General features: G+C 43.3%; 2 protein-coding genes across 2 annotated transcripts in view; one reads left to right on the top strand and one right to left on the bottom strand.

Moving 5' to 3' along the window:
* Window positions 1–5,728: 5,728 nt before the first annotated feature.
* Window positions 5,729–36,200, top strand: LOC143300009 (orphan steroid hormone receptor 2-like). The gene is made up of 11 exons (XM_076613564.1): window positions 5,729–5,972; window positions 15,494–15,643; window positions 18,617–18,746; window positions 21,475–21,654; window positions 23,076–23,209; window positions 24,978–25,409; window positions 26,894–26,993; window positions 29,056–29,212; window positions 29,947–30,092; window positions 34,187–34,324; window positions 35,719–36,200. The coding sequence occupies exons 1-11, from the start codon at window positions 5,805–5,807 to the stop codon at window positions 36,198–36,200; spliced, it is 2,217 nt and encodes a 738-aa protein (XP_076469679.1). The 5' UTR covers window positions 5,729–5,804.
* Window positions 36,201–48,480: 12,280 nt separating this feature from the next.
* The window catches only part of LOC143299611 (prostaglandin reductase 1-like), a 20,671-nt gene continuing 14,052 nt past the window's right edge, over window positions 48,481–55,099 (bottom strand). The window contains exon 10 of the mRNA XM_076612903.1: window positions 48,481–55,099. This exon is cut by the window's right edge and continues 63 nt beyond it. Coding sequence (XP_076469018.1) covers window positions 55,052–55,099 — 48 coding nt within the window. The 3' untranslated portion in view covers window positions 48,481–55,051.

The following is a 55,099-nucleotide window of genomic DNA, read 5'->3' as shown; positions in this document are numbered from 1 at the left end:
TGTATATCATTGACACGGTCATAGACCAAACAGTGTTTTAATATTTGGGTGTACGGTTTAATATTGTTGATGTATGTGTGCTTGCTTTGTGTGTGAGCTGGAGAATGTTAATTTCTGCGCCATTCTACCGTCTGAAATCTGGGTCATCGGTGTCTGTTAGAGACTAATATTTTTCTTCAATGTATCGATTTTGCACGACCTTTGTCCTTTCGCTCATGGTCAGGCCGAAGTAGGTTATGCGCATATTTTATGTAAATTACCGGTCACTGAACTGTGAGGACTTGGCTCTTTGACCGTTGGCAGATCAGATCAATATTGTTTTTGTCTCCCTCTTGCAAAAGAAAAAAAAAAAGGCTTTGACAGGGAATGAGACAACTGGCAGCTTAGCGCAGCCACAGAAAAAGTACCTAAAAATAAACTAGCAGGTTTACGATCATTTACCCAAGCAAAAACTAGGTGAACAGCTCAGAGCTCTGTCCGCCAGTGAACCCGGGGAAGAGGAAGAAGATGAAAAAAAGACATAAAAATAAATAAAATAAGGGAGAACTTGTTGACCTGCCATGATGGTGTCTGGCTTTATTAGGAAAAACTAATGAGATTTAACCGGTTCCATTTTTGTTTTGGTTTTTGAATATAAATTGGCACTTGATGTTTTTTTGTTTTTTGTTTTTTAATGAATATTTTTTAATCAACTTTTTTATATTAGTACTGATTCATCAGGTGTTGCACACACACACACACACACACACACACACACACACACACCATTACTGAATGTGTTTGATTACAGTAATTGCACACCTCAGTATGCTGTGATTTGTCAGTTTTAGTTACCCTTGGCCCCCGAAAAAAAAAAGTATAGTGAATTCATTTATTTAAGATAATTTAATTCTTGCTTGGTTGAGGTGTGAAAGCATTGGCATCTAGTTTGTATTGTGATGGATTATATTTTTCCCATGAAAAATTTAATTGTATTTTTTTTTTTATTCCATCTTAAAATTAAGATACGTGGTAATTAAATCAAGTTAATTATTTACTACATTGAATTAAACCAATTTGACACAGCTAATGACATTTAAAGAAGATAGATATGTACAAAGTTATGAATATGAGCCTCGGTGCATCTTGTTATGTTGAATGTATTATGTGGGCCTCTTGGCCCTTATGTGCCCAATCTTGAGTTTACATAGACTTTTTTGTGTGTGGATATCTGTGAGATGCACAAAGCTGAAACAGGGTTACACAAGGTTATTGTTAGTCAAAATTCATAAGCATAATTTTCTTAAAACTAAAGACATTTCTTTGATTATGACTTAAAATCTTACTTCTTACTATTAATACTAAGCTGATTTTTGTTCAAAATGTGCTAGGTATACATATAGATATAGCTTAAAAGATTTGTTTTATGGCATATATTGTTTTTAACTTCTGCTGCCTCCTCTGTCCCATCAAGTGTCATCTTGTCTTTGCTCTTTCCTATGAACTGATGTGTCCTTGAATTGTACAGGAACTGAGTGATATATTGGTGAATCAGTTGTGTGTGTGTATATATATATATATATATATATATAAGTATATATATGTGTGTGTGTGTGTGTGTGTGTGTGTGTGGTAGAGTTAGTGGTAAGGGGCTTTGATTTTCATAAGAGATTTAAAGAATTAAAACATCCTTGCTCACAACACCAAGCTGTAACAAAGTCCATTTGGTGATAAGGGACTTTAATTCATTGTTTGGATTTAATGTGGATAAAAGAATTGAAACATTAAAAGGGAATGATTTTTGGATCTATTTTGATGTGGATCTTTATCCTGCCGGCAAGGCCAGAAAGGGGACGGTACAAAAGAATTACTGATTTACTGCATCAAAACTGAAAGGATAGAAAAGATGCACGTCTGGCCCAGGGACATATGGCAGGCCAGTCACAAAAGCGTTTTTCTATTGTTTTATTTACAATAGTTAAGTAAGTAAAGAAGAAGAGATTAAACAATGCCTGAATAAGACACAACAAACAAATGTCATAAAGTGCATGTCAGGAATGCAAGTGGATTGTAAGCACATAAAGACTACCACTCAGTTTGGGATAAAGAACAACATAAGATAGATAATGCATATGTATGAAGACCAAACACTGACATCAAATGACATTTCTAATATATTTAGATACTAAAATAGTGTAGATGAAGTGGTTAAAACTGAGCTGATTTAGTGAAAGTACACTGACAGTATAGATTTAAGTAAAGCTCATACTGTGTCAAAGTGACCCATATGAATCACTTGTAATGTAGCACTGTGATACATACCATGGTCTTAACCAATAGCTGATATTAATCCAACAGTATCTTGTAATTACCACAACAAAATACTACACACATCTTAGAGTACTGACTGTAGCAGTACAACTGATATCAGCATGTGAAATAATACATGAATAATAAACAAGATAATAGAATCAGTGGCTTTGATAAAATACTGGCAAACTGAGAGACCAGATAGTAATCAGTGCACAACACAAAGATTGGAAGAACTGTCATGGCTTAACGATTAAGTGGTGAATAACTTACGCAAGTAATCCATTGCATCAGAGCCAAAATATCAACATAGCTAAGCTTGTGCTCAACATTTAAATCTCCTCCGCCGAAGCGGGATAAGTAACCTAACCTTCATCAGTGACTGCAAATGAGAAAGAACACGTCATCATAAAACATTCTCGAACAAACTATCAGTATCCAGAGATGTCACTGACTGTGACATGGAAAAGAATGAAATGGAATACTGCTACAAGCATATGACGACATGACGATTATTTAGATCATTCATACTAACATAGCCAAGCTGTGACTACATGTCAAAGCAATAACTGAACAAAGTAAACCAAACTAAGGCAACATCAACAGACTCATATGAAGGCAAGTACTGTGTCGAAGAATACAATTTACAAATCATCAGCACATTTTACACACAGTACTTACAGCGATGTGGCAATGATGCCGTCCGTTGCAGCAACACACACACAACACACACTCTGTGTGCAACGCAGCAAGAAAGAGAGAGAGCAGGCTCTGGCCAGTGACTGGCCAGGTGGAAAGTGACCAGTCATCACCTGCTGTGGCTATTTATGCAAGTTAAGCGAACTGCAATGATGCCCGCATGTGCTGTGAACCAAATCGGCTCAAATCCGGCTAAATTTGATTAGCATTGTGTTTGTTACGAGGTGTTTAATGATGGATTTCTAAATGATTCCTGAAGTGACCTACGTCAGATTGGTCGCAAAAGAAACAGCTCAACACTTACTTCTAATGAGTATAAAATGAAGTGTTGATTATTTAACTTTAAGATAAATTTATAATCTTAATTTAAGTCACCTGAAAAGGGTCACTTTTAGTGAGCTTGTCGCTGAAAATTACAAATTGCGTTAAATCAGTTTAACGTAGGCAAACACAAATGGTATAAATCTAAAGACGGAATTGCAACAATTCTGCCAGTATAACATACTTGTAGTTTACCGATCTGACACAAAAGATATTTAATTAATGACAATCACTCCACACCTAGCGTTGCTTGATGGCTTTGGTTGAAGTGAAAACTGTGTTTCTGGCACACCGTATTTAAATAGAGGACACTTCTTCTTCTTCTTCTGCGTTCACTCGTATGCACACAAGTGGGCTTTTACGTGTATGACCGTTTTTACCCCGCCATGTAGGCAGCCATACTCTGTTTTCGGGGGGGTGCATGCTGGGTATGTTCTTGTTTCCATAACCCACCGAACGCTGACATGTATTACAGGATCTTTAACGTGCGTATTTGATCTTCTGCTTGCATATACACACGAAGGGGGTTCAGGCACTAGCAGGTCTGCACATATGCTGACCTGGGAGATCGTAAAAATCTCCACCCTTTACCCACCAGGCGCCGTCACCGTGATTCGAACCCGGGACCCTCAGATTGACAGTCCAACGCTTTAACCACTCGGCTATTGGGCCCGTCAGTAGAGGACACAACTCAGGTCGGGTACATTTGATTGACACAGCTCAGTGGTGTGTGTTCGACACAACTGAGTGATGTGTATTTGATTGCACTGTTAAGTGGATGCATGTAATGTATACACAACCAAGTGATGTATATTTGATAGCTCTTTGCACTTTGCAGTGCATGTATGCACAACTGAGTAGTAGAATGTACATTGCTGTTGATGTAAACACACTCAAGAGGTACACACAACTGACTGGTGATGATGATATGATTACTTATAATGTTATATAGCACCTATCCTTGGTCAGAGACCAAGCTCCAAGCGCTTTGAAAACACAAGAGTCATTTGCACAACAGGTTTGCCTACCTGGGTAGAGCCGACTGACAGATGCCATTTGGGTGCTCATCATTCGTTTCCTGTGTCATTCAATCAGGTTTCAGTTACACATTCACACATACAGACATGTAACATTTTATGTGCATGACTGTTGATTCATATGCCTGCCATGCAGGCAGCCATACTCCATTTTCAGGGGTGTGCATGCTGGGTATGTTCTTGTTTCCATAACCCACTGAATGGTGTGTATGTGATGGCACTTGCAGTGGATGTATACACATGTGAGTGGTGTGTATATGATTTCACTTTGCAGTGGATGTATACATTACTGATTGAATCTGATGTCTATCTGATAGTGATAGCACTTTGGAGTGGGTGCATACACAAGTGGGTGGGGTGCATATGACAGCACTTTGCAGTGGATCTAAACACAATTGATTGCACCTCACAGTGGATGTACGTGACACAACCAAGTGGTGTGTATGTGATTGTACTTGGCAGTGGATGTATGTATACACAACTGTATAGTGTACACGTGATTGTGCTTTTCTGTGCATGTGTACACAATTGAGTGTTGTGTATGCGGTTGCACTTTTGCCATGGCAGTAAACACTACTGAGTGGTGTGTATGTGACTGCGCTTTGCAGTGGCTGTATGTACACAACTGAGTGGTGTGTATGTGACTGCGCTTTGCAGTGGCTGTATGTACACAACTGAGTGGTGTGTTTGTGACTGCGCTTTGCAGTGGCTGGTGTACAACTGCGCTTTGCAGTGGCTGTATGTACACAACTGAGTGGTGTGTATGTGACTGTGCTTTGCAGTGGCTGTATGTACACAACTGAGTGGTGTGTATGTGACTGCGCTTTGCAGTGGCTGTATGTACACAACTGAGTGGTGTGTATGTGACTGTGCTTTGCAGTGGCTGTATGTACACAACTGAGTGGTGTGTATGTGACTGCGCTTTGCAGTGGCTGTATGTACACAACTGAGTGGTGTGTATGTGACTGCGCTTTGCAGTGGCTGTATGTACACAACTGAGTGGTGTGTATGTGACTGCGCTTTGCAGTGGCTGTATGTACACAACTGAGTGGTGTGTTTGTGACTGCGCTTTGCAGTGGCTGTATGTACACAACTGAGTGGTGTGTATGTGACTGCGCTTTGCAGTGGCTGTATGTACACTACTGAGTGGTGTGTTTCATGTGATTGCACTTTGCTGAGCATGTATTCACAGCCGAGCGGTTTGTATTTGATAGCGCTTTGGAGTGCATGTATATGTACACAACTGAGTGGTGTGTATAAAGTGATAGCATTTAGCAGTGCATTGTGTGCTCGGCTGAGTGGTATGTATTTATGACTACACTTTGCAGTGGACGTACCAGCCCTGACTGCACAGTGTGAGGGACGTGCTTGCCTGGCTGCATGGCGTCAGAAAAGAGCAGCAAGAAAACCACCTCCCCACGCAGTGGCCAGCCACCACAGCAGCAGCAGGTGGTGGTGATGGAGACCACCACCTCCGGCGTTGGCGGGGAGCAGATGATTCACGTCATCAACCCCACCCTTGCCGGGCCCAGCGGCTCCACCCCTCAAGGGGCCGTCACACTGCCCATTGCCCTGGCCCCGGGAGGTCTGACCATACCCGTGTCCTTCACCGCCTCACAAAGCTCTGTAAGTTAGCACTGTTTCAGTTTTCAGTTTCTCAAGGAGGCGGCATTGTTTGGACGAATCCATATATGCTACACCACATCTGCAAGGCAGATGCCTGACCAGCGGCATAACACAACGCACAAGTCCAGCCTTGAGTGCATGCATAATTTGTGTACATAACAGATTGGATTTCATCTACATGATTTTGCCAGAGGACAACACTTCTGTTGTCGTGGGCTCTTTTTCAGTGTGCCAAGTGGATGCTGCACACGGGACCTCAGTTTATCGTCTCATCCGTTTAGTTTGATTTTGCAGGCAAACCTGGGAGAAAGGGTTAGAATGGGAATCAAACCCAGACCCTCACAAACACTGTATTGGCAGACAAGCATCTTAACCATCCTCCCACCTTCCTGCACTGTGTTTTACTTAGTTTGTGTTGATGCAAAGTGTTTGAATCACTGTGTGGTACATGTGACTCTCTCCAAAACTGGACAAACAAGTTGTCAGATAAAACCCACAATTTGGTACTTGGAACAGTTACAGTTCCTCATTTTCTGCACAAGCATACTGCCAGTTACGCAGTTTTCAACAGGTATCATTTCTAGTGTTCTGTGTGTTTGTCCATCTCACAGAGTTCATGTTCCTTATCACTAAACTCTTTTTCAACGTAATTAGGTTTTATTGCCTGTTTAGCAAGTACTAGTTAGTATTAAAACAACAACAAAAAACATCCCGTAAGCTTCGCATGCAACCCCATTTGTCTTACTCTTATCACAGAAAATGAACTGAGGGTCCTGGCATTTGCGTGTGAACTTGCAACTGCCTGATGAATTTATGTCTGGTGACCCCCACAGTACTTAGCTGGGATTTGCTAACTAGTAACTGTATTCTGACACTCACTGTTGAAACTATCTTTTTTGTGTGTGTGCGTATGCTTTATAAACATTGTTCTTGTTCTTTATTTTTATCCAGACAATTTAGCTCCGTGTGGTTTCTGAGTTATGTGTAAACAGAGAATCAAAGCTTTGTGTGTGTGTGCGCGTGCGTGCATGTGTGTGTGTGTGTGTGTGAAATACAATTCAGGGACTTGTTAAAATTGGCAATTGTACCTGAAAATGTGACTGATTCATTTTTGCATCACTTGTCCTGGACACAGTGCCATCCAACATGAGCTATTGCCTGATGTTTAGTTATTCAAGACCCAAACCGGAATCTGACAGTACCAGTGCTGTCTGCCCACTTCATTATATTTACACCACAGTGGTATCAGTCAAATTAAGGTATCTTCCATATCCGTGTTTTTCTCAGGTTGACAGGACACAGAATGAGCTACTTCCTCTGGTGAGTACTTGTGCAGTGGTCTTTCTTCTCACCCAGAGAAAATAAAGGAAAAGTTTAGTGCTGTTTCTGGCAGAAGATGTTCTGAATTCCCTGCGGACAGGCAGAGTTAAGATACCTCTCTGAACACAGCATGGCTGGAACGTTGCAGTCTGATTTCTTCCGCAGCAGAAAATGCTGAATTTGCATCACATGTTTTCCCCTTTGATCCTGACTAATGAAACATTTTTTCTCCACTTTGATTAAAGAGTGATTAAAGATTATCCCACTTTGATCCCGACTAACCAAACATCTTCCTCACTCTGATCACAAGGGATTGAATATGATCTCACTTTGATCCCGACTAACCAAACATCTTCCTCACTCTGATCACAAGGGATTGAATATGATCCCACTTTGATCCCGACTAACCAAACATCTTCCTCACTCTGATCACAAGGGATTGAATATGATCCCACTTTGATCCCGACTAACCAAACATCTTCCTCACTCTGATCACAAGGGATTGAATATGATCCCACTTTGATCCCGACTAACCAAACATCTTCCTCACTCTGATCACGAGGGATTGAATATGATCCCACTTTGATCCCGACTAACCAAACATCCTCCTCACTCTGATCACGAGGGATTGAATATGATCCCACTTTGATCCCGACTAACCAAACATCTTCCTCACTCTGATCACGAGGGATTGAATATGATCCCACTTTGATCCCGACTAACCAAACATCTTCCTCACTCTGATCACGAGGGATTGAATATGATCCCACTTTGATCCCGACTAACCAAACATCTTCCTCACTCTGATCATGAGGGATTGAATATGATCCCACTTTGATCCCGACTAAACATTTTCTCATTTTGATCCTGAGGGATTGAACGTTGTCTCACTTTGATCCTGACTAGCTAAACAGTTTCCGGCTCTGAATCGTGAAGGAGTGAACACTATCCCAGTTTGATCCTGAGGGTTTAACCCTTTTGCTGCCAGGAAAATAAGATTTAAGTGAAATCTATTTGCCAGGGGTTTTTTTTTTAACAAAAAACGGGTATAAATTTTCAAAAAATTCTGTGCTCTTTCTTATTGGAGAAAGACCCATAAAAGTATATATCTTCTGAAAGGTAAATGAATTAAGAATACAAAACACATGCTGTTTTCCCATTTTGTATGTTTTTAGTGACATGCTGTTGTTTTGAAATCAGTGTTTTGTTTTTTGTCACATTTTCAACTTGTTCATTACAAACATTAGTCAGTAATTGCACTAACAATCTGAGAATGGATATTTGCAAAATCATACTAAACATCCACAGTAAATTTAAAATTTTTTTTTTTTTAAAGAGATAGATACACAATGCATTGTGACTTCTCCAAGTGATAATATGGATGTGAGGCCCGCCCCCTCAGTCTCCACCCCCTCCTCTTCAGCCCTCTCACACGGTCACTTTATCCAGTTCTCATTAGACCACGTTGGCTGAGTGCCAAGAACATTGCTCACTCTGTGTCCTGCTAATAATTTGGTCACTTTCTGTCATCTGCTACATCTGTACAGCCAGCATCACTCATGATAGTCGTATCTTGGCCACTCTCTTGATTGCTCCCTTTATTTTCTATCAAATCGTCCTGTAAATGTTTATCACTGTCTTCTCCTTTCAATTTATGCTTCAATTCTTTCTGAGCATCAGCTAAGGAAAGCAATCTTGGTTGATTTAGTTTGCCACATTGCATGTCTTGAGCATGGCGTCAGTCCGACATTTTGTTGAGCGAGCGAGGAGAGGAGCCAGGCAAACACTGGGACAGTAACCCAACCAAAATGTTCAAATATATGACTGCCTCATGACGTAGATGGTGTTTCTAGCTATGAATAGAATCTAAAAAGATTCCCCAGGTTAAAGCTACTAGTCTAGTACCACTATTTTTGTCAACGAACTGAATGCAAACCAGGGAAAAGTGAGAATATTTTGATGATGAGTTATCTTGTCATTGTGGCAGCGAAGGATACATGCTTGCGATGACAAGTTATCTAGTCATATAGGCAGCCTAGGGGTTAAGATCATCTCACTATGATCCTAACCAGTTAAACATAATCCCATTTTCATCCTGACCAATTAACTCTTTTGCTGCCATAGGCGAGTAGGTCTGAAGGGGCCACAGGCAACTTAAGTTGACATCATGTGTCATGGGTCATGTCAAAAAGACCGTTGATCACACTGTGACAAAGCTTGACAGCAGCAGCCAGTTTCCTGGGAGATAGAACAATAACTAACCTTTGCCCCTTGACCTAGTTTGAAGTGAACAAGTCCATTGTGTTGTTTTGACATGAAACTGATTGTGTGACTGAGCAGGGAGTCAGAAATATTTGGTGCTGGAGAGTGTCTTTCGCACAGACACTTGGTATAATCCTGATTAATTTAAGCATTTCCCAGCTTTGATCCTCAGGGATAAAACATTATCCCATGTTGATTCTGACTAACCACATATTTTACCACTTTAAATGTTAATCATCCCACTTTGATTCTTACTCGCTAAACATTTTCCGGCTTTATCACACTTTGATTGTGAGGGATTAACATTATCACACTTTGATCCTCACCATTTCAGTGTTGATCCTGACAAAAGCCCTCTCTGTGTAAACAGTGCAGCTGGCCTTGGCCTGGACAATTGGCATAGAAGAAGTAGGATTTGTCTTGAGTGGCAAGAGTGGGGGGAATGGAGTTCAGATGTGACATTGTGGACTTTCTTAGACATTTATATGGATAGTCTTGGTGTTTAATGGTCTGTTTAAAAAAAAAAAATAAATAAAATTTTTAAAAAAGACACAAAGTAAGAGTGATTACCAGTTCTCATTTTCCTTAACTGTCCCATTTTCCTTGTTTTTCTTACTTCCTCTTCACCTCATACTTTTTTCTCTTTTTTTTCTCATGAAGTGCTGTCCGATTTGGATACAAATTAATTGTCAGCAATTTGTTTTCCTGGTCACTTTTACACACCTGTATTTCGATAACTTTATTAATTGCAATAATCTGATCAACACATGTGTGCAATCAAAATGCGACCCATACGCTCATGTGTTGGGTAACTCAGATAACCATGTCTGATACCTGAGGTGAGAATGTGAACACACACACACACACACAAAGAGAGAGAGAGAGCAAATTTCATCCTGTACTTTCTATATTGTTACCATAGTGATGTATCAATACACTGGTGTTAATGATCGTGCTCTCAATGCACCCACACCCACCCACGCACATTCCTCTTTCATTCACCCCAGTCAGTGCACACCTACATAATCCTTTTTTTTTTTTTTTTTTTTTTTAATCCTTATGATATCTTCTGTGTTCTATTTCTTTCTCCACCCCGTGCCATCCCCACCACACCCCGTCTGCCCACCCCCCAACCTGACCTCACAGGTATTAAACTCATTCCAGTGTTCTGATGAGATGAGGAAAGATGGCATGGAATGGACATGGGCAGGAATTGGAGGAGCGTGTGCGACCTTTAGGGAAGAGGTCATGACATCTGGAGTTGATTATTGCCCGGCTTTGTGGTGGCACACCACAGACAAATCAATATCTGTGGGTGGCGGCGGCGAGAAGAAAGATGTGAAGCTCCCCGGTGTCACTCTCTCTTTACATAGCCTGGTGCTTGTTGCCTTTCAAGGTTCTGCATTGTTCCAATTTTGTTGTGGTGATTTCATTAGACATTTTTTTTTTTTTTTTTTATAGCTTCCCCCCCCCCCCCCCCCCCCCCCCCAAATAAAAGTAACAAGTTTGGATGCACAATTTTCACAATATACTTACTGTTGTAATTCTTTCAGAAGGTAAAACAGATCTATTAGTTTATTCATTTACTTCTTTCTTTTTTCTTTAAATGTATTTACTGATTGGTTTATTTTTGCTAATTTTGTTTACTTGTTATTGATTCATTTTAGATGTTTGCCTGCATGTGGGTGTGCGCAGACGCAAAACATGCATTACAGACTTTGTCAGTAAGCGCACTGAAGTTTAAGATGGCGATAAAGAACAAGGCATAAAAATAGAAACGGCACATACAAAAGCATCCTGTCACAGTGTCAGCGATGGCTGTGGAACTGAAAGAAGTTTTAAAGGTTAAAGTACTGAATTAAATGCCAAAGAAAATAAAGATAAAACACTTGAGATGATCATGCCTCTCTCTCTCTCTCTCACTCTCTCTCTCTAGATATATATATATGTGTATGCAAATATAAACAGGTAATGTTTAGTAGAATCATAAATCTTGCGACTTGTGTTTCTGGAATAATAAAAATGTGGTAGAAGTTGGAAGGTAAATTCACGGCAGCCCCCCCAAAAATGAAAGGATGATGTACTTTTCAGATCTTGTAAAACTGCAAAATAAGAAAATGCTATCTTTGCTCAATTTCAGCATAGTTCAGTTGTAAAACATGCATTGCACAAGAGTTCATGCACATACGCCCAACTGTTAGGTACATGTCGACACACTAGTAACACAAATCTCACACACATAGACACAAACACACACACACACACACACACACACACACACACACACACACAAATGCATGTGTGTGTGGTGCACACATATTCAGTAGACAGAAAAGGTAGCATTGGCTTTGCTGACCTTTTTCTTTAGGATAAAACATCAACAAGAACAGGAGACAAAATTACCTGTCAAATGTCAGCTGCATTCTTTGCTTCCCTTTAGTCTTTTAAGATGCTGTTCTCTTTCCGTATCCCATGCCCCACCCCTAGCTCTTTTCCTGTATTGCTAAACTGATTTCTTGAAACTCGATATTGGTAGCTCTGTCTTAGATATCAGACTAACACTGGTAACAAGCTGCACAGAATAAAAAAAAAAAAAAAAAAATAACTTTAAAAAACAGACTGTTTGTCAGTTTCTAAAAAATAGGATTTTTTAAGAGCAAATTAAAAAAAAAGGAAATAAAATCATGTTCATTTTTTGTAACCGTTAGTATTAGATCTCAAGACACTCCACTGTAGCCCTGGTAGTGGGGATAGCACTTGCCTCCTCTGCTGTTCTGATGGTTTCAGTCAGACACGACTGACTATCATACATACCTCAGATCACAAGCACTTTATAAATCATTTTGCTGGAGTGATGCGTAATCCATCAGCCAATATTTGTGACAAGTCAAGAAAAAATGTTCAGGTAAATAGTTAGGTAATTGTGAATATCTGTTTCAGTATTTGAAATGTATGGCAAAGTTCACCAAGACTAAAGTTAAGATTGTTTGTGTGTTTTTTTTGTAAAGCAGGTCATTCCACCTACATACCTGCATGTCTAAATGAAAAACAGAATGTCAGTCCAAAACTGCTTTGGGTGGGGTGGGGGGAGGTGGGAGTGGGTAGGAAGGTAAAAACTTACAAAGGTCTTTCTTAAACAGTTGAGATTTCGACAGTGCTTGTGAAATACGTATCCAGATCATTGCAAACAATCTTTGTCATTGATTAGGTTAACGGCTGAGGAGAAAAGAAGAAAAATACTGATGAAGAAATGAAGTGCTTCTGAAAGACGAAAGGCACATAATTTGCTGCTTGCCGCTACCTGTTGTCTAGTGTGCAGGGAAATAAGAGGTGGAGAGAAATGAACCCAGAGACTTTCTCTGAAGACTTGTCCAACAGACAAGTCTTGTCATGATTGTCTCTAACCTTTAAAGGGTACAAAAATAACTGAAGCTGATTATAAAAAAAAGAAAAGAAAAAAAAATCAAAAAAAAATCAGTGGGTTCAGTGTTGAGAGATCTGAACTGATCGTTTCATAATGAGTATGGGGAAAGGTGGTGTAAGCACACACACACAGTGTAATCTTACCTTTCTTCCGCCAGTCTTGCTCTGTTCGTCTCGGGCTTTGTATCGAGTGTAGGAACTGAGGCAATAGACAGTGGAAAAAAGGAAACGTGATGTATCTGGAGCGATGTCCAGTTAAGGTTTTATGAGGTTGTTTCAAAAAGATTTGTTATTATTGAAAATGAAAATGTGTTTTGTAGAATTTTTGTGAAGGAAAGATCAGAACGTGATTATATATTTTGAAGGAGAAAAAAAAATCCCAGCTGCTCCAGTTGCTCCAGTATCATTCTTATTGTGATAGCAGACAATGACGTTGAATTTTGTACTTCAGTGTTTGTATGATACTTGCTTGATTTGTGGAAATGTGTGTTTGTGTTGTTTTGTTGGGACTTTGTGTTCAATGAAAGCAGCTGGAGAATGGGGTTGTTGTTTTGAATGGGGTTGTTGTTTTGTTCAATTTGTTGTTCAGGTTGTTATTTTTATTTGTGATTTTTTTAATTTTTATGGGATTTGATTTTCAAAAAGAATTTATCTTCATGGTTGTTTTCTTCATTGTTATCATCATCTTCTCATAGACTTCATTTTCATTGGATTTGATTTTTTTTTCATCTACGTTTTACATTATCATTGTGATCATCTTTATTGTCGTCATCATTATCATCTTTTCAACGTGGTGATGATATGTCAGTGGTAGGGAGGGCAGTGATGTCTAGCGGCACACAGGCAGTGTTGTCTTAGTGTTGTTATTTTTATCTTCATCGTTTTCATCTTTATTTATTATATATTATTGTCATCACCATCTTCTTAACGTCCTGAAGCTGTGCCTCTGTCTTAGAGAGGGCAGTCAGTGATGTGTAACAGCACACAGGGTGGTGGTGTTTTACTTTTTAATCTTTCATCATTGTTTTATCTTTTATTGGCATCATCCTCCTCATCATTATCATCTCAACTCGGTGATAACTAACTGTGAGTGTGACAGGCATGGAGGGCAGGCAGTGACGTGTAACAACACACGGTTGGTCGTGTTTTACTTTTTGATCTTCATCATTATTTTTGTCTGTATTATCATCCCCCTTCTCCTCCTCATCGTCTCAGTCAGGTGAGGACTGGCAGGCAGGGAGTGACTTGCAGTGATGTCAAACAGCACACAGGTGGTGGCGTTGTACTGTTCTTCTACTTCTTCTTCTTCTGCGTTCGTGGGTTCAACTCCCACGTTCACTCGTATGCACACGAGTGGGCTTTTACGTGTATGCCATGTAGGCAGCCATACTCCGTTTTCTGGGGTGTGCATGCTGGGTATGTTCTTGTTTCCATAACCCACCGATCACTGACATGGATTACAGGATCTTAACGTGCGTGTTTGATCTTCTGCTTGCGTATACACATGAAGGGGGTTCAGGCACTAGCAGGTCTGCACATATGTGGACCTGGGAGATCGTAAAAATCTCCACCCTTCACCCACCAGGCGCCATCACCGTGATTCGAACCCGGGACCCTCAGATTGACAGTCCAACGCTTTAACCACTCGGCTATTGCGCCCGTTTTACTTTTTGATCTTCATCATTATTTTTGTCTGTATTATCATCCCCCTTCTCCTCCTCATCGTCTCAGTCAGGTGAGGACTGGCAGGCAGGGAGTGACTTGCGGCGGTGATGTCAGACGGCACACAGGTGGTGGCATTGTACTGTTTGATCTTCATCATTCTTTTGATCTTTATTGGCATCATCCCCATCATCATCGTCTCAGTGCGGTGATGACCGTGACTGTGACAGACAGGGAGTGACTGGCGGTGATGTCAAACGGCACACAGGTGATGGCATTTTACTGTTTGATCTTCATCATTGTTTTTTTTTGTTTACAATACAGACAAGCCGCATGCAGCAAAATAAGGCCAAATGAATACGCTTAATAGCCAAAAAAAGCTTAAGACGAGACAGAGCATAAACCTGACAAGATGGCGTGGAGAGCCTTGGCCAAAGGAATGATTCAGCGCTTATAGCTTTTAGAGGCGTTTGATTGGCTGAGAGCGGACCGGGGCAAGACTGCTCGTCTTTTCACTGTTAGCCGCGCGAAATTTGGCCAAGCAGAGCAAACCGATAGGCCTAGTTTGCATCAGTTTGACATGGTAAGTATATGTAACACCAAACATGGAGTATAATACAAACTCCTCCTTTTTGTTTTTTTTCTTTATGGTCATCCTGATTTCTCGTCATCTTGTTAAAAGTGGTGATACGATGATGACAGTTGCAGGGAGGGTAAGGGATGATGTCAAACAGCACACAGGTGATGGGGTTGTCTTGCTGTTTGATCTCCATCGTGTTTTTTTTATGTATCTTTATCGTCATCATGATTTCTCATCATCTTTCTTTAAAGTGTTGATGTGGTGACTGTTGCAGGGAGGGCAGGCGATGATGTCAAACGGCACGCAGGTGGTGGTGTCGGCGGTCAGCCCCGCTGACCTGGCCTCCAAGCTGAAGGACGCCACACAGGTGGTGCAGGTGCCCACGGGGGCTCTCTCCTCCATCGACTGGGCCTCCAAGCTCAAGGTTAGCTGTGAACAGATTTCAGTGTTCAAAGTTTCACGGAGGCGTCAGAGCATGAGGACAGATGTGGATACTTATATAGCACCTGTCCTTGGTCGGAGAACAAGCTCTAAGCGCTTTACAAACATAGGGTCATTTGCACAAAAGACTGCCTACCTGGATAGAGCCGACTGGTGGCTGCCATTGGGCGTTCATTATTCGTTTCCTGTGTCATTCAGTCAGATTTCAGGCACACGCACACATACACACTCAGACAGATGCAACATTCTACGTATATGATCATTTTGTTTTACTTACCCCGCCGTATAAAAGGCCATACTCCGTTTTCAGGGGTTTGCAATGCTGGATATGTTCTTGTTTCCAAAACCCACTGAACGCTGACATGGATTACAGGATCTGTAACATGCGTCTTTGATGGTCTGTGTGCGTGGCTTTCACATAAACCCATCATTCTGATCAGGCCTTGGGAGCCTGTCCTAGGTTTGTGTAGAATATTAACATGAAAATGAAATGAAATAAGCAGACAAAATAAACAAGTCAGTAAATACTTTGAAATATAGTGAAGAGAAAGTTATGTTGAAGGCAAATGATTGAAATGGGAGTGGGGGGGGGGGGGGGGGGGTGGGGGGGATGAAAATGGATCACGTTCAGTGAACCCATGACCCATGTGCACTAGGAAGAGAATGTCCATGGGCCTGCATCCCATTTTTACTAATTGGTTGCCTGTTGGTCTTGACCACTTTTGTTGTCGTTATTTATTTATTTTTTTTTATTATCTCTTTTTAATTTGAGCTGTTTCTGTTGTAATGGGTGTGTGTGTGTGTGTATGTTTGAGTGGTTAGTCTTGCGTATGACTGCGTGTGGATGAGCAATGGTCTGCACTCCGAGTCCAAATTGACCCAGAGAAATGTGCTGCACAAACCCTATTCATTGTCATCTGTCACAGCACAGTCTGTGTGTATGACCAGTGTGTGTTCTGTGTGATGGTGCAGGAACTGCAGTCTGTGTGTGTGTATGACCAGTGTGTGTGCTGTGTAATGGTGCAGGAACTGCAGTCTGTGTGTGTGTATGACCAGTGTGTGTGCTGTGTGATGGTGCAGGAACTGCAGTGTGTGTGTGTATGACCAGTGTGTGTGTGCTGTGTGACGGTGCAGGAACTGCAGTCTGTGTGTATGACCAGTGTGTGTGCTGTGTAATGGTGCAGGAACTGCAGTGTGTGTGTATGACCAGTGTGTGTGCTGTGTGATGGTGCAGGAACTGCAGTCTGTGTGTGACCAGTGTGTGTCACAGTGTGCTGTGTGATGGTGCAGGAATTGCAGTGTGTGTATATATAACCAGTGTGTGTGCTGTGTGATGGTGCAGGAACTGCAGTGTGTGCTGTGTGTATGACCAGTGTGTGTGCTGTGTGATGGTGCAGGAACTGCAGTGTGTGTGTGTATGACCAGTGTGTGTGCTGTGTGATGGTGCAGGAACTGCAGTCTGTGTGTGTGTATGACCAGTGTGTGTGCTGTGTGATGGTGCAGGAACTGCAGTGTGTGTATGACCAGTGTGTGTGCTGTGTGATGGTGCAGGAGCTGCAGTGTGTGTGTGTGTATGACCAGTGTGTGTGCTGTGTGATGGTGCAGGAACTGCAGTGTGTGTGTATGACCAGTGTGTGTGCTGTGTGATGGTGCAGGAGCTGCAGTGTGTGTATGACCAGTGTGTGTTCTGTGTGATGGTGCAGGAGTCTGTGTGTATGACCAGTGTGTGTGCTGTGTGATGGTGCAGGAGTCTGTGTGTATGACCAGTGTGTGTGCTGTGTGATGGTGCAGGAACTGCAGTGTGTGTATGACCAGTGTGTGTGCTGTGTAATGGTGCAGGAGCTGCAGTGTGTGCTGTGTGTATGAACAGTGTGTGTGCTGTGTGATGGTGCAGGAACTGCAGTGTGTGTGTGTATGACCAGTGTGTGTGCTGTGTGATGGTGCAGGAACTGCAGTGTGTGTATGACCAGTGTGTGTGCTGTGTGATGGTGCAGGAACTGCAGTGTGTGTATGACCAGTGTGTGTGCTGTGTGATGGTGCAGGAACTGCAGTGTGTGTATGACCAGTGTGTGTGCTGTGTGATGGTGCAGGAACTGCAGTGTGTGTGTATGACCAGTGTGTGTGCTGTGTGATGGTGCAGGAACTGCAGTGTGTGTGTATGACCAGTGTGTGTGCTGTGTGATGGTGCAGGAACTGCAGTGTGTGTGTGTATGACCAGTGTGTGTTCTGTGTGATGGTGCAGGAACTGCAGTGTGTGTGTATGACCAGTGTGTGTGCTGTGTGATGGTGCAGGAACTGCAGTGTGTGTGTATGACCAGTGTGTGTGCTGTGTGATGGTGCAGGAACTGCAGTGTGTGTGTATGACCAGTGTGTGTTCTGTGTGATGGTGCAGGAACTGCAGTGTGTGTGTATGACCAGTGTGTGTGCTGTGTGATGGTGCAGGAACTGCAGTGTGTGTGTATGACCAGTGTGTGTGCTGTGTGATGGTGCAGGAACTGCAGTGTGTGTATGACCAGTGTGTGTGCTGTGTGATGGTGCAGGAACTGCAGTGTGTGTGTGTATGACCAGTGTGTGTGCTGTGTGATGGTGCAGGAACTGCAGTGTGTGTGTGTATGACCAGTGTGTGTTCTGTGTGATGGTGCAGGAACTGCAGTGTGTGTGTGTATGACCAGTGTGTGTGCTGTGTGATGGTGCAGGAGTCTGTGTGTATGACCAGTGTGTGTTCTGTGTGATGGTGCAGGAACTGCAGTCTGTGTGTGTGTATGACCAGTGTGTGTGCTGTGTGATGGTGCAGGAACTGCAGTCTGTGTGTGTGTATGACCAGTGTGTGTGCTGTGTGATGGTGCAGGAACTGCAGTGTATGTGTGTATGACCAGTGTGTCTGTGCTGTGTGATGGTGCAGGAACTGCAGTCTGTGTGTGTGTATGACCAGTGTGTGTGCTGTGTGATGGTGCAGGAACTGCAGCATGCCCAGCGGCTGGAGCGACTGCGAGAGGAGCAGCGGGCGGTGCAGGACAAGGTGACGCAGAAACAGCAGTTTGACAACAAGTACGAGCCCTGCGTCGTCTGTGGGGATCGGGCCTCAGGTGAGCAACGAATGATAAGAGTGATAATGATAACCGTACATTTACAGTATATAGTGCTGTTAAACCTCTCAAAGCACTTTACAGTAACACGCCAGTCAGATGCAAAGCACACAAGAACACACACACACACTTATGCATGCCCACACAGACATACACACACAGGCACACACGTGCGCGCTTGCATGCACACACTCACAGACACTGACGCATGCGTGCACGCACACACACACACATACAATAACATCTCATGTTATAATCTGAATATTTATTTACATGTTAGAGCTGTCTACAATTTGTTTCAAAGGAAAATGTTTCAGTTAATTTGCTCAGTTTATAACCTTTTAGACAGGTTTGACAGGCATTTCTTTGGAAGACAGCTTCCTGGATTGCAAAGACTAGATATAAAACTACATTGTATTACTTTTTGTCAACAGATTTGTCACTTAGAAATTTGGATTGCTCTCTGTCAGCACAGTGTTCAGTGTTACCTTAGTGCATCACCACTCTCTGTCAGCACAGTGTTCAGTGTTACCTTAGTGCATCACCACTCTGTCAGCACAGTGTGTTACCTTAGTGCATCACCACTCTGTCAGCACAGTGTTACCCTAGTGCATCACCACTCTGTCAGCACAGTGTTACCCTAGTGCATCACCACTCTCTGTCAGCACAGTGTTACCCTAGTGCATCACCACTCTGTCGGCACAGTGTGTTACCTTAGTGCATCACCACTCTGTCAGCACAGTGTGTTACCTTAGTGCATTACCACTCTCTGTCAGCACAGTGTGTTACCTTAGTGCATCACCACTCTCTGTCAGCACAGTGTGTTACCTTAGTGCATCACCACTCTCTGTCAGCACAGTGTGTTACCTTAGTGCATCACCACTCTCTGTCAGCAGTGTGTTACCTTAGTGCATCACCACTCTCTGTCGGCACAGTGTGTTACCTTAGTGCATCACCACTCTCTGTCAGCACAGTGTGTTACCCTAGTGCATCACCACTCTCTGTCGCCACATGTGTTACCCTAGTGCATCACCACTCTCTGTCAGCAGTGTGTTACCTTAGTGCATCACCACTCTCTGTCAGCACAGTGTGTTACCTTAGTGCATCACCACTCTCTGTCAGCACAGTGTGTTACCTTAGTGCATCACCACTCTGTCAGCACAGTGTGTTACCTTAGTGCATCACCACTCTCTGTCAGCACAGTGTGTTACCTTAGTGCATCACCTCTCTCTGTCGGCACAGTGTGTTACCTTAGTGCATCACCTCTCTCTGTCAGCACAGTGTGTTACCTTTGTGCATCACCACTCTCTGTCAGCACAGTGTGTTACCTTAGTGCATCACCTCTCTCTGTCAGCACAGTGTGTTACCTTTGTGCATCACCACTCTCTGTCAGCACAGTGTGTTACCTTTGTGCATCACCACTCTCTGTCAGCACAGTGTGTTACTTTAGTGCATCACCTCTCTCTGTCGGCACAGTGTGTTACCCTAGTGCATCACCTCTCTCTGTCGGCACAGTGTGTTACCTTAGTGCATCACCACTCTCTGTCAGCACAGTGTGTTACCCTAGTGCATCACCTCTCTCTGTCAGCACAGTGTGTTACCTTAGTGCATCACCACTCTCTGTCGGCACAGTGTGTTACCTTAGTGCATCACCTCTCTCTGTCAGCACAGTGTGTTACCTTAGTGCATCACCACTCTCTGTCAGCACAGTGTGTTACCTTAGTACATCACCACTCTGTCAGCACAGTGTGTTACCTTAGTGCATCACCACTCTGTCAGCACAGTGTGTTACCTTAGTGCATCACCACTCTCTGTCGGCACAGTGTGTTACCTTAGGGCATCACCACTCTCTGTCGGCACGGTGTGTTACTTTAGTGTATCACCACCACTTTCTTTTCTGTCTCCAAGTATGTGTGTTTTACTATCAAAGTGGATTTTTCTTCATAATTCAGCCAAGAGCAAGTGTTGGTGGCTGCCGTCAAAAGTGGGCGCTGGTCAGGGATGCAAAGGGGAGGTAACCTACTTTGGGAGGTTATCGGCCATAGCTGCAAAGGGGAGGTAGCCTACTTTGGGAGGTTATCGGCCGTAGCTACTTTCATTTTCTTCACATAGGCGGGTAGTAGTTTGCACAGGACAGGAATCAGACCCCTACCGGAGTCTGCACTAGTGGGTCAAGGTTAAACATGTGTAGTTAAAGTGTTATATTGCTGTGGGTCTTTTTTTTATTTATACATGTGTTATTTGTATTTGTATTTCTTTTTATCACAACAGATTTCTCTGTGTGGAATTCGGGCTGCTCTCCCCAGGGAGAGCGCGTCGCTACACTACAGCGCCACCCATTTTTTTGTATTTTTTCCTGCGTGCAGTTTTATTTGTTTTTCCTATCGATGTGGATTTTTCTACAGAATTTTGCCAGGAACAACCCTTTTGTTGCAGTGAGTTCTTTTACGTGCGCTAAGTGCATGCTGCACATGGGACCTCGGTTTATCGTGTTGCACAGAGAAACTTTATTGTTTTATCGTCCTCTCCGAAAGACTAACATCCAGACTTCCACACAAGGTGTCGTGGAGGGAAGAGCAAAAATCCTGGTCTTGATATGGGACTCCAACCCGTGGACACTTGCTTCCTAGCAGGGTGCTTTACCACTGGGCCACCACTCCATGTTGCGTGCCATCCTGTTGAAATAAGCTGTGTTCACTCGTCCAGTTTTGTTGAACGACTGTTTCAGGTCGGCACTATGGGGCCATCAGCTGTGAGGGCTGCAAGGGGTTCTTTAAGCGCAGCATCCGCAAGCAGCTTGGCTACGCCTGTCGGGGCACACGGGACTGCCCCGTCACCAAGCTGCATCGGAACCGCTGTCAGTACTGTCGTCTTCAGAAGTGTCTGGCCGTGGGCATGCGGTCTGAATGTGAGTACATCAGCAGACATTTTACCTCCTTGTATATGTATGATATCTGCCCCACCTCCCACCCCCTACCCCTCACTTCAAAAGAATGTACTGTTCTTTGAAAAGCACCAACCATCCTAGTTAATTCAGTTACCTGTCATGAACAAGACATACATGATTTATCTTTCAGTTACACTTCAGTATTGCAGTTGGAATGAACTACCTCTTTCTCTTCGTCAGGTCTTTGTACTCAGCTCTTTCAAGTCTGGCCTTAAAACCCACCTCTTCCCAAAATAGCCTCCTTTCCCTGCCTCTTCCTTGTCTTCAGTTTCTCCAGTTTTAGAGTTATGCATGTGTGTGAATGACTGGTGCGAAAGCACTTTGATTTGTCGCTGCATAAGATTCAGCGCTGTATAAATATTATTATTATTATTATTATTGTTATCTCTAAAGCTCAGTTGGACCATGATATTGAGTACATTTCTCTTATCATCTTCATACTCCCCCGTATTGTGATATTCTTTGTTATCTAACATATGTCATGTCTAATGTTATATTTACAGCATCACCAGCTGCTCATCACTGTCATCATATTCATGTGAATTTTGCCAAAAATTTGTGAACAAGTGGACCATTCCTGTACACATATTGTGTGATAACGAATTCTTGATATGCAAGTTATACGGCATATCAGCGTTTAAATCTTATGACTGATAGTTATACCTGTGCTTCAAACTATGCTGTACCACTCAGCACTTGACTATGGAACATGTTTAGTACATACCTGTTGGTGCTGATATTTTGAATGTACCGTATCTGTTTATATTTATTCATTAATCCATCCAGTTACGAATTAGTGATATGTTTAGATTTGAAGGGTAAACAGCTGATTCATCCACACTAAACCTGATCTCAGTTTTTTTGTTTGTTTTTTTAAATTGTTGCGTATTGCACTCTGTTTCAAGCCTTGCCCAAACAAACAGAACTGAGGCTTCTTCTTCTTCTTCTTCTGCGTTCGTGGGCTGCAACTCCCACGTTCACTCGTATGCACACGAGTGGGCTTTTACGTGTATGACCGTTTTTACCCCGCCATGTAGGCAGCCTTACTCCGTTTTCGGGGGTGAACAGAACTGAGGCGATCAAGACCAGTTGTCAATACATGAGTCAGCCCTGCTTTTCTTTCCAACCTGGTCTTGGATGGGGCATAAGACTGGTGTGATGGCATTTGCAGCAAAAAAAAAAAAAGAAGAAGTCGAAAAAGAAGAAAGAAATATGAGGGACAGTGACAGTGGAAGAGGTCAGAAGAAAAAAAAAAAAGTCAAGAAAACATGAGGGATCATTTTATTGTGGACGAGTCAAAGAAAAAGATTTTCTGTCGATGATTTTTGTTCCATGCAGAAATGTATTGTTTCTGTGCTACTGGACACCAGCTCTGCTTTCAGCTGTCCAGCAGGAGCGGAGACCTCAGGACCACAAAGAGAAACCACCAGCCACCGTGGCCACCTCCACACAGAGGATCTACATCCGCAAAGACTTTAACAGTCCTTCTGCGGCTATACCCACGTTTAGTCCGAAGGTGAGTCCCATGTTTCTTGTATTGTATCGTGTTTTTTGTTGTTGTTGTTGTTGTCACAACATACTTCTCTGTTTTTTGGGTTTTTTTTGTTGTTGTCACAACATACTTCTCTGGTTTTTTTGGTTTTTTTGTTGTTCTCACAACAGATTTCTCTGTTGTCACATGCACAACATCTTTCTTTGTTTTTTGTTGTTGTCACAACATCTTTCTTTGTTTTTTGTTGTTGTCACAGTGTATTTCTCTGTTTTTTGTTGTTATCACAACATATTTCTCTGTTGTTGTTTTTTTTGTTGTTGTCACAACATATTTCTCTGTTTTTTTGTTGTTGTTGTCACAACATATTTCTCTGTTTTTTTGTTGTTGTTGTCACAAGATATATCTCTGTTTTTTGTTGTTGTCACAAGATATTTCTCTGTTGTTGTTTTTTTTTTTTGTTGTCACATGCACAACATCTTTCTCTGTTTTTTGTTGTTGTCACAAGATATTTCTCTGGGTTTTTTTTTTGTTGTTGTCACAACATATTTCTCTGTTTTGTTGTTGTTGTCACAAGATATATCTCTGTTTTTTGTTGTTGTCTCAACCTATTTCTTTGGAATCAACTTCCTCAGCCTCTCCGTCGCTCATTTTAGCTGCAATCTTTCAAATCCAGTCTCAAGACCCACCTTTTCCCCTCCTGATTAATTCTCAACAGCTCATCCCTTTCCAGTATGAACTAAAATGACTGTTAGTGACTGAGTGAGTTTCGATAGTTTCAGAATTTGTTGGTAACATTTTTGATTGTGCACTATTTAGGATTGTGTGCTATGACTTGTGTGTGTGCATGCGCGTGTGCTTGTGTTGATTGTTGGGGAGTGGGGGTGGGGTGAATAATTTTTAATGATGTTCCGTACCTTGTGTTCAGTTTTTCCTTTTTGATAATTACATACATGTGTTATATTTGTAAACGCCTAGGGCTTACTTTCAAGATTAGGTGTAAATGCTGGTAATGATAATGATGAATGTGTGAAATTTGGGCTGCAGTACACTACTGGGATAGCTTGTTACCACAGGCCAGCGCCACCCATTTATTTATTTATTTATTTTATTTTTTTATGTTTTGGTCTGTAGGTGTATTTCTTTTACTATCAAAGTTGACATTTGCTGGCTACAGAATTTAGCCAGGGGCACCCCTTGTTTAGCTATGGGTTATTTTGGATTCACTAAGTACATGCTGAACATGGGACTTCATTCTTCATGACTTACAAAGTTACTTCCCTTTACCAGTCTTCCATTCCACTAGCTGTATTCTGACCAAGTTTTTGTCCCACTGGCTGTTTTCTTACCAAGTTTTTGTCCCACTGGCTGTATTCTAATCAAGTTTTATGTCCCACTATCTGTATTCTAATCAAGTTTTTGTCCCACTGGCTGTATTCTAATCAAGTTTTTGTCCCACTGGCTGTTTTCTTACCAAGTTTTAGTCCCACTGGATGTATTCTAACCAAGTTTTAGTCCCACTGGATGTATTCTAACCAAGTTTTTGTCCCACTGGCTGTTTTCTCACCAAGTTTTTGTCCCACTAGCTGTATTCAAACCAAGTTTTTGTCCCACTAGCTGTATTCAAACCAAGTTTTTGTCCCACCACCTGTACTCAGACCAAGTTTTTGTCCCACAAGCTGATTTTTTTTAATGTTTTTGTCCCACTGGCTGTTTTCTAATCTGATTATTCTGGGCCCACTAGCTGTATTCTAACCCAAGTTTTTTCTCTCTGTGTCGCCGCTGCACCTGACAGAGTGAGCCTGGGGAGGAGGTCAAGTACGGGAGCCTGTTGGCCAACCTGCAGGAGCGGGTGATCCAGACGGACCAGGGAATGGTTGTGCTCAGCTCCCAGATGTCCCCGGGCACCTCCAGCAACACGGACCTGTCCACCCTGGCCTCTGTGGTCACCACGCTGGCCACCATGGGCAAGGAAGGGGAGGACAACTCCACTGCCGTCGCCGCCGCACAGCAGGTGGCCAACGACGTGGCCATGGCCCAGGTGGAGGCCGCCGCCACCACCCCCACCCACAGCCACACCCCCACCCTCACCGGCACCGGCACCAGCGTGGCTGCTGTGGCGGCGGCGGCAGCAGCAGAGCACCTGGTGCTCCCCTCCTCCTCCTCCTCTTCCTCGGAGGCTGCGGCGGACGCGGTTGTGGCCAAAGCCTTTGAGAACCTGGCCAAGGTCTGTCAGGAAGGCTCCATGCAGCCGGTGTGTGCTCACGGCCAGGCAAGCAGTAATGAGTGTTGGGGGGGGTCGGGGGGGGTGGCATTTGGTTTGGGTTGGGATGGACGGGGTTGGTGGTGTTGCTTAGATGAGTGGGGAATTCTTCTTCTTCTGAGGTGGGTGGTGGTGGTGCATAGATCTATGGAATTCTTCTGAGAAGGGGTTTGGTGGGGTGGTAGTTCACCAATCCATGGAATTCTTCTACTTATGTGGGGTATGGTAAGGTGGTGGTGGACAGAGCTGTGGAATTCTTTCTCTTCTTCTACAAACTTGAGAGTCCAAACCTCATCCTTATCCTTATTTTCTCAGTCTGTACCATGTTTCATGAGTTACTTTCCTTCAACAGTCTTCCTTCCTTTGCCTGATTTGGTTAGGCAGTCTTTGATCATATTTTAACGTTGAAAATGGTGAAAAACCTGAGGTATATGGTGGTGGAAATATTTGTGAAAAACGTCAGTAAGAAGGGTGCGAATGATTCGGATTTTAGCACGAGTTATGATTTTGATGCTGAAAAGTGAGTAACTAGAGTTTAATCTATCTCCCATGAGTAAGTTTTAGGCCAGTTTATCTACAGATAAATCAGATGTGGTACTTTTTGTCTCACTAGCTGTTTTCTAACCAGTTTTTCTTGGCAGCCTCAGGCCAGGGGTACTGCCACCCTGAGGCAGCTGTGTCATGAATGGGTCGAAGGGCTGTAGTCAGTGTCTGTCAACAAGGATGACCTTGACTCCTTGCTACATGGTGGTGTGTGTCCATCGATATCGATGATGATCATCGTTGTCATCCAGCTGGGGGATGGGGTTAGGGTGGTAGTGGTGGGGGGGGATGCTCATGAATCTATCAGATAGATTCAGATAGATTCTTGCTACATATTTCAGGCATGACCACAGTCCCAGTTTGTTGTTCATATTTGTTCCGGAAAAACCGTCAAAAATGTCGCAGAGTTACAAAAATAAGATATGTGGCTGTTCCTGGTGGGGTGTTGCAGGGTGTGGTGCAGGGAATCGTGTGCGGTTGATTTCACTCAATCACTGTGGCAGCTTCAGGTTAGTCACACATACACAGGCAGTCTGTTGGCACCAGAAACTAAGAAGGCTGTGAAATGGATTGGCAAATGAATATAGCGATGAAAAGGCAGAGATGAAGAGGACTCATGCAGAATGTCATCTCAGGCAAAATCGGTGCCAGTGCCTTCCTTGCACAGCTGTGCAACACACTCAGAGCTACAAGAAAGAGAATTCCTAGACACGGAATTGTCTGTCTGTCTCTGTATATGTATGATTGTTTGTTTGTGCTGTTGTATGAACTTTGATTGTGAGCCAGTGTCACATGGTGTTTCTGATCGTTGTGCTTTGTTCTGGACTTTGGGAGGTTATAGTGCTGATGGTCAGATTGTTGGGGGTAGGCATGTCTGACATTTGAAATGTGTGACGTTGTTCCAGAGCGGGGCAGAAGTTGGAGACACCAGCCAGGCAGAAAGCAGCCTGGATCAATCAAACATGAGCACCGACTCCAACGACGGTTTTTTGGTCGACTTGGAGGGTGAGTTGGGAGCAGGAGGAAGGACATGCAGGCAGATTTGTGTTTGTGTCAGTGGCTGAGATGTTGATATTGCTGTGTCTTTTCTTGGCTAGGCCAAGGCCTGATCAGCATGTTAGGTTTTTGTGGAGGGAAGGCATCTTCTCCTGTGTTTTTTTGGGGTTTTTTCTGGTTTTTTGTGGGTTTTTTTGTGTGTTTTTTTTCATTGGCAGATGTGGTGTATAGCATGATATGATCAGTCTGCAAACTTTGACACTTCCTTGAAACTGAAACTTTCTTTTCACTGATTGCAGCTAGTTTTGGAGAGTGTTTTGAAGATGGTAAGATGTTCTTTAAAAGAAAAAAAAATCTTTCATTTAAATTCTTTGACTGTTCGGCTTAAAAAAACAACAACATTTTGCAGAGCATCTGAGCCAGTGAAATGTGTCAATCTTCCAGACAGAAACTGACAGGTTTTGGTAAGGGCTGGTCTAAGACTTCCTATGCAGGACTTCTGATAAATCCAAAAAATCTTTGGGGTCCCAGGGACTCGTTTCACCATGATTCTGGAGGGTTCAACACCTGGTCTGGACGCTAGTCATTCGGATGAGACGATAAACCAAGGTCCCGTGTGCAGCATGCACTTAGCACACGTAAAAGAACCCACGGCAACAAAAGGGTTGATCCTGGCAAAATTCTGTAGAAAAATCCACTTCAATAGGAAAAACAAACAAAACTGCACGCAGGAAAAAATACAAAAAAATGGGTGGTGCTGTTGTGTAGCGACGCACTCTCCCTGGGGAGAGCAGCCCGAATTTCACACAGAGAAATCTGTTGTGATATAAACAAATACAAATACACCTTCAGGTGACTCTTACTCACATTGTTATCATTGCTGCAGACACACAAAGGCAGGCACACCTTCTGGTCATAATGAATCGTCAAGGTTTTTTGGACCAAGAAATGCTGAATAAGAACAACTGAACTGTACTTTCTAGCAGATGATCACAGTGACAGACTGAAGCTACTATGCACAGTTTTTATTGGTTTTTTGTTGTTGTTTTTTTTTGTGTGTGTTTTTTGTTGTTTTTTTAATGCGTTTAAACTAGAAATTTTTAGAAGCCCCAGGGACCTTCATGATGAGAATGCAGTGCATTAGGGATGCAGGATTTTGCGTTACCAGAAGCCCTGCTGTCGCGTGAATTCTTGTAGAAACCGCAGCACACCTGTTAACTGGGTGGTGCTTTACGATTTGCAGGTCCATTATTGATAAAGGCCTACTTACACTTTGCAGGGCCCTTATTGACAGAGGCCTACTTACACTTTGCAGGGCCTTTATTGACTTAGGCCTACTTACACTTTGCAGGGCCCTTATTGACAGAGGCCTACTTACACTTTGCAGGGCCCTTAGTGACAGAGGCCTACTTACACTTTGCGGGGCCCTTAGTGACAGAGGCCTACTTACACTTTGCAGGGCCTTTATTGACTTAGGCCTACTTACACTTTGCAGGGCCCTTATTGACAGAGGCCTACTTACACTTTGCAGGGCCATTATTGACAGAGGCCTACTTACACTTTGCAGGGCCTTTATTGACAGAGGCCTACTTACACTTTGCAGGGCCCTTATTGACTGAGGCCTACTTACACTTTGCAAGGCCCTTATTGACAGAGGCCTACTTACACTTTGCAAGGCCCTTATTGACAGAGGCCTACTTACACTTTGCAGGGCCCTTATTGACTGAGGCCTACTTACACTTTGCAGGGCCCTTATTGACAGAGGCCTGCTTACACTTTGCAGGGCCCATATTGACAGAGGCCTACTTACACTTTGCAGGGCCTTTATTGACAGAGGCCTACTTACACTTTGCAGGGCCCTTATTGACAGAGGCCTACTTACACTTTGCAGGGCCATTATTGACAGAGGCATGCTTACACTTTGCAGGGCCCTTATTGACAGAGGCATGCTTACACTTTGCAGGGCCCTTATTGACAGAGGCATGCTTACACTTTGCAGGGCCTTTATTGACAGAGGCATGCTTACACTTTGCAGGGCCATTATTGACAGAGGCATGCTTACACTTTGCAGGGCCCTTATTGACAGAGGCCTACTTCCAGTTTACCCTGACCACCCCGTCGCCCATGCCTGCCTATCTCAACATCCACTACATCTGTGAGAGTGCCTCCCGCCTGCTGTTTCTCTCCATGCACTGGACACGCTCCCTGCCTTGCTTCCAGTTGCTCTCGTACGTTCATGTGTTGTGGAAACCCCCCCCCCCCCCTCCCCGCTCCCCACTCCCTCAGCCCCCTCCCCCACCCCCCTCTCTCCTCTCTCTCTCTTTCTCTCTTTCTCTCTCAGTGTCAGGGCTAGGACTGACTGAAAACTATTTTTTTATTTTTTTATTTCATTTTATTTAAAAAAAAATTTTTTTTTTTACTTGAAAATGGTTTAATAGATCAAGGCCCATAGCATTAATCAAATACTTGGTGTAAATTATGAAAAACTGTCACAGCACCATGAACACAGGTGTAAATAATTACAACAGAAATGTAGATGTGGTTAGCTCTTTTTTTTTCTTTTTTCTTTTTTTTTTCTTTTTTCTTTTTTTTTTTTCTTGTTGTTGCTGAAAATTTTGCTTTTTGGAAAAGGATGAGTCTGAAGTCATAAGAATTCTGCATGTGTTGTTGTTTTTTGTTGTTGTTGATTTCCATATGTAGTAGTGGCTGATTGATAGAATTTAAAAATTATTTAAAATAAAGTACAAATTTAGACAGGTCTTCCGAAATGCATGGTAGTGGCTGATTGATATAATTTAAAAAATTATTTTAAATAAAGTACAAAGTAGACAGGTCTTCCGAAATGACTTTATCCCCCCCCCCCCCCCCCCCCAAAAAAAAAAAAAAAAAAAAAAATCCACAAAAGCTTAATGTTCAACCCTGGTCCATAAAGTTTTGTTTTTTTTCCTTGTCCCTTGTGCAGAGCGGACACACAGACAACGTTAGTGCGGTGGTGCTGGAGCGAGTTGTTCACCCTGGGTCTGGCCCAGTGCTCACAGATCATGTGCCTCCCCACAATACTGGCAGCCATCCTCAACCACCTGCAGACGGCGCTGCAGAATGGGGAAGGTGAGTGGGGGGGGGTGGCCCAGTGGTCAGGCGTCCGCCCAGGAAGCGATGGAACATGAGCGCTCAGGGATCTTCTTCTTTCTTCTTCTTCTTTCTTCTTCTTCTGCGTTCGTGGGCTGCAACTCCCACGTTCACTCGTATGCACACGGGCGGGCTTTTACGTGTATGACCGTTTTTACCCAGCCATGTAGGCAGCCATACTCCGTTTTCGGGGGGTGTGCATGCTGGGTATGTTCTTGTTTCCATAACCCACCGAACGCTGACATGGATTACAGGATCTTTAACGTGCGTATTTGATCTTCTGCTTGCATATACACATGAAGGGGGTTCAGGCACTAGCAGGTCTGCACATATGTTGACCTGGGAGATTGTAAAAATCTCCACCCTTTACCCACCAGGCGCTGTCACCGTGATTCGAACCCGGGACCCTCAGATTGACAGTCCAATGCTTTAACCACTCGGCTATTGCGCCCGCCTATCGGGGATCAAATCCGGTCCCACACTGGCCAGTATTTTCTCCTCCTCCTCCTCTGGACCGTGAGTGGTGGTCTGGACACCAGTCATGTGGATGAGATGATTAAGCAATGTGTTTGTATCTGTATTTCTTTTTATCACAACAGATTTCTCTGTGTGAAATTTGGGCTGTTCTCTCCCAGGGAGAGCGCGTTGCTACACTACAGCGCCACCTTTTTTTTGTGTATTTTTTCCTGTGTGCAGTTTTATTTCTTTTTCCTATTGAAGTGGATTTTTCTACAGAATTTTGCCAGGAGCAACCCTTTTGTTGCTGTGGGTTTTTTACATGCGCTAAGTGCGTGGTGCACACGGGACCTGGGTTTATCGTCTCATCTGAATGACTAGCATCCAGACCACCACTCAAGGTAGAAAATATCGGCGGCTGAGCCATGATTCGAACAAGCGTGCTCAGATTCTCTCACTTGCTAGGCAGACGTGTTACCTCCAGGCCATCACTCCACATGTCCCGTGTACTGTATGCACATAGCGTACATAAAAGAACCAGCGTCAACAAAAGCGTTGTTTCTGACACAATTCTGTCGAAAAATCCACTTTGATAGGAAACATATCATACAGCTGCAGACGGGGGAAAAAAAAGGGTGGCACTGCGCTGTAGCAACCCGCTTTCTCTGGGGAGAGCCTCCCGAATTTCAAACCAACATACCTAGGAGGAACTGAGTGTATGCACGCTGGTGTTGCAGTCAAAGAATGGAGTGGTGGGCTAGTGGTAACACTCTGCCCAGGAAGCTGTTTGAACAAGAGAATCTGAGTGCTGGGATCCAATCCCACACCCGCCAGTACTTCCTCCCTGTACTCTAGACTTGAGTGGTGGTCTGGACGCTTTTCATTCGGATGAGACGATAAACTGAGGTCCCATGTGTGGCATGCACCTAGCGGACATTTAAAAGAACCCATGGTAACAAAAGGGTTGTTGCCTTTGGCAGAGTTCTGTAGAAAAATCCGCTTTGTTAGAAAAACATATACACTTGCTGGCAAAAAAAGGGGTACAGTACAATCGATTTTTACAAGATTTTCATGCAAAAATCATTCAAACAGTTCAAAATCATCTTCAGAATCATCGTTCAGATAATTCTAAAGCTCTCGTCAATCATCAAACTCATCTTGCAACTTAAATAATTCGCAACTTTGTCAAAATTCAAGCAAATCGGACTCTGAAAAGTGAGAAATGCACAGTAGGAAGTTCAGAAAACAAGACTGTGAATCTCGAGAGTCTCTTTTATGTAAACAACAATGGCTGCGCCCATATTAAGCACGTGTTTAGCTAGCGGTACCGGGCATATTTGGGTGTTACACTGCATGTCACTGCTGGATGTAAATGTTGAGGGAGGGTTAAAAATACCCTGCCTGAAAACAAGTGTTGAATTCCAAAATGACATATCTTTCCCATTGGATTGGGCTCTCAAGGCCTGATCAGTGCCCAGGGTTTTCACGCAGGTCAAGCATCTGCTGCTGCTGCTTTTCTTTGTGTTTTTCCTTTTCGATTTGTTTGTTGTTATTGTTGCTAATTACGGCAGATGTGTTGTGGCAAATGCTGATCTGTCCACACAGTGACACATTCTTGAACCTGAAGTGAAATGTGGCCAGTAAAGTGTGGAATATGGTGCCTTGCAGACAGAAGCAGTCACTAGTACAGTGACACTGTATGTTGTGGCCCAGTAAAGTGTGGAATATGGTGCCTTGCAGACAAAGGTAGTCACTATGATGACACTACGAAATGTGGCCAGTAAAGTGTGGAATATGGTGCCTTGCAGATAAAGGTAGTCACTATGATGACACTATGAAATGTGGCCAGTATAGTTTGGAATATGGTGCCTTGCAGATAAAGGTAGTCACTATGATGACACTATGAAATGTGGCCAGTAAAGTGTGGAATATGGTGCCTTGCAGATAAAGGTAGTCACTATGATGACACTATGAAATGTGGCCAGTAAAGTGTGGAATATGGTGCCTTGCAGACAAAAGCAGTCACTATGATGACACTATGAAATGTGGCCAGTAAAGTGTGGAATATGGTGCCTTGCAGACAAAGGCAGTCACTATGATGACACTATGAAATGTGGCCAGTAAAGTGTGGAATATGGTGCCTTGCAGATAAAGGTAGTCACTATGATGACACTATGAAATGTGGCCAGTATAGTTCGGAATATGGTGCCTTGCAGATAAAGGTAGTCACTATGATGACACTATGAAATGTGGCCAGTAAAGTGTGGAATATGGTGCCTTGCAGACAAAGGCAGTCACTATGATGACACTATGAAATGTGGCCAGGAAAGACATCAGCTTTTACAATGTTGTCATATTTTGTAACGCTTGATCGCACTTTGTTTCAACATTATGCCAACATAAAAATTGTTCCAACGAGTTCATTTTAAATTACCCAGCATAGTCACATGCTTTTTCCTGTCATAACATTACCCAGACGCTCTAGACTTCTCGATCATGATGCCAGGGCAGTCACTACTAACATTGGTCTCACATGATAATGCTCAGCGAATCACACGAGTGTTTACATTGAAACAGCATAGTGTGGACCAATCAGCTTAACCGTTTGCTCGAACAAGAGAGAAGGTTGCTAAATCAAGTTGCGTCTCGGTCAAACAGCGTCTGTGCCCGTTTTGCTGGTGTGGCTGATAGTCCGAGTGTTCCAACTAAGTGGAGTGATGGCCTAGAGGTAACGCGTCCGCCTAGGAAGCGAGAAAATCTGAGCGCGCTGGTTCGAATCACGGCTCAGCCGCGAATATTCTCTCCCCCTCCACTCGACCTTGAGTGGTGGTCTGGACACTAGTCATTCGGATGAGACGATAAACCGAGGTCCCGTGTGCAGCATGCTTTTAGCGCACGTAAAAGAACCCACGGCAACAAAAGGGTTGTTCCTGGCAAAATTCTGTAGAAAAATCCACTTCGATAGGAAAACAAATCAAACTGCACACATGAAAAAATACAAAAAAAATGGGTGGCGCTGTAGTATAGCGACGCGCTCTCCCTGGAGCAGCCCGAATTTCACACAGAGAAATCTGTTGTGATAAAAAGAAAAAAAGAAATACAAATACAAAATACAAATTCTATTATGTTCCTACCAAACTTCCTTCGTCTTTTCACTGTTAGCCGCGTGAAATTTGGCCAAGCAGAGCAAACCGACAGGCCTAGTTTGCATCAGTTTGACATGGTAAGTATATGTATCACCAAACATGGAGTATAATACAAACTCCTCCTATTGCTCCTACAAACACTTGACAGGGGTTGGCATCTGTGTGGCCAGTAAAGAGCAGAATATGGTGCCTTGCAGACAAGAGCAGTCACTGTGATGACACTGTGAAATGTGGGCCAGTAAAGAGCAGAATATGGTGCCTTGCAGACAAAGGTAGTCACTATGATGACACTATGAAATGTGGGCCAGTAAAGAGCAGAATATGGTGCCTTGCAGACAAGAGCAGTCACTGTGATGACACTGAAATGTGGGCCAGTAAAGAGCAGAATATGGTGCCTTGCAGGCAAAGGTAGTCACTATGATGACACTATGAAATGTGGGCCAGTAAAGAGCAGAATATGGTGCCTTGCAGACAAGAGCAGCCAGGACAAGGTGAAGAGCGTGATGGACCACATAGTGCGGCTGCAGGACTACATTTCCTCCATGACCCAGCTGCAGGTGACGCCTGCAGAGTTTGCCTACCTGAAGGCCCTCGTCCTCTTCTCCCCAGGTCAGTATGGCTTCTTTGACGTCTTTTCACAGTAAGTCATATTAGACGAGTTGGGGTGGGGGGGGTCGAGGGGGGCGGGGGGATCTGCTTTGGAGGGAAAAAGTATGGTGTAACACAATGTAATGTAATACAGTACTATACAATACAACACAGCAACATTTCTGTCGTGTCCAACGCACCAGATTACAGTACAACACAACACATTACAGTATAATGCAACGCAGTACAGTATGCTGCAACGCAACACAGTGCAGTACAGCACAGTACAACACAGTACATTACCTTCCAGTCCAACACAACACATTACAGTACAAACGACAATGCAGTGCAATGCAGTACAGTACAACACAACACATTACAGTACAAACTGCAGTGCAATGCAGTACAGTACAGTACAACACAGCACATTACAGTACAAACGACAATGCAATGCAATGCAGTACAGTGCAACACAACACATTACAGTACAAACTGCAGTGCAGTGCAATGCAGTACAGTACAACACAACACATTACAGTACAAACTGCAGTGCAGTGCAATGCAGTACAACACAACACATTACAGTACAAACTGCAGTGCAGTGCAATGCAGTACAGTACAGTACAACACAACACATTACAGTACAAACTACAATGCAATGCAATGCAGTACAGTACAACACAACACATTACAGTACAAACTGCAGTGCAATGCAGTACAGTACAGTGCAACACAACACATTACAGTACAAACTACAATGCAGTACAGTACAGTGCAACACAACACATTATAGTACAAACTACAACACAATGCAGTACAGTGCAGTACAACACAACACATTACTGTCCAGTCCAACACAACACATTACAGTACAAACTACAGTGCAGTACAGTACAGTACAGTACAGGACAACACATTACCGTCCAGTCCAACACAACAGATTACATTACAAACTACAATGCAGTGTAATGCAGTACAGTACAACACAATTCCATACAGCCCAACACAATAGATTACATTACAAACTACAATGCAGTACATTACAACACAACACAATTCCATACAGCCCAACACAACAGATTACATTACAAACTACAATGCAGTGCAATGCAGTACAGTACAACACAATTCCATACAGCCCAACACAATAGATTACAGTACAGCACATCACATTACAGTACAATGCAACACAGTACCATATGTTGCAATACAATACAGCACAACATATTTCCGTACAGCCCAACACAATATATTACAGCACACCACGAAACATTACCGTACAATGCAATGCAACACAGTCAGGTTGCAGCACAACATAACTGAATACAGTACAGATACAAACACAACACAAAACAAGCCAAACTGACTGACCCTGACACATGTCTCATCCCTGTTCCCCCACCCTCCCTGGGCAGATAACCCCAACCTGGGCAGCCGGCGCCACATGGACCACCTGCAGGAGCGCATCCAGCGGGAGTTTGTGCACATGCTGGTCACTACCACCACCACCACCGGCACCACCACCACTGACACCGGCGCCGTGACGGTCGCCGCCAGCAACCGGGTGGCGCGGCTGCTGCTGCGGCTGGTGCCCCTGAAGACCTTCGTGGCCACCACCATGGAGGAGCTGTTCTTCGCGGGGCTGATCGGCAACGTGCAGATCGACAACATCATCCCCTACATCCTGCGCATGGAGACGGCCGAGTACAACCTGCACATGGCTGGCCAGTCCCTGCCCATCTCCACCACCACACCCCCTCCTCCCTCCTCCACCTCCTCCTCCACCGGCGTGCCTGTCGTCTCCACCTCCTCCTCCTCGGCCGACCACCACCACAACAGCCCCATGGTCACCCAGCTAGCTGTGGCCAACCTCAACGGGGGATCCGCCCAGCACTAGCTGCTTTGGACTGAACTAGCTCAGCACTAGCTGTGGGGGTCTGTGAGTGTGAACTAGCTGTGTTGACTGGGGGGTGGGGGGGGGCGGCGGCTGTGAACAAGTGTTGATGTGGGGAGTGGTGGAGTTGGGAGTGGGGGGGGCTCTGAACTAGCTTCTGCTGAACTTTGGGTTAATGTGTGGAGCTGGGTGGGATCTTTTTTTTTTTGTTGTTGTTGGAAGGACATGTGATGGTAGTTGTACTACTGTGAGTCAAGGCGTGTCCTGAGCAGGGTGCGAGATGAAGATGTTTGCTGATTGGCTGATGATTTTTTTTTTTTTTTTTTTTTTTTTTTTTGAGGGGAGGTGGTGATGGGCTGCTGTGGTCAGCCTGTGTGAAGATCTGGAAGGAGGCTTCTTCTGCTGATGGCTTTGTGGGCTGGTGGTGGTGGTGGTGGTGGTGGAGTTTGTTGATGAGATTTCTACTGAAGTGAATGCTGCTTCTCTTCACAGAGGCTGTGGACGGAAGGGGGCCCACTGCCACACAAAGGCTTGTTCCTCAGTCTGTACGCGCCAGCTGACCACTCTTGATGATCTCTACGCTATTGTTCTGTATTAACAACAGGGTGAGCTGCAGCGAATGTTCCCTACTGGTCTAGGCTGGGGGAAACAGTACCTACATTTGGTTCAGTGGACTGGTAGAACATTCCCTGCTGGTGTAGGGGGGGGAGGGAGGGGGGTGGGGGGGGGGTGGAAGGGGACTGTACCTGCAATGATTTTTGGTTCAGTGGCCTAGCAGAATGTTCCCTGCTGGTACAGGCTGGGGGAAACTGCGCCTACATTTGGTTGCGCCTACATTTGGTTCAGCTGCCTGGTAGAACATTCCCTGCTGGTGTAGGCTGGGGGAGAAACTGTACCTGCTGTGATGGTTCTGTGGCCTAGCAGAATGTTCCCTGCTGGTATAGGCTGGGGGAAACAGTACCTAGATTTGGTTCAGCGGCCTGGTAGAACGTTCCCTGCTGGAATAGGCTGGGTGGGACCTGTGCCGTCAGCAATCTTTAGTCCACTGGCCTCCCAGATGTGTGGTGAGGTAGGGGCATCTCCACAGTCTGGCACCAGTAACTGTCACACGGCTTGGTTTGGCTGCTCCACAATGGAGTAAACTGAAGCCGTTAGTTTGGGGATAAATTTGCACACATATAATTTCTTCTTTTTTTTCTTTTTTTTTCTTTTTTTTTCTTTTTTTTTTTGTTTAATGTTTAAGATGGAGATTTTTTTTCCCCATAGGAAAAAAGTTTATGACTGAGAACAAAAATGATGCTTTTGGCAGTACAAATTATAAAACTTTCAAAAGATAAGTGAGAAACCAACATTATTATTATTATTTATAGACTTGATGTCACATTCTATAGAAAACAGTGGAGTCTGCTTAACACAGGTCTGTGGGAACCAGAGAAATCAGCCGGTGCTGACCAGTAGCTTTGCTTTTGAAAGTGTCAGAAAGTGTGTCACAGCTCTGGAGCGAATGGTGTGTGGCTGGGAGAAAGCTGGCAAGACAGGACAGTCACAGTGTGTGCACAGCGACACACACAAGTCATTCACAATGCAGCTCATGTCTTGTGCGTCATGTACACGTTGTAAGGACTTTGCGTCTTTCTTGATGCTTACTTTCACTTGCAGTAGTCTTCTCGGTTGTTTATTTTTATAATCAGACACTTGAACATGCCATTAACTCTCTCCATACGAACAGCGAAAGAGATGATGTTAACAGCGTTTCACTCAAATTACCATCATCAAACTATTCCAAGCGGAAGGCTCTTATACTGAAGAGGTGAAGGTTGACAAAGAATACCACAATTCTGACGATGGAAGCTAAAGGTTGGGTCATTGAGACACCCACTGGACATCCGAGGGGTCTGTGTAGAGGAGAAGAGAGGACTGGCCGTACTGAGTGAGTTAAGACACTTTGACACCTTATTGTCATTACCTGCAAGGGTCTATTGACAAGGGGGGGGGGGGGGGGGGGGGACGGGTTATTTTTGTTTAACACAAGAATAGCAGAACACATTCTGCTCGATCCAGTAGTACCTCTCACATACCCCTCTCACATTCTTTTTCAAAGTTCCTCAAATTTAAACAAATGAAATAAACACTTAGAAAATAAAATAAAAAGGAACAAGGAATAATATAACCAAACTCAGCCACCCATTCTGTTGTGTTGTTATGTAATTTATCGGTGTTTACTTGTCATCAGAACACACACAAAACTAGATACTACACATGATTATTTTCCTCGTTGTTGTTATCGTTAATATGCCATGCCATTAAGAAAGAGAGAGAGAGAGAGAGAAAAAAAAGCAACAAACAAACCAACAACCACTAACAAATAAACAGTCTTTAAAATCAACATACCCACTGTCAGAGTGGCATAGACGTCGTTCCATGTCTAGTTGGCACTGTACTTACTGACTGCCCATCATGCCCTGCGGCCTGTGGGGCAGCAACGAGGAAGCGCCAGTATTGGTCTCTTCAGGGCCAGTCTCAGAATGGCAGGTGTGCTTCAGTTGGCGCTGTGCCTTGATGTTAACTCTTTCATTCCTAGTTTTCTATGAACCATTACTTCCCCTTGTTCCTAGATTCCTTTTACGCATGTATACCCTTCATTCCTGGATTTAGAGAAGAGAAAGAAAGTACGAAGCAGGGTACTTATTTCGGAGACTTACGGCAACGCGGTTCATAACAGTATACTAAGATTGTTATATACCGTTGTGTACAGAATTGATGTGAGAAGGTGTCTGTGACCGTGTTGACTCTATACGGTGACATCTCTGGTGACACTCAGGTGCAAAACAGGTGAGTTTAGGGTAAAACACAACGCATGCAAGTACGTACCATACGCAGGACAGTGTTTTGCTTGCACAGTGTTCACATCATGCAGGTACTCACCGAGTATGCCTCACATGTATCCCAGTGCCACACTGCTGGTCATATCCACAGAAAACTGTCACAATTGTCACTGCAGTTGTCCCAACCACATCATTGATTTGAAGTTTGTTTGCTGTCTAGAAGGGGATGTCTTTCACTACACAAGCAGCTGATGAGCCAGAATAAGAGCATTATTTACACAGTTATATGCACATACACTATTCACAAACAAAACGTTCTCTGTATACATGTGTCATTGTCACAATCACCATGTCACATGTCACACAAAGGTGACACGCGTGTGGTACACCTTGAAGCAGTCGCGCTGGTTGCTGCATAAATACACACCACACTTTTCACATTTGATTGTTGTCTTGCATTTTTTGAATGGGTTGTTGGCATAGCTGACACCAGGGTGTGTGTGGTTGTATTTGTTGTGTCGTGCTGTGCACACCACACAGGTGTGGTTGTCACCTTCTCCGCGAACAGGCCAGTGATCTGTGCGGTCAAGACGGGGGTCTGCTGCACTGGTTTCCGTTCTGGGTCGGCCAGGATGGGATTTTTCGACAAAATAATTGCCGATCAGTTGGTGGGCCAGGTCCAGCTTGAAGGAGAGCAGGTCTCGCTTGCTTTGTCCCTGAGGTCTGTGGTCTGTCACCTCCCCCTCAATGACAAAAGCGTTGTATATTGCTGTTTCCATCAGCTTTGTTTCCACCCGTCGATACCACTTCATGGACTTTTTTGACTTGTTTTGACGGGTGTTCTGGTCCAGTCTGTCCACACCATTCATGTTGACGGCGTAGGCAGCCACTGATGGGGGGCAAGGAAACTCAGCGACGGTCCCGTCTTTCTGGCGTCGTCTGGCAGTGGCACCTGAGTTGTCATGAGGTGGGTGTGCTGTGGAAAGGTAGTACACCATTCTGTTGTCTTTCCATGATGTTGCTATCATGTCACCACACTGTCGCCATTCAGAAGTGCCACGGGGAATCCGACGTGTTTCCGCCTTGGTCTTGACCAGATCACTTGGGTAGCCAAGACGGTTGGGTCGCATTGTGCCGCACAGGTACGTCCCCTTGCCCAACAGGTACTTTGCCAGCACAGGTGAGGTGTAAAAATTGTCTGTGAAGACAACGTGACCAAAGTCTTGAACTGGTTTGGTCAGACCAATCACAACACGGGCACTGAGCCCCATCAGTTTGTTCACTTGTTGTCCGTGTTTTCCTGTATACACCTCCATATTGTAGCAGTATGCTGTCTTGGCGTCAGCAAGTACCCACAGCTTGATACCAAACTTCACAGGTTTGTCCCTCATATACTGTTTGAAGCTTAAACGGCCCTTGAATGGTACCATCGCTTCATCAACTGTCACATTTTGGTAAGGAACAAACTCATTTCTGAAACTGTCCCTGACTTTGTCCAGAATGAAACGAAGTTTGTGGAGTTTGTCACTTCGATCAACAGGTGAAGTAGGATCCACAAAATACACGTATCTCCGAATCTGAAAGAATCGGTCACGACTCATCACACTGCCAAACGGAGTACGGAGAAGAAAGTTTTTTGCACTTGTGCTCCAATAGTGTGTGTCTCTGTCAAGTCGCATAATGTCCTTCATTATCAGCAGCCCATAATATACCTTCATTTCTTCCAGTGTAATGGGTTTCCACTCACCTTTGTTTTTTTCTGGCTCCTCAGTCCGTTTCTTTGTGGCATTGTTGTTCGTGAAGTTGACAATAGAACGAAACACTTCATCGGAATAAAACAGCTGAAAGTAATCCAGTGCTGTCATCGATGTATCCAGCACGCGAACAGGTCCTGATCGGCGATTGAACGACGTTCTGGTGCTAGGGTCAGGTGCAACGTAATTACCGCTCACCCACTCAAACCGTGGCCGCGTGTAAAACAAAGGCAGGTTTTCATCATCCAGCTCCTCTCCACTTTCATCACCCGCTATTTGTGCTTCTATTGCAGCAGCTAACTGTGCTCTCTCCTCTTCATTTAGTTGCAACAGATCGAAATCATCATCTGGTAAAGCATTGTAAAATTCATCATCAGAAAACTGGTCTGAATCCGAATTTTCTACACCTTCCATCTTCCGTGTTCGTGTGTTCACTCAGAAATGCCACGTCTGCAGTTGCACACTGGCAGGAATGAAGCAGTGGCCACTTTCCCACGGCCCAGGGAGGGAGAGGGGGGTGTCTGGCATCCATTCCATTCATAAACACTGCCCCACAAGTGCCCCGGTCAAGGATAGATGACGCGCGCTGATGACGCGACTCGCGCGAAGTTCAAAGCGCTTACCGTGAGAACCGATTTTCCGGGCGGCAGGAAGGAAAGGAGGAATTTTCTGCTGCACGGTTTACCGGCCTCCAGGAATGAAGGGTATGATTCTAGCAAACCGGAAAACCGTGCTGCCGGAATGAAAGAGTTAAATACAACAACCCCAGTGTGACTGTGGAAAAGATCAGGAGGCTCGCCTCATCATTAAACAGAGACTGTTTTTTGGGGTGTTTTTTTTTTTGCTTTTTGTTTAATGAAGGATTTGCCAACACTTTGATTGACCGACTTATTGTGACATCAGCATGTTAATTAAACAGGTTGGTAACAGAATACTTGACTCATCAGGGACTTGAACATAAACTCATTTTAAGCACCCACCAACCCACCTAGATAAAGTTGTAAAAATGTTGACATTACCCATGAACTTTTTACACAAAGAAATAGAAGAATGTTGGGTTGCAAATCAGTGTGAAGTTTGCTGGCATAAACCGTGTGGATGTGTTGTCAAGACCTGTGTTAAGTGGACTCTACTGACGTACCGGTAATATATATTCACTGAACAGCTTGTTGTAAGCATACACTATGACACAGTCTGCTGGCTTCGCTTACTTTGATCAGTTGTCTGGAAGAAGTTTCTGCTGAAGACAAGTTTGGGGAACAGGTGTGGAATCGGTAGTATTCTGCCAGGCGTTGCTGGATGCTCATGTGTTTTTGATGGACGGCGAAATCATACCCTTGTCTGTTGAAAAACGGAGGAGCAGTCCTGTTTTGGTTCTGTGAACCTTGTTGAAACATATTTTCCAGGTTTCACTGTGGTGTGGTCGTCTGCCACTGTGGTTTTGAAAAAAAAAAAAAAAAAGAGAGAGAGAGAGAGAAAAAAAATTCAGGTTGAAGTGAAAAAAATGTGCAATGCTTACAGTACAGTGTTGTCACAGTGTACAGTGCTTACCGTACAGTGTTGTCACGGTGTACAATGCTTACCGTACAGTGTTGTCACAGTGGACAATGCTTACCGTACAGTGTTGTCACGGTGTACAATGCTTACCGTACAGTGTTGTCACAGTGGACAATGCTTACCGTACAGTGTTGTCACGGTGTACAATGCTTATAGTAAAGTGTTGTCACAGTGGACAATGCTTACCGTACAGTGTTGTCACAGTGGACAATGCTTACCGTACAGTGTTGTCACGGTGTACAATGCTTATAGTAAAGTGTTGTCACATTGTACAATGCTTACAGTACAGTGTTGTCACAGTGTACAATGCTTACAGTACAGTGTTGTCACAGTGTACAATGCTTACACTACAGTGTTGTCACATTGTACAATGCTTACAGTACAGTGTTGTCACAGTGTACAATGCTTACAGTACAGTGTTGTCACAGTGTACAATGCTGACAGTACAGTGTTGTCACAGTGTACAATGCTTACCGTACAGTGTTGTCACAGTGGACAATGCTTACCGTACAGTGTTGTCACGGTGTACAATGCTTATAGTACAGTGTTGTCACAGTGGACAATGCTGACAGTACAGTGTTGTCACAGTGGACAATGCTTACAGTACAGTGTTGTCACAGTGTACAATGCTTACCGTACAGTGTTGTCACAGTGTACAATGCTGACAGTACATTGTTGTCACAGTGTACAATGCTTGCATACAGTGTTGTCACAGTGTACAGTGCTTACAGTACAGTGTTGTCACAGTGTACAGTGCTTACAGTACAGTGTTGTCACAGCGCACAATGCTTACAGTACAGTGTTGTCACAGCGCACAATGCTTACAGTACAGTGTTGTCACAGTGGACAATGCTGACAGTACAGTGTTGTCACAGCGCACAATGCTTACAGTACAGTGTTGTCACAGTGTACAATGCTTACAGTACAGTGTTGTCACAGCACACAATGCTTACAGTACAGTGTTGTCACAGTGTACAATGCTGACAGTACATTGTTGTCACAGTGTACAATGCTTGCATACAGTGTTGTCACAGTGTACAATGCTTACAGTACAGTGTTGTCACAGCGCACAATGCTTACAGTAGTGTTGTCACAGCGCACAATGCTTACAGTACAGTGTTGTCACAGTGTACAATGCTTACAGTACAGTGTTGTCACAGCGCACAATGCTTACAGTACAGTGTTGTCACAGTGTACAATGCTGACAGTACATTGTTGTCACAGTGTACAATGCTTGCATACAGTGTTGTCACAGTGTACAATGCTTACAGTACAGTGTTGTCACAGTGTACAATGCTTACAGTACAGTGTTGTCACAGCGCACAATGCTTACAGTACAGTGTTGTCACAGCGCACAATGCTTACAGTACAGTGTTGTCACAGTGTACAATGTTTACAGTACAGTGTTGTCACAGCGCACAATGCTTACAGTACAGTGTTGTCACAGCGCACAATGCTTACAGTACAGTGTTGTCACAGCGCACAATGCTTACAGTACAGTGTTGTCGCAGTGTACAATGTCACAGTGTACAATGCTGACAGTAGTGTTGTCACAGCGCACAATGCTTACAGTACAGTGTTGTCACAGCGCACAATGCTTACAGTACAGTGTTGTCACAGTGTACAATGCTTACAGTACAGTGTTGTCACAGCGCACAATGCTTACAGTACAGTGTTGTCACAGTGTACAATGCTGACAGTACATTGTTGTCACAGTGTACAATGCTTGCATACAGTGTTGTCACAGTGTACAATGCTTACAGTACAGTGTTGTCACAGCGCACAATGCTTACAGTACAGTGTTGTCACAGTGTACAATGCTTACAGTACAGTGTTGTCGCAGTGTACAATGCTTACAGTACAGTGTTGTCACAGTGTACAATGTCACAGTGTACAATGCTGACAGTACAGTGTTGTCACAGTGCACAATGCTTACAGTACAGTGTTGTCGCAGTGTACAATGCTTACAGTACAGTGTTGTCACAGTGTACAATGCTTACAGTACAGTGTTGTCACAGTGTACAATGCTTACAGTACAGTGTTGTCACAGTGTACAATGCTTACAGTACAGTGTGGTCACAGTGTACGATGCTTACAGTACAGTGTTGTCACAGTGTACAATGCTTACAGTACAGTGTGGTCACAGTGTACAATGCTTACAGTACAGTGTGGTCACAGTGTACTATGCTTACAGTACAGTGTTGTTGCATTGCACAATGCTGACATAAACCAGGCAGCTGAAAGAAGAAAGTGATTGCCAGATGTGACAAGGTGGTCGGGGGGGGGGGGGGGGGGGGGGGGGGGGGGACAGGAAGGTAGCAGGATGGTCAGAGAGCAGTTTGACCAGCTGAGAGAGAAAGAGCTTGGCTGAGGAGCAGAAGACGGAACAGGGTTGCTGGCACAACATGAGGCGAGAGAGAAGAGGGGCAGGTATAGTTGGGACAGAGCTGATGTTGCCTCCTCCGCACCCTTCCCCCACCCCCATTACGACTACTATGGTCTTTGCAGCCTGCCTACTTAAAAGCTGATTGCTGGGTGTGACGGGAAGAATGCGACAAGATTGTTTCTCTCTTCTTGTGAGTTTGGAATCTCATAATATGTGTGTGTGTGTGACAGATCTTGTTGGGTTGGGTTTTTTTGTTTTTTTGTGGTTTTTTTTTCAACTGCTACATTCACATGTGAATGTATTCCTCCCATAAACACCTAAGTCATAACAAGTACCACTTCGCAGCACCCCTTTCTTCCCCCCATGCCCCCTCCTCCCTCCCCCACCCACTTCCATGCCCCCCCCCCCCCACCCCTGCCCCCAACCTCCCCCCCCCTGCCTCCCAATTACCACAGATGTTTTGTGAATCACAGAGTAACCTTGAACTTGATGATGATGACTTTTTGCTGGTGCAGATCGCGAGCAGTGACTATCAGTGTTGGAGAAAGTGTGGAATGTGATTTAGTTTAGAAGTGTGACGATGAAGGGAACGGATGTACATGTCTGGGGTTTGAAAAAGATGGTGTACATGTTTTTGTGTGTGTGTTTTTTTGTGTGTGTGTATGTGTGTGTGTTTTCTTTTCACAAATAGGGCGATGCTGGGAGCAGGTTCCTGTGTGTGCAGTGCATGGATTGGACTTGCCATCGTGCAATGTTTGCTTTCATGATGTGTAGATAACTGATTTGTGATGATGATGATGATGCTAGATAAATATATATACATGTGTTGATGAACTGTTGAGGAGATAGCGCAGTGTGTTGTCTGTCTGACACTCATTTTTGCAAAGCTTGCAGTACAGTGAACGCCACATGGTGCATGTGGCTTTGCCAATGTCGTTACAGTGTGTAGAGCTTACAGAGACATCGTCGTACGGTGAGCACTGCATTGAGTGAGGCGTCTGTACGTTCAAGTGTTCATCAGAGTATCAGGGGAGGAGGGGGTTGTAGTGTGTAACTAGGAGTTGGGTAGCGCCTAACCTTCAGTAATATAATCGTTCATACTTGGTGAGAAATGAAACATGAGGAAGGGGGAATTTTGTTGAATGTCCCATCACCCATTTTGATGAATTTGGAGTGTGACATATGGAATGAAATGCCACCGTTGGCCATTATCATCAGTATAACGTTTCAGTTGGAGCTGTTACCTAAGCCACAAGGACTTGAAAGAAAGTAGATGCTTGTAAAAAGTACCTCCTCTTCCAAACATAATGCATAACACTTAACAGAACTTACATATTACAGCTTACAGTATAGTATTGTCAGCGCAGTGTATCATGATTTTTGCAGGACAAGGCAACACTTTTTAAATTTTAATTTGCATTTTTAATATTAAATTTTAACTGGGTGGTCAAAGCATTCAGAACACTTTCTTCATGGCAAAATCAGTTTTGGTGCTGCATGGGAACAACAACCAGTAAACAAGTGAAATCATTGTCAGTGTTTTCGTGTGTTTGAAAATGTGTCCAGCATGCATGTCAGTGCTCACACAGACAGTATCGTGTGTCCTAGTTTCTTGTGCCGAATGAAACTGATGATTATCACCGGACAGAAAGTCATTGGAAAGTTGCTTTGAGCTGGGAAGAAATGAGTTTGTTTCAGAGGAGTAAAAAAAAAAAAAAAAAGCAACTGAGGAGTTGTGTGCCTTCCTTAAAAGTAAGACAACCCTGTCAGGGTCAGAACGATAGATGGAACTTACTAGAAAGTCACCCTCCGTGAGAGCTTTTGGTCATGATTGATATCGCCAGCAAGGATGCTGTTCCTTATTTTATCTTCTTCTTTTTTTTCTTTTTTTTCTTTCTTTTTTTTTTTGTATGGACTTGCAGCATTGGACTTGAAATGAGATCTTTTTCTGGCTGTCAACACCTGTGACTTTGGATTACATTTTTCTGTTCTCCATGTTGGAACACATACATGTTTGCTTTTGACTGTATCATGTGACCGTACATTTTGGGGTTTGACTTTGACTATGGTGTCGGGTTCTTGTCTGTTTTTTGCAATTTTGAAATTAGCGAACCTTGCAGTCTGAAGCGCCTTATATTTGTGGGTGAGACAAGATCGCTTTCCCTGCAGAACCATAGGTGCTGCCTATGATCCAAAGCGCCTTGCAGCCTGAAAAGTTATGGTCTGGAATAGTCAGTGTAGTATACACTAGTAGTACAAAGTGCTTTCAAATTCAATGCAGAATGCACACAGGCACACAGAATGCCATGCTTACAGTACAGTATGGACACACTCTGTACAGTGCTGACAGTAATGAGCATGTATTGTGTCAAAGAGTATATGTTGCCCAATATACAGATTAGTCATGTGGACATTGCTCGTAGTGTAGTGCTGTCTCGGTATGCAGTGTTTGCACTACAGTTAAAGAGTTTGCACAGAAAACAAAGTTAATTAGTTACACTGAAGAGTGTAATGTCGTCACAGAGTACAATGCTTACGGCGTCCTCTTAGAATAGTACAATGGAAAATGCTTGCAGTACAGCGTACCATGTTTTTTTTGTTTTTTTTAGGAGTGTTGTCACAATGTACAATGCGTACAGTACAGTGTTGTCACAGTGTACAATGCTTTACAGTACAGTGTTGTCACAGTGTACAATGCTTACAGTACAGTGTTGTCACAGTGTACAATGCTTTACAGTACAGTGTTGTCACAGTGTACAATGCTTACAGTACAGTGTTGTCACAGTGTACAATGCTTACAGTACAGTGTTGTCACAGTGTACAATGCTTACAGTACAGTGTTGTCACAGTGTACAATGCTTACAGTACAGTGTAAATTGCTCACGATACAATGTTGCCACTTAGTCATGTGGTGTAGTGTAGTTATAGTTTTCACTGAGTACAATGTTTACAAAAAAACTGTACACAGCAAGGCACTGTCTGCTCACTCATTACAGTCACACAGTAAATAGCAGACCCTGCACTCAGTGAAGTCTTTGTTGTGCAGTCGCACCCAGTGCACGTGCACTGTTTGCAGCAGTGTGTTAACCTTTCGAAGTAATGAAATGTTGAGGGAACCGTGTTGTTGAGCAACACTTGCAGCACAGTATTGATACATTATATATATATATATATTATATATGTGTTTGACAAAACTGTTGTTTTGGATACAGTCTGGGTAGCTATGTCAGTTCATCGTATTTCAGAGTGACAGTTTGTAAATAATGCGTGGGGGATGGAGAGGTGAGAGGTAAGCTGATGAGGTGGGTTTTTTTTTTTTTTGTTTTTTTTTTTTAATTCTGTTTTTATGAAGGGGATGATGGAGAATGAGAAAGGGGAGGAGTGCGACTTGACCGACTGTAACTTGTGTGACTGGTTTCAGTCCAACAACCACGTGCCATGCTTCTTTGCCTGTACAGTTTCCAGCTCACTTATTTATTAATGATTGATGGGATTCTTATGTCACGTTTGTCATTTTTGGTATATATATATATATATATATATATATACATTATTATTACGATTGACCTTGTTGTGTTTCCGCCATTGTGTCATGCCTTTGAAGTTGAGCGTGATGTGTACGATGTTGTCGTGGCATGGGACTTCCCTTTCCTGAATTATCATCATCATCATCTCCCCCCCACAAACCACTCCCCCCCAACTCAGTTCCATGGAATGGTCCTGTTCTCAGAATGTGTATCATCATCAGTTGTTTGCCTTCTTCCCATTGTCAGCTCTTTTTTTTTTTCCTGACAGTACAATACTTCTAACCATTTCTTCCTTAGATCTGATATCAGGATCCCGTTTTTCTCCCGTACAAAACAGAGCAAAAAAAAGTCTTTTGTAACGCTGATTAGATTATCTTCAAGAGATGTATGTGTTTTTCCCCCTCCAGTGATGGGTGGCCACTTTGAAACAGTATGTAGACTATGAGACTGTCAGCATCTGAGTGAAACCAGTTGAAAGAGGTCCTATTCAGGAGATGGCCGTGGCCTGCTGCAGTTCTTTAGCCTTGCTGGACATGTGAAGACCGGCTGTGTGGGCATTCAGGTTCAGGGTGGCTAAAATGTTTCACTCATATCTCTTGCACAGTTGCAGGTGTTTTTTGTGTTTTTTTTCTTCCTTTTTTGTTTTGTTTCTTGACGGATAACAAAATGTAGTTAAGCACAGTGTTGCTGCAGGTAGGCATATTGCTGTTGGCATATTGCTGTAGGCATATTGCTGTTGGTATATTGCTGTAGGCTTAGTTGTTGCTGTGTAGTGCTGAACAAAAACAGTTGTCCAGCCTCACATAATGATATCGAGTTGCACTAGCTGCTGTGAGTTAAAACATACATGGTACCAGTGACTGACTTTTAAGAATCAGAAGTACTCTTGAGAAACATTCTTCAAGTAGTTCTGTAACCAATCTCAACACCTGATGACAAGCTTCAGACAAAAAAAACAACAAAAAACAAAACAAAACAAACAAACAGAAAAACCAGCCCCACAACATATTTGAAGATGAGAACTTAGAGGAGGTCATTAATGTTTAACAATTTTTTTTTTTTTTAGTCTAAAGGCTATGTGAAATTGTGTTTTTAAAATAAACAATGGATCAGATGTGTACAGGTTTGAGAACATGAAAGGAATTGTTTGGGAGTGACTAATGATGACCTAGCACAGCAACTGAGGCCGATGTGTGAAGGCAATGCCAGGATGGACTTGGCTTGAAATCATCCAGTCTGTTTGGCAGTGGTACTGGCTGATTCAGTACATCACTACATATCATGGTTTACTCCACACCATGTTATTTCACAAACCAGGACCATGTAAGAATTATTTATGCATAGATTTTTTTTTTCCCCCAAATCTCCTAAAGTTCATAAACCTTTCAAGGCTGTGTGTGAACAGATCAGTTGTTTCTTTTGGAAGCTTCCTGCAGATCATCAGGATAGAGAATATTTGAATGTCATTTATGAGCAGTTTGTGTTGTGTGTGGTGATAAGTATTCACTGTTGTATGTGGTATTCTGATAGTACTGACAGTGTGAAAGAGTTAAAAACAATGACACCACCTTTTTTTTTTCTTAATGTCTCAAATGTTTGATGCAGATTTTGTGAGATGCTTCCGTTGCCCATGAAAATATTCTGATTCTGTGACAGGGCACACGTTTTTCAAAATGTTTTAGCTCTGATTCTTCCCCTCCCCTTCTCTTCTTTCCAGAATACTTACAGCATGTATTTACTGTTAAGGGGCGCCATGGCAGAGAAATGACTTGGGACTTGTGATGTGGTGTTCAGCAGTGGCCAGAGTCCAAGACCCTGGCTTGGCATTGTGTTGCGTCCTTGGGAAAGGCACTTCACTCTGATTTTCTCCACTCCACGTAGATATGAATGGGTGTCTGACTTTGATCAAGGAAGGAGAGGATTAGGCCCTGCCTTTAGCGCCCAGCCCTAGACATTGTGAACATGAATTCACTGCCCCTATAGCTGTTTAATACTGGTTGCTCCCATATCGCTGTCTTTTGCATGCCGCATGGACGTGTAGAGCTTTTTTTTTTCTTTTCTGCTTCTTCTTTCTTGTTATGTCCCATAGTCCTCACCATATCAGTGGCATTATTCCTAAGCTGCTCATCTTGAATTGTCCCTGCACCAACCCTGGACTGGTTCTGTTAACAGTGTTTTACATTGACAGTTTATTGGGAGGTATCAGTGTTAGGTTGCCATGGAACCACACACCAGAACAGACCCTAGCACTGTTGCCAACAGCTAAGTCACTTGACTCATTATGGACAAATTCCCAGATAACTTGCAACAGCAGAGTGTCACTTAGCACAAACTTCAGAGTATATTCATAACAGCAGACTTAGTCTGAAGCTTGATGATGCTGCAATACGACACATAGAGATCTACGTTGAAGAGTACTGTGCACTTCCTTTCTTACTGTACTTCATCATCAGCCAGGCCCGTGCGCAGGATTTGTCCACTCTGTGCACATACACCTTCGTCTCCCACAGATCTGGAGAAGACTGCCACAATCCCTTTCTCCTATCTTTCAGAGGCTAGCTCAGGCCAGGTGGGTACTGCTGAACGTTTGTTGACTTCAATGTGCTCTCTCTCCATGTCCCCCAGCTGGTTTCTTTTTTTCTTTTTGTTTTTCCCTCTCTCTCAGCAACCTCATAGTCGTTCCAACATTGTTACATCTGGCATTGAATCTCTTGGTTGATACCTCTGCATGTGTAGCAGTGCAGATTGGATTAGAACGTGGAGCATTAAAGTGACCATCAGAAGGCAGTGTGGAACGCCCCTAGAATTGTGGTAAAAGAGTCCTTGGGAACTCCCAAGATTTTTCACTGATCAGAAAGCCTGGCTGATTGTCAGCTGTGGTCTGTCAGTGACAGGGTTGGTCCTGTGAGTTCAGCAGTTTTGTAATGTTGGTGCTGCATTCAGTCTGTGACATTAGGTGACACTATAATAATGATTTGCTATTTGGCAATGTGGAGTCATACAGTTTCAGGAGAAAAAGTACCATTTGCAACTGTTATTACAGCTCTTGTTGGCTCATGTTCTGTGTTGCTGTATAATTTGAAGAAATTTTCTGGCACCAGTGTTTCGTTTCAGATCTTTATGGCATACAGTGCTTTCAGATTACAATGCTGTTAGGGGCGAAGTATTCAGTGAGATGTCTTACCTTTTTTTACTGAGAGTTCAGTTACATGACATATTTTGTTACTTTTGCTGCTAGAGTTGATCAAAGAGATATGTTTTGTTAATTTGCTGTGAGAGCTGATGAAAGACTTGGAATACAACAGAATGTGTCCATATTCTGTAGACTTCCCCTGCCTGCACTGTACCCTTCCCCTCGCATCTTGCCCTCATATCTCTACATGTGATAGTTTTGCTCATCTGTTGATTCTGAAATGTTGACTTAACACCTTGCATGTATTGTGTGTAATTGATTATCAGATTTCCATGACACTGGCCTATATATATATATATATATATATATATATATGTATGTGTGTGTGTGTGTGTATTATTGTTTGTAAGTGGGTTTGTGAATATGTGCCTATTTATTGAATGGTGGTCCCAGTCGCCATTGCATACCATGAAAAAGTGTTCAGAACTGGGCATCATATATGATGAGTCCATTTCACCACCTGCTGTTTGTGAACTTTATGGGTTTTTTGGGGGTTTTTTTTCCAGTGAGTGTTTAGTCACAGATCCCCAGTGCACCTACATGTTTGCCAGAAGAATGTGTTCTGCACTACTGGCATGATGCACACTCTGCATTGCACACACATACAGGTATGCTGTTGTACATGAAGGAACAAATGTGTAATGCATCTGAAGGTCTACACATACTGGCACATGCCTGTCTGCACAGGATTGCAACAAAGTACAAAGACACATTTTGGAAAGGTACATTTGGTATACATGGATTTTGGTCATAGGTGACTTGCTACACACACTAGAAGCTGCATGCATGAACCTGGTACATGTAAACACAGGCCTGCATTGTATGAACAAACAACATACACATGCTGGAATGCCTGTGAATTGTCACACACTTTTAACATCTGTCAGATCTCCAAAGAGCACAGTCAGGTTGGTCTGTCCAGCACTTCTGCTTTATTATTGTGTACTCTTTTTTTTTTTTCTTTTTATATATATAAATATACAGTCTTGATGAGAGTTGACAGGAAGTAGATGTTGCGTCCAAAAAATGATGTGTATCTTTTTCCTTTTTCCATTCTTTCCATGTCATAATATTTTTGTCCCTCCACCATAGATATGGGTCAGACTTCACACACACACACTCACATCCTCGTGATGTGCAGCAAGGAAAGAGCATGTGCAGAATAGAGAATCGTTTGAGATTGAGAGCTGTCCTTCTGGAATAAAAAAAAAAAAAAAAAGTGACATTGGATCAGACATTTCTCAAGAGGAAGCCTGCCAACTATTACTGCAATCATCACAATGGAAAAATGGCTTGAAGTAAGTTGAACACATTTGTTCACATACCTTTCACTGCAAGTGCTCAGCCACATAGGCAACACCACATTACATTCGCAGACTGTTTACTCTCTTTCATATCATACTCACATTTGCGAATGAGGAAGCACTACAAAAGAGGCCTTAATCTGACCAAGTAGCACTGTAAATAAGTGGACCTGAATCTCATCTGTTTCTGTACTGTCCCACAAACCAACGGTACTCTAATCTACCGCAATCTCAGCACATTTCTTTGGATATTTTTTATCATGAAGGCTGATCATTGACTTGACTTTTAGGCTGAAAGCAATTCTCATCTGGACAAATATTTTCAGTTTATCTTCTTTTTTTTTTCTTCTTTTTTTTTTTTTCTTCTTTTTTTTTTTGGTATGATTTTGTTTTTCACACATGGGCTGTCATGTAAAAACAATGCCTTGCTGTTCAGCAGCAGGTTTCAGAAATTGGTTACATTGAAGTGGTATGCCTCTGCCATAAGTGAAATGTGTGTACGTTCGTCAGTGCTACCAAGGTGAAATAATTTTGGGGCAAAAATGTGTGTCGTTGCCTCTTGTGCCATTTACCTGTACTGTGCCGTGGTACAGGCTTGTGCATTGCGACATGACATGTCATGACTTGTGGGTGGTTTTACCATGCTGTGCTGTGTCACAGGCTACTACTGTAATATCAGATGACCCATGATTTTGTATCCATGAATGTGCTTACCCATGTCTCATCACGGTTTGAACTTTTGATCCATGCCACACACCTGTTCCTTCATTGTATGTGTACCACCCATCGATAACCACTGTGAGTGTTAGTTATCTCCCATCAAAAAAGTATTTCCCCTGGATACCCATAGATCTATTCATTGGCGAATGTGACATTTCTGCACCTGTAAGTACTGACTGTGATGTGTCACCTATCAGCACATCATTGTCACAAACCATTATTCTGGTGGATGTGATGTGGTTTTGGAAAAAGTCATCTGCTGGTTTGTTGATCTCTGACACACCGTACCTTCAGTGTTCTGTTGTCAGTACTTAGCCGCACCATTCACCAGAACTGTGGTGTGTGACATGGCAGTGTCGTGTGTGACATGCAGAGGCGTGTCACACAGGATACCCATTGGCGCGTGACATAACTTTGGTTTTCATCATGACATGCAGTATCTCCGGAGTGTCTCGTTCAGTGGTGGTATTCGTTACCTAAAAACTACAGTCAAATAATTTCGACACTTCTTGCTTTGTTAATGTCACTCATGGTATGTGTTTCATCAAATTTATGAATTGTGCATTTATTTGTTCACTTTCGCTTTAGACATAAGAACTTTGGACAGCCGTTTTATTTATTCATTGTTGCTTTATTATTCATATCATTGGATGAAAAGAAAAGAAAAAAAATAAAGCAATCCAGAAACGATCCATGTTGCCTGTCTTGACTTTGAGTGAAGTGGAAGAAAGTGTACTGCGTATGTTTGTGCACAAGACATTAAACATAGGGGGAAAAAAAAACAAAAAAAACTCGCAAGCACAATAGCAGAAACTGGTTTCTATCCAGGAACCGTAATTCCCCTCTTCCCCCACCAGCTTGTCTATTTCATAGCTCTCTAAATGACTGCATAAAAACAGTCCTACATAGCGCAGTGTCAGGGACATTCCTGTCCTGTGTACAACTGAACCTTGTGATCAAAGATGAAACTCCACTTCCTTCATCTTGAAACCGTTTCAAATCATACCTGAGGTTTTACTTTTTTAGTAAAGACAACAGATTCACATGTGATACCCATCAATCAACCGCTGTAATTTTGAAACAAACAAAAAGGATTCAAGTTTTAACTCACTCAGTACGGCCAGTCCTCTCTTCTCCTCTACACAGACCCATCGGATGTCCACTGGGTGTCTGAATGACCCAGCCTTTAGCTTCCGTCGTCAGAACTGTGGTATTCTTTGTCAACATTCACCTCTTCAGTATAAGAGCCTTCCTCTTGCAATATTTTGATGATGGTAATTGGGGTGAAACGCTGTTAACGTCGTCTCTTTCGCCATTCGTATGGAGAGAGTTAAAAGGGCACTTTAAAGTGTATCATCGTGGACCCGGGCATTTTCTAATGCACACCACACTCTGTTGACCTCAAGGCCTGACTAAGCGTGGTGGGTTACGCTGCTGGTCAGGCATCTGCCTGGCAGATGTGGTGTAGCGTATATGGGTTTGTCCGAACGCAGTGACGCCTCCTTGAGCTACTCAAACTTAAACTGACCTCTGTCTGGAGCTACCTCATTCCTCCAGGCAGAAGTGTTTGAATGCGATCAGATTGCGATCAGATTTTCACCACAGCTTTTCCAATGTTGGCCCCTTTGAAAAGAGA

The sequence above is a fragment of the Babylonia areolata genome, chromosome 25 (genome assembly GCF_041734735.1).
Source record: "Babylonia areolata isolate BAREFJ2019XMU chromosome 25, ASM4173473v1, whole genome shotgun sequence".
Classification (NCBI taxonomy): domain Eukaryota; kingdom Metazoa; phylum Mollusca; class Gastropoda; order Neogastropoda; family Buccinidae; genus Babylonia; species Babylonia areolata.
The sequence above is the reverse complement of the archived record's forward strand: the minus strand, read 5'-3'. Positions and strand labels throughout refer to the sequence as shown.

Coding starts and splice junctions, on each gene's coding strand:
- LOC143300009 (XM_076613564.1), top strand. CDS start 5,805: ATGGAGACCACCACCTCCGGCGTTGGCGGGGAGCAGATGATTCACGTC. Junction 15,644..18,616: donor ACTGGGCCTCCAAGCTCAAG/GTTAGCTGTGAA, acceptor GTGATGGTGCAG/GAACTGCAGCATGCCCAGCG. Junction 23,210..24,977: donor TACCCACGTTTAGTCCGAAG/GTGAGTCCCATG, acceptor TGCACCTGACAG/AGTGAGCCTGGGGAGGAGGT.